At 53.7% G+C, this 70,431-nt stretch overlaps 1 protein-coding gene, 3 long non-coding RNA genes and 1 other non-coding gene across 9 annotated transcripts in view; 2 read left to right on the top strand and 3 right to left on the bottom strand.

The window, feature by feature from the left end:
- Positions 1-1,459: 1,459 nt before the first annotated feature.
- Positions 1,460-1,566, bottom strand: LOC138826334 (U6 spliceosomal RNA). Its single transcript, XR_011371685.1, has one exon. It is a non-coding gene; the product is annotated as a U6 spliceosomal RNA (small nuclear RNA).
- Positions 1,567-7,036: 5,470 nt separating this feature from the next.
- Positions 7,037-10,459, bottom strand: LOC138826333 (uncharacterized). Its single transcript, XR_011371684.1, has 4 exons — positions 10,378-10,459; positions 9,356-9,490; positions 8,482-8,614; positions 7,037-7,219 (listed from the first exon to the last, which is right to left on the bottom strand). It is a non-coding gene; the product is annotated as an uncharacterized lncRNA (long non-coding RNA).
- A 6,770-nt stretch (positions 10,460-17,229) lies between these two features.
- On the top strand, positions 17,230-21,555 carry LOC138826332 (uncharacterized). 4 transcript variants are annotated; one of them, XR_011371682.1, is made up of 6 exons: positions 17,230-17,311; positions 18,417-18,457; positions 18,658-18,681; positions 19,600-19,629; positions 19,989-20,247; positions 21,448-21,555. It is a non-coding gene; the product is annotated as an uncharacterized lncRNA (long non-coding RNA). The 4 variants fall into 4 exon arrangements; XR_011371683.1 differs by lacking the exon at positions 21,448-21,555 and adding an exon at positions 21,212-21,322; XR_011371681.1 differs by lacking the exon at positions 21,448-21,555 and having other exon boundaries at positions 19,989-20,029; positions 20,135-21,196.
- A 2,717-nt stretch (positions 21,556-24,272) lies between these two features.
- Positions 24,273-33,318, bottom strand: LOC138826330 (arylsulfatase L-like). Its single transcript, XM_070021409.1, has 10 exons — positions 33,306-33,318; positions 32,137-32,301; positions 30,601-30,722; positions 29,489-29,609; positions 28,758-29,186; positions 27,439-27,575; positions 26,485-26,619; positions 26,235-26,396; positions 25,253-25,465; positions 24,273-24,604 (listed from the first exon to the last, which is right to left on the bottom strand). Coding segments are annotated over exons 1-10 (1,818 nt in total). The 5' UTR covers positions 33,308-33,318.
- Positions 33,319-65,179: 31,861 nt separating this feature from the next.
- Positions 65,180-70,431, top strand: part of LOC138826329 (uncharacterized) — a 6,266-nt gene continuing 1,014 nt past the window's right edge. The window contains exons 1-2 of one of the 2 annotated variants that reach the window (XR_011371678.1): positions 65,180-65,287; positions 69,416-69,651. This is a non-coding gene — a long non-coding RNA (uncharacterized lncRNA). Of the gene's footprint in view, positions 65,395-69,415; positions 69,652-70,431 lie in introns of both variants that reach the window. The other variant, XR_011371677.1, reaches the window with a different exon arrangement.

The raw sequence follows: 70,431 nt of genomic DNA, 5'->3' as shown, positions 1-70,431 counted from the left end.
AGACACACAGTGAGGAAGGAAATGAGTCAAAGTTTCCAAAAGTCTTTCCGCAATACACAAAAGGTAGGTAAATTCTCTCCATTCTCTTACACTCTCAATTCAATATTCATATTTTCCAAGAAATAATAGCATAGCAAATATTGCCCATGGTGATTGTTTTCTGTCACATTTTGTCTTCAACACAGACTGTGTTGGTGACATTGGGTTATCATGCACAGAGCTGAGCTTCTAAATTGAGGTCCAAAGAGAGGCAAATTTCTTCTGTCCCACAGTTCCAGTTTTTGTAAAAAGTACCAAAACTTTTAAATATCACTTACTCTCTTTTAAGAATCCAAAAATGAAATAAATTCACATTTAATCAATGCAAAATATTTTAAAAGTAGGAGACAATAAAACAGGCCCCCATGAAGTAAATTTTCTTCTACTTTTAAAATTATTCTGAAAGCCTTGTATTGGTTAGTCACACTTATAATCCTATCTACTTGGGATATCTACTCAGGAGCCTGAGATCTGTGGATAACCATTGGAACCCAATCAGGGCTTCCAAAACAAACAAAAAAATTCATGAAATTATTTTTCAAAATTTTTAATGAACTAGCAAAGACCCAGGAAAGAAAATGTAGTTCATATAGTACCTCACCAACCTAGAGAGGAAAGACCTAGCATGGCCTTTAAGCCCTGATTTCAAACTCTGAGCACGCCAACACACATGCATGCACATGCGTTTGCATGCATGCATCTTTTCCCTTCCCCTCCCCAAATTAGAGAAGCGTACATACAAGAGGCACATGCACCAACTTCAAATACAGTGAAAACAAGGGTTATAGCATGGGGGAGGAACATACAAAGAAACAAAAATTCACATCACACATTATAAGTACGTTAGAAACAATAGCAAGAAACAAACAAAAAAATACTTGTTTCCCTATCTTGGAGTTCAATTCCCTTAACATCATCATATCTGTTCATATGAACATAGTTTTTGACATTGTCTGCTTGCCCTAGACATATATTCGTTATTGAAAATAAGGGAAACCATGGGACCTGTTTCTTTGGACTTGGCTTACTTCACATAATAAATTTTTTCCCAAGTCTTTCCATTTCCTAACAAATTGGGTGATGTCATTCTTTCTGATGGAGGCATAGAATTCCCTTGTGTATATACACCACATTTTCTTGATGCATTCATGTAGTGGGGATAGCTGGGTTGGTTCCATATCTTAGCTATGGTAAATAATGCTGCAATAAACATAGTTGAGCTGGTAGTTTTAGTATGGTCTTTTTGTGATCATTTAGTAAATCCCCAAAAGTGGGGTTGCTGGGTCAAAGGGGAGCTTTATGTGGAATCGTTTGAGGAACCTCCATAATGCTTTCCAAAGTGGTTGAACAAGTTTACACTCCCACCAAGAATGCTGTATGGTTCCCTTGTGGCCACATCCCCTCCAGCATCTGTTGTTGTAAAAATATGGAACGCTCCACGAATTTGCATGTCGTCCTTGCACAGGTGCCATGCTAATCTTCTCTGTATCGTTCCAATGTTAGTGTATGTGATTCTGAATTGAGCACAAAATATTTTTATATCAAAAGTGCAATTGGATTTTATTAAACTAGACGATTCAACAAAAAGGAAGTTCAAAAGAATTGTCATGAAATTTTACAACCATATATTTCTTACATAAGCACACATTTAAGAATAAAGTCAAGATTGACATGTCAAAAACAAAATAATTCCAGATATTTGTTGTTCAAGAAATGTGTAGGAGGAGGAATTCAATTATTCTATACAAGGCACCTGTCATAATGAACACTGCAGCAAGTGTTAAGGTTCGTTCAAAGTTTTAATGTTTTAAATATATTCAATTTTGGGAATTGTTTCAATTTTGGGAACACAAGCCTCAACAATATGTCAATACTATCCTCTTATTTATCTCTAAAGGTTTATGCTTCTGGTCTTTTAATATTAAAACTTCAAAAAAATTATCTTTAGCAAGTTGTGCAAAGGGGTTTTGCTTCATCATGTCAGTGTTGAATAGAGTGTATGTGCATTTCAATGTTCAGTGCATCTGGATCATTGTCAAATTTTCCTTTTTTCTTCCTTCCCTTACCCCAACCCCACCTATCCCTTCAAGTTTCCTACTTATATTCTCACATATGTACATTGAGTGTTATGACTGTATTAGTCCACCATTTCCCTCTCCATCCTTCTGCCCTATTTCCTCTAAGCCTAGCTCCCCTTTTAAGACTTGTTTCAAATTCATGGTGTTTTGTTAAATATCTCTACCTTTGGCATTTGGCTATGGGCTTGCCACATCCTCTCTTCCATGTTTGACCACATAAATGAATATATTTCTCCACATTTCTAATCTCTGAATGGCTGAGATAGGTCTATTTTACTATTCACCTTCTGTCCTAAATTTAGAATTGCACCTTCAGGACCATCCTATAGAGCTTTTTTCTTCTCTACACACTGAAGATGGAAAGGAAATAATTTCCATGCTCTCAGCATTATGCTATCCATCATGAATTTCCATCGCTTATCACTTCAGCAGTCTATGTTTAGGGACAATCTTCAATTTCTGATGATAGGAGCACGAGTCAGTTTTACCTATGCAGATTCCACTATGTAGTGAGCCCTGTAGTCTTAAATTTTCAATAAGTTTCGAGTAACTTTTTATTAATAATTTAAAAAGTTTTATTTCAGTATTTGAAATACTGCCCCAATTATTTTAAAAGTTTCACAATAAGTTAGACTGAACTTTTCCCCCCATTTTCCCCATTAGTTCAGGTTAAGTCTCCATTGGCTTTATTGTTTGAGAGGCCAAGGGATGAGGTTAAACAGAGAGATGATCATTACTCAGATATCTCCTTCCTCTTCTGGTTTTGCTGTTCTTGTTGAGAGGAAGACTGTAGCAGGGAAAAGAGTGATGCTTGACTTCACCATACAAGGGAACATTCTTAGTATGTCAATTATTGTTTCTCAGAATAACTTAAACTGCTTACTCTTGCCTTATCTGTAACAGTAACCTAACTGTGGCTTCCTTGGTGCAGGAGGAAGCACACTAACAGGTTACTACCTGTAAATTGGTATTTTATATATCAACTTACTACCAAAAATATAAAGCTTTGGCTACATAAATGCAACGGCATTGATTGTCCAACAATACCTTAGTGAGCAGTAGACAATTCTACCCAGCTACCCTCTCCTCTCATATCCTCCCTTTCACTCCCCTCCACTCATTTACCCTCCCATCCCTTCTTTCTTTGTGTCTCTCTCCTCCATATTAATCTCTATCTTCTCTCTTTTTCTTTTCCAGTAGCAAGTGATTTGGCTTATCAGTCAACACATACATAATTGAACAAATATTTATTGCTCCTCTTTTTGTGATTATTTATTCTTAAGAAGTGAGTTCTAGCACAGCACCAGTGGCTTACACCTAGATACTCAGTAGGTTCAAATTTGACAATTGCAACTCCATGCTATTTTAAGTAGAAAACCTAAGAGATTCTTTTCTGCACTTGTGGTAAAAGGAAGAAGTGAAGGTGTGGCTCAGGTGGTATAGAGCAAACATTGAGAATTAAAGCCCAGATAGAGCTCAAGGCCAGGAGTTCAAACCCCAGTACCAGCACAATATAAAAAAAAAACTGAGTCCTTTGTCTTAGAAGGGATATTTCTCCAAAAATTCATACCCAGGGCAATTTTCAAGGTCCAAGACTCTTTGTAAGGTTCTTTCACATCTTAAATTGATTCCTCTGCTTGATTCACATTATGGAAAATAGGAGTCACACTTCACATTAAAAAGTATGCACATTGCTGTACAGTTCTTACCATTTTTAAAGTAAAGGAAGCATGACAGAGGAATTCACCTCACTTGGGTGAGTTAGGTTTGACTCACTGACAGACTTTTGCAAGTAAATGAGGGTCTGTTTACATGTAAAGAAGTCTATGCAGATGGTTTTCTAGGAGAGAGAACAAGGTAGCTGTTGTCCAAGTTTGAATCAGAGTAAGTTTATTCCTATGATATGGTAAAGAGAAGCTCATCTCATAGAACACTATGCAGACAGTAATTTCAAGGATTAAAAACTCATGTCTATATAGTGAACAGCTATGTTTTCACAAACAAAAAACAGTTTCCTAAGCCATGAAAATATAAGTTAGAGCAAAAGGAACTATGTTAAATATAGTTAATGGCTGAGTGACATGTATAAAAGAGTTCTATAATCACAATTAAACTATAAATTTTTCATCATGTCCCTAACAAGAATCTCTAAGATAGAACTGGCTAAATCTGTCATAGAGGACTGGGTTCATGCAATTGTCAGTTTTGTTTAGGGTGCAATATCTTCTACAGTCGCTTGGGTTGCAAAGAGCTCACACCACATGCAGTGTCTGGAAAAACGTACTGTCTTGTTAGGCACCTAAGGGATTTTTGTGCCACTGTGAATATTTATCGTTTTTCTTCTTATAATTATACCTGTAAGTGTGAAGTCATTTTGTGATAAGAATAATAGTTTCTGTACCCTTTATTCCACTAACAAATCTCGGATGTAAATATAGCCCGGAGCCCTTGGCTCATGCCTATAATCCTAGCTACTCAGGAGGCTGAGATCTGAGGGTCACAGTTCAATGCCAGCCCAGGCAGGAAATTCCAAAGATTCTTATCTCCAATAAACCACCAGAAAACTGTAACTGGCAAAATGTCTCAAGTGGTAGAGCTCTTGCCTTGAGCTGAAGAGCACAGGGACAGCACTCAAGCCCAGAGTTCAAGACCCACAACTGACCAAAAAAAAAGTATGCATATATATATATATATATATATATATATATATATGTATAAATGATGAGATGAATTACATTTAAATATAAGTCAATATTTATGGTACACATTTAAAATATAACAATATATGATATATTTATAATATATACATATATTTATGTATAAGATCATATTATATCAATGTTTATAAATACATTTGTAATTAATATCCAAAGAGTACATCTGAAGATTTGGGGGAAAATGTAGAGTGTCTAAAGGCTTACTATTGACCCATCATACTTTCAATCATTTTTTCCACTTATGACAATGTCTGGAATACTAAGACAATGATTATTTTATTCCTTAAGATTTGGGGTTAGAAACATCTACTTACTTGGTATGAAATCTACCAAAATGTGATCTTGAAATCACACACCACAAACTGGACATATACATCAATTTAGCAACTTACAGGTCTCAAACTTTTATTTGAATCCTGTATCTCACATACATTGTTTCCTTTGAGTCAGCTACGTATACAAACATTCCTAGATTTTCATCTTCACATACATCCCCATACTCACATGACATAGTAAACATAACATTATAATAAAAATATTATAGGTACTGAAAAAAACATCTTTGCAAAAGTAGATAAATTTTATTCTTTTAATTCAATTCACTATTAAAATACTGATGAAAGAGTAGCTGAGAGGATGTTTCAAATATGAGAGTGCCTGCTTAAAGAGAATGTTTCTCATTCCAAGCATCATTATATGCATCCTTCCTTCTCTCACATAAAAAAATAAGTAACTACAGAATCAACCTACATTTTCCCTAATCACTCATTGAAGAAAGAAATTGTAATACATATATGCATATACACAATGATATACTATTTAGCCACACATAATTATGAAATAATATCATCTTCAAGAAAATAGATAGAACTTTGGAAAGTAGTATGGAAGTTCCTCAAAAGACTCCACATAGAGCTCCCCTATGACACAGCAATCCCACTTTTGGGTATTTACCCAAATGTTTACCAATAAGACCACACTAAAGCTACCAGCACGATTATATTTATTGCAGCATTAATTACTATAGCTAAGATATGGAACTAACCCAGGTGCCCCTCAGTAGATGAATGCATCAAGAAAATGTGGTATATATACACAATGAAATTCTATGCATCCATCAGAAAGAATGACATTGCCCCATTTGTTAGGAAATGGAAAGGCTTGGAAAAAATTATATTAAGTGAAGTAAGCCAGGCCCAAAGAAACATAGGTCCCATGCAATATCTAGTATATGTCTGAGTCAAGCAGAAAAGGTCAGATAAGGTGATGTTAGGGAAATGAACCCTAAGATATGTATTCAAATGTTTTTTTTTTCTTTCATGCGATTGTTTCTTACACATTTATAAGATTATTTCTTTGTTGCTTTGTATGTCCCTCCCCCACAGTATAACCCCTGCTTTCACTGTATCTGATGTCGGTATAATTTGTGGAGGGGAAGGGGAAAAACAAATCGTTTAAATAGGGATACAGGGGGACCCATTGCAACAATGAGATGTACAAGTCGTTATGTCGAAAACGAACTTTACAACTTTCGTGCGGGAAAGGGGGGCGGGGAGGATTGGGTGGGGGGGTGGGGGAAGGATGGGAAGGGATGGGAAGGGGAAACAAAGGAGGAGGGTACAATGCTTGATAAGAAATATACTCATTATCTTGTCCATGTAAATTGAACCCCTCTGTACAGTATTTTCAAAATAAAAAAATAGAACTGGAAACATTCATATTAAAGAAATTATCCATACTGTAAAAAACAAATACTAGATTTCTCATATGAAAATATGAATAACCCAGAAAATAAAATGAATAACCCAGGTGTAAAAGATAGAGCTGATTTAATTTGGAAAAAAGTAAGAGAGGAGATGAAGAGAAATACTGTGCAGTAAATATGTTCAAATATTCAATATGTTGGTATGACATAATAAAACATAAGTATAAAAATAGGCTAATGAAATTAATAAAAGGAATAAAATTTAGCAAGCTACATTATATGGACATATGTGTATAACACAATAAAATACTGTGTAAAGTTAATGTTTGCTAATAAAAAGGCAAAAATTCATTCCAGTTGTTATAGAGTCATATGTTTATTTCCATTTTTTGCTCAGATATTTCCCTGATAAAGTAAAAGGAGAAATAGGTTTTGTTTATTTAGAAAGACAAACTTGTCCAATTAGCATTAAATTATTCTAGTTAATTACTGTCAATGTGAAATTGCTCAACTTAATTATTATATTTAGAATATTTCCAATGCACTCTTCAAAATATTACCCTATAGGCATATACTTTTTGCTGGGGCCAGCTGCTCCATGTCCCGGTGGAAGACGTTGGGAGGGTTGCTGATAACCGGGCCCAGGGGTGCCCATGGCAGAAGGAGTATCCAGCTCCCCTCTGTCAAAGGAGACACAAAGCATGGATGGACCTACTGAGAGCTTCAGGGCATAGCCATCCAACTGTCACAAAGGTCCCTGGGAGAACTGTTTTATGGTGACAGCCCTAGGGCCTGACATCAGGGCCCCAGCGCTGTCCCCGACTTTCTTTGTCTCTAGGGGAGCACTCTTTCACCTGAGCCATGGTGCCACGTCCACCTTTTTCTGTGTATGCAAGACCTAGGAATCCAACCCATGCTTTCTTGCATGCTAGCTGAGCCCTCTACCTCTAAGACACAATCTCAGCCCTGGATAGCTGTTCTTCTATGACCCCTCAGGCTGTCTCAGGACAGTCTCCAACATCTATACCAAGTCACACATCTATACCGAGTCTCTCAACAGCAGCCCTGGCTAGAAATGAACATACTCTGCTGTGTTGCCCATCATATTCAGCACCTTTGTACTCTGTGCTTCCTGTCAGATACTCCTTGTTAAGCAAGACCCCCTTTTCAAGTGCTGCCTCCAAGAAGACCATTCCGATCACCTTGGCAGAGCAGGAGCCTCTCCACTCTGCAGGCTGCTGGCTTGTCAGGCTCTGCATTCCAGCCAGTGTGGGTTGAGAGTGCATGAAGGGAAAGGCCTGGATTCCACCACCAGATCTCTGGAGGCCCTGATACACCACCCAGGGACAGGTGTTGTATCACACCCCATGAGAGGGGGCTTGAGGCCTTGGCAATGTGTGGGCAACAAGATGGGGCCATTTCTTTGTGTGGGCTTGAACTGAGGATCTGGGAGCTGCTCTCTGAGTTTTATTGCTCAAGGCTGGTGCTCTACCACTTGAGCCACAGCTCCACTTCTAGCTTTTTGGTGGTTCCATGGAGAGTAGTCTCCTCACGGGCTGTCCAGCTTATAGCTGGCTTCAAACTGTGATCCTCAGATCTCAGCATCTAGAGTAGCCAGTATGACAGGCATGAGCCTGAGCACCAGGTGATGGGCACCAAATGTTGTTTTTTTTTTTTTTTTGCTCCTGTTTATCTCCTGTCATCTAGCAAGCCCAAGTTAAAATAATCAATTACAGGGGATCAAAATTCTCTCTTAGGTCAGTTAATCCAAGGAGATAAAGTGTCTTTGGAAAAGGCTAGTCTGAGTTGGCTTAGGGGTATTTGTGTTTGTGTGTGTGTGTGTGTGTGTGTGAGAGAGAGAGAGAGAGAGAGAGAGAGAGAGAGAGAGAGAGAGAGAGAGAGAGAGAGAGAGAGAGAGAGAGAGAGTGTTGGGGATACCTACCCTCATCTCTGCAGTGCCTCATCCTCCCAGCAGGGAGTGTATCCAGGATCCTGACCCCAAGGAAGGTGTTTGGGGAAGGGTAGCTAAGGTCACATCCAGGGGGATGATCCGAATTCTGTCCTGCAACCTAAGCCTGGACATATAAAGGAGAAGAGAGGTTTAGGGGAACATCAAGGGGAGCCCCTTACCTTTGGCTACAAGTACAGAAGAAAACTGTATCCATCTTTCTTGGTAGTCAGATAAAAGTTGTACACTGTTCATTTATTTTATGATTGTGTTAGTCTTAGGACTTGGATTCAGGGTCTGGGTGTTATCCCTGAGATTCTTTTTTCAAGGCTGTGGCTCTACCACTTGAGCCACAGCACATCTGGCTTGTGTGTGGGTTTGGGGAGGGAGGTAGTTTATGGGAGATAAGAATCTCCTGGACTTTCCTGCCCGGCCTGGCTCTGAGTCATGACCATCAAACCTCAGCCTCCCGAACAGCCAGGATGATGGGTGGGAGCCATGAGCTTCTGACCACCACCATGCGGCTTCCTCCTTATCCATAGCAATGACTTGGCTCTGTCACAAGAACAAATGTCCTCCGGGAGGTGTCAGGTCTGGGCACTTTCCTCTGCACCCCACTCCCCTAACCAAAACTACACTCGCCAGCAAAGGGTAGTAGACAAGGAGTGTTTTCATTGTCTTATAGCCAGGCCCTGACCAGATAGGTGGGGGTATGGGTCAGAGTCCCGGGATCGTGCTGGGCAGGGGGACAAGGCAACATCTCCTCATCCACTTTCCTTCAACGGTGTAGCAGAGGGATGTGAGGAAGGAATCAAGGGATGGACAATGAATAGCCATCAAAGTCTAGCCGGGGTACAGAGGGGCTTACCTCATGAAGCTAGTTCAACAGGCTGAGCAAAACAGCTCCTGACCCTCAGCCCACCTCCAGAATGAGAGGGACACCTTGGGTTCCAGCCACATGGGGATGCTGGGCCACCTCCTCCAGCACCTATTCAACCAGTTCCTGAAAGAGAAAGAGAGAGGGATAGAGAGAGAGGGAAAGAGTGGGGAGAGAAAAAGAGAGGGAGAGAGGAGAGGGGGAGGAGGGGGTGAGAGAGAAAGAAAGAGGAAGAGAGGGCCAGAATTACACTTAAGCCAGGTGCTGGTGGCTCAGACCTATAATCGTAACTACAAAGGAGGCTGAGATATGAAGATCATGGTTCACAGCTATCCCAGACCGGAATGTCTGTGAGACTCTTATACTCAAAGAACCAACAGAAAACCGGAAGTGATGCTGTGGCTCATGTGGTAGAGCGCTAGCCTTGATCTAAGGAGCTCAGGCACAGCATCCAGGCCTCAAATTCAAGCCTCAAAAATGAAAAAGTGGAAGTCCCACCACAAGAAGTGGACTGAATAACACCCACTGTCCTAGGAAGTATGGCAGAGAAGTCAGGCTGAGCTTCCTGTCAGCTGGAAGTCAAGAGTAGGTCACTTGGCTTCTCAATGCCTCATTTTCCCCAGCTGCAAGACTGAATACAGTGAAGGATCCCCTTCCTCATGGGGATAGGTTAATGATGAAAGAAAGCCTTGTTTTGTTTCATAATCCTACACTTGTTGCACGATTTCTTCATGTGCTGTGGAACCAGCACTGGAACCTTTCATCGTGTATGACCCCCTCCTCTTCCCCCACCAAGACCTGGCACACACTGTAACGGTTTGTTGGATAAACGAATGAGCATCTGTGTATGACAATACTACAGAAAAGTCCCATCCAATTCAGGTAAGCATCCTGGGTGAGGGCAAAGCCTGATGTAGCTCTCCAACAGTTCTACCTCCTCCCTCTTCCCACCCTCCTGGTGCCACCGCACTTAACTGTTTTGGTTCCAAGGATGTGAGCCATGATGTACTCACTGTATTTTGGGGCCTCTGGGATGCCTATCTTCTCAAAGATCTCTGTCCGGCCACTGACCAGCTGTGTGGCACTCAATTCCCCACTCAGCTGTGAACAAGGTTGCCCTGAGGTGAAAGCCTGGCTCAAGGGGCCTCCTCTCCACTCCCTGGGGCCAGACAGGATGGTCCACCATATCTGGCCCCCAAGTTTCATGTTCCAGAGATAGGACCCCTGAGGCATCCCAGGTCTCTGAATCTCCCAGAGTCCAGTACAGTTCCTGGGAATTGTCTCTACTCACAGCTAGTAGGCTGCAGATAACAAGGTCACAATCTCTGCTCCCCATGACATCCTCGACTGTAGTGATCACCCTAGAGAGAGGTTGAGAAGTATCGGCAGCTGTCAGAGAAAGGCAGTCAAGGCACGACGTTCATAGCAGGAGACCATCTGGCTTGGGAACTCTGCTTGTGCTGCTTTGAACGTCATTGTTTGGTGGCTGAAATGGTCCATCTAATTTGACCCAGAATCCCAAGCATTAGTAGAAATTGCCAGCTTCAAGGAAAAACCCTGGAAAACCTGGCATTTCACATGTCCCAATCAAACTTAAAGGGTTCCAAAGTCAGTGGTCCCCTTTTCCTTCCAGACAGCCTACAGCAGGTTATAGAAAATGGCATTCAGAGAGCCTCAGGTAACTGCCATGTCCTGATCCCAAGTAGGCTCCAGCAGAGGGAACACACTTGCCTACCATTGCGCAGCTGGAAACAGCCCAGGAGGGACACAGATTGGAGTCTGCAGAACTCCAGGGAGGACTGCCCACCAGTGCACTGCCCCTGGAGGGAATCCATGCCACCATTGGGGGCCTGGAGCCCCCTGCCAAGATGTACACCGCCAATACCCTGGGTAAGATTCCCCTCTCATCCTTGGTCGTGGTGAACCATCTGCCATGTCACACCGATCGTCACTTCCCAGACCCTCCTAGATTCACAGCCCCTGCCCTACTATCCCCATCTCGTTCCCTATTTATGTTTGGCAGACTCATTCCCAACCTTGAATTAGCTCCAACTATACACACCAGAGCAGACTGTCTGGCTGGAAGAGTGCGGCTGTTGTCACAGTAGCCTCATGAGCCTTCTGGCTGAAGACAGAAGAGCAGGTGTCCACACTGGTCTGGTTCACACAGGCCTCCTAGGGGAGACCCATTCAGGCCCAGGAGTTACTGTGGGCTGCAGGAAAGGGGAAGAAAGAGGTGGAAAGGAACATCTACTGAAACCTTCCCTAAAGGAGCCATGAAACGGTGAAAGAGAAAACAAAAATTGTGGCTGGTCTCCTAATGGGCATTAATGAAAAAAGAACAACAAATAAAATGCTTTTGCTCTTTCTAGACCCAGTGACTTAAATATATTTTCATTGTTCTCATCCTCCCTGCTCTCCCAACAAACACACACACACACACACACACACACACACACACATACACACACACACTCACACACACACACACACACACAGAAACACAAACACAAATCTAAATCAGTGACAGAAGACTCATCTCTCTCTCTTACACACACACACACACACACACACACACACACACACACACACACACACACACACAAACACATAAACACAGACTCAGAGCAGTGCCTTTCTGGAGTTTGTTACTTTCTCTTCTGAGCAATGTACCAGCTTGAGCAGAGGGGTTCCCTTGTCAGAACCAGGGGCAACCACCCAAGGGGAACAATGCTCTAATTATGCAGAACCATCCTGCCTCCCCCTTTCTCCATTGCCAGACCCTTCCTCTTGGGAACATCCAGCTTTGACTCCTCATTCACCAAAACCCTAGGCCAGGACGCTGGGTGAAGGAGTCCCGAGACACATGGCTCCTCAGAGCCTGGACAGAATACAAAGCAGGGGGTCATGGTGCCTCCAGAGTGGTGTATGACCTGGGGTGGGGGCGTTGTTGGGGACTTTGATGGGGTCCTAAAGTCTATATACATGGATAGAGTCCCTACTTTCAGCCTACATACTTTGGGGCGACTTGGCAGATTCTTGGGGAGGACAAGGAGACCAGATGGACTGGGAGCACTACCAGAAGCTGGCAGAGCTGGGAAATGTGATCACCCAGTCAGAACTGTTGACAGCTGGGGTTGGGGGTACAGGCTGGTGTATGTCTCTCAGAGGGGGTGTGTGTTTCTCCCAAATATCCACTTTCTATCTGACCCCAGTGCCCTCACCTCTCTAGTGGGCTCTTCTGGGAATGTCCTCAGGTGAAAGGGTGACTGAGCACAGAAAACAAGGGCTCACACAGCAAGGGGGCCTATCTTCTGTATCCAACACCCCCCTCCCCAGCAAAAAGGAAAAGATCTAAGAAGGCAGGTGTGGAGGTGCTACTCCCCATCTCTGACTAAAGGCAGCAGGTTCCCACCAGGGACAGGAAGGGTGCAGATGCATGGCTGTGTGGCTCCCACTGCTCCAGACCAGGGGCTCTGTGGTGCCCCTGGATGGGTGCTCCTCACCCATCCCTGCAGCTCCCATTTTCCTGGGACACTGGATGCTAGGGATGGGGTTGGGATCCCCAGGTCAACACCCAGCTCCAACCCCCACCCCTGGGGTGCATTTGTGGCAGAGCCAGGGCGGACTGTGGGGTGCTGGGGAGATGCAGGTAGGACAGGAGAGGGGAGGCGAGAGGTAAGGTTCAGGGTCCGCGGGGATGGGGTGGAAGGGGTAGAGTGGTGGAGTCACAAGGTGCAGGGGTCACGCCAGGTGCTGGCCTGCAGGGCGGCCACTCACGTGAGCTGCTGGGAGAAGCTGTAGGCTGCGACTCTGGGTGCGCGACCTGAGTCTGAGGACCCGGGGCGGGGACCAAGTCAAGGCCACAAGCCCCACAGGGGTGCGCCATCTCCGCCAGGTGACTGCAAGAGGCTCCACCAGTCTGAGCCTGCAGCACCATGTTTGAAAGGCAGCGCTGTTGGGAAGGAGCGGGGGTGTCCGCTGGTGCATGGCCGGGCAGCGCTCAGCCTCTTCTCCTTCTCCTCAGCCGCTGTCGCCCCCTCAATGGCCTCCTCCCCTGTGGCCGCCGTCTCTGCCTCAGCAGCTGCTCACTCTCCCGTGCTCCCCTAACCGGGACCTCAGACTCAAGGCTGCCATGGCTGCTATGTCTCCGAGGGGCTACACGCGGCCATAGCCTGCCATGCAGGCTCTGCATGCTCTATGCAACCAGCCAGGACCCACGCTATGATCGGAGCAGCCGCCAGCCACTGAAGCCGTTTCCACTGGTGCTTGTGCTCATGCTCGCTCTTCTCCCAGCTCTGTTTCTGCCCCACACTCCTCTCCTGGGCCAACCCGCCCCTGCTGCGCACACACCCCTACCCCCTTGGGCCCCTGGCCATTGCTGCCACCAAAGTGTGCCCCTGGGCCCTGCCCCTCCTCCCCTGGGCCCAGCCCCCCAGCCCTGGCCACAAGTGCAGCCCTGACTGGGCCCTGAGGCTTCCAGACCATGGCAATTGCAGCCTTACCTCAGCTCAGCACTACACCCCACCCCCAGTACTGGTCCGGGAGATCGAATCTCCCCTCAGCCCCACCCCTGGAGGAGACTCTCCTCCATCCCCCTCCACTCCACACACCAAGCAGGTGCATAGTGAAACTTGTGTGTGTATGTGTGTTTGTGTGTGTGTGTGTGTGAGTGTTTTGGATAACTACCTCTCAAGGACTCAGAAAATAGCACCCTTTGGGATGACTCAACACACAGCACACTTCCAAAAACAGCACAAAGCACCCTGTGTAAAGGACTCAGCACACAGCTCCCTTTGAGGACTCAGCATGTAGTATGCTGGGTAGAGTACTCGGCAAACAGCACCCTTTGAAGGGCTGAGTATAAAGCACCCTGTGTAAAACATCCAGTGCACAGCACCCTTCGAAAAAATCAGCACATAGAACAATTTTGAAGGGCTCAGCACATACCATACTGTGGAAGCAATCAGCAAACAGCACCATTTGAAGTACAGTACACAGCCCCCTGTGTAAAGGACTCGGCGCACAGCACTCAAAAAACTCACCTCATCCCTCTCTTCGCAAGGGCTCAGCACATAGCAGGACCCTTTGGGATGCAGTAGCTCACCACACCTTTTGAGGGACTCAGCATACAGTACGTTGTGTAATGGACTCAGCACACAGCACCCTTTGAAAAACCCAGGATGGCCCACTCTTCTCAGGGACTCAGCACATAGCACCCTTTGGGATGACTCACCAAACAGCACCTTTTTGAGGACTCCGCACAAAACCCCCATGTGGGAAGGACCCAGCAAATAGTGCCCTGTGAAGGACTCAGCACATAGCTGTATGTCACAAGTTCAGCTGTCATTAGAATTAGGGTGCTTTCTTCAGTATCACCATTCTTCAGAAATACTGCACAAATCATACTAATTCACATTTAGACAACCTGTGTTTTATGGGGGAAGGTCAGCTTGGGTCTTGAACTCAAAGCTTGGGGGCCCTGTCCCTGAGCTCTTTGGTTCAATGCTAGAGCTCTACCACTTGGAGGCACAGCTCCAATTTTGTTTTTTTGGGTTGTTCTTTGGCAGGTCTTATGGTGATAAGTAAGGCCAAGTTGGGGTATCCGTGGGCAAAGGCTCTTAGCTCAGCCTGGAGCTGACCTCTCCCTTTTTTGTGCCCGTGGTAAGCCAGGCTTCCAGGAGCTCTCTTGGCCTAGGGTGGAACAGACCTGCTCTGGCATCAGCAATCAGGGTGAGCAAAAGTCAGCTTGGCTCTGGTCACTTCCCCAAATTGAACTCTAGAGGATGATGGAACAGGGCCGCATGTTTCACATCTGGCCCCCAGGGTGCAGGAGTAGCCCACCATAGGGATAGTACTTGAGAGTTGTGTTTACTCTTGCTTCCTTGGGGCCCCCATCATGATTCAAAGCCACCCTGGACAGGAAAGCCCTTGAGACTCTTACCTACAATTAACCATCCAAAAGCAAGTGGGGCTGTGGTTCAAGTGGTAGAGCACTAGCCTTGAGCAAGAAAACTCTGGGATAGAGCCTATGCCCTGAGTTCACACACACACACACACACACACACACACACACACACACACACACACACACACACACAGACACCACGTGCATGCAAAATCAGAGATTTCTACACTACAATCTTTTCCCACTAAGCCTGATGGCTGCTGGCCTAGGTATTTGATGCATACACCACCACCTACTTCCTATTTATCTGAGGAATGGCCATATGGGTTTGGGAGGGGGGAGAATCATTCTAGCTGAGAATGTGGCTCAGTGGTAGAGTGGTCACCTAGCATGCCTGAAGCCCTGGGTTCTATTCCACACAGAAAAGGCTGGAAAGGGAGGTGGGGCTCAACTGGTAGAGTGCCAGTCTTGATCAAAAAGAGCTCAGGACAATGGCCAACCCCTGAGTTCAAGCCCCAGGACTGGAAGAACAAATCTTTGTTGGAGGCTTTTTATTTTGCTTTGAAAACAATTTATTCTTTGTGATAAGCATAACATGGGCCTCTTTCCTGGCCACCAATGGGCCATTAGATAACCCTTGAGTTTGGGCCACCTCCTGGCAGCCTCTGCCCTACCCGACCCCCAGTTTAACCTTCCCATCACCCGGCTGATGGAGGCCTGAGAGAAAGCCACCTGGCCACCTACTTCTGGTGGCTGCCAAGGCTTATGAGAGTCAGTATGTCACATAGAGAGTCATCATCCACATCAGATTACAGGAGAAAGTGGGGGAGCACTCCTTCTCTGAGCCTGGGAGCTGTGGGCAGATCTGGATGTGGGGCATCTGGGGCAGGACATACTCCTTGGGGGAGTCCACTATGGGGTCGGGAACCCTGACCTCTCCTCTGGCAGTTTCCATGCTCTCTTCAAGTTGCAATTCTTCAAAACCTTTCTGCTCCTCCCTCATTTCACCTACCACAGGCCCTGAGGCATCTGAAGCAGTGCTGGTGGTGGGGAGCTCAGCCTGTGCTGGCATCTGGAGACTGCTGTCTGTGCCTTCCCCTGTGAGGAGCAACAGCAGCTCCCACAGCACTGTCCTCTTCTCCATGTTCTCCTGGGACAGCCAGTGCATGCACTGGGCTTTCTCCCAACACAGCTCACTCAAGACCAACCTCTACTCTTTACACACCATGAGGGACTCCTCGATGGTTCGGATGTGTGCCGAAAGCTGGCTGCATCAATGGTGGAGCTCACCTGTTGGACTCTGGAAGTCCACCTCATCAGGTAGGTCATGGAGGAAGCAGATTTTCTTTTCAGATGCCCATGTGTCCCTCTTCCCATCCCCATGCATGCTGTGGTGGCAGCTCATGGGGCAGAGGGCCTGTGGCTCCAGCTCAGTCTGTCACTGAGCTGCCTGGTGGCCCGGGTGCCTGCAGCGGGCCCATGCTCCTGTGGCAGGATTTTCCCCCTGTGGATCTCAGCCTCCGAGTGTTCTAATAGAGCCTAGTCCATCTACCAGGCAGCATGGAATGTGGGCATGACCACTATTCTTGTATCCCATTGGTCAAAAAGAACCATGAAATAATGGGGGTGTGGCCGGAATCCTGTGATGCATGCAGAATGGGCAGAGTCAAGATGACAGTGGCTCCCCCAGCCCCTTTCCCAGGGAACTCTGTCCAATTCAGTTGGGGACAAGAGGGTGACGTGCTTTAGCTGGATGGCTGCACAGATTGTTGTGTATGTCTGTTTGTTGGCAGTCCCAGACCTTGAACTCAGGATCTGGGCACAGTCCATGAACTGCTTTTCTCAAGGCTAGCCTCAACTAGTGAAGCCACACGGCTCTACTTCTGGCTTTGTTGGCACTGAATTTGGACAGGGGTTTCAAGGACTTTCCTGCTTAGGGTGACTTTGACCATAGCCTTGTAAGTTTCAAGGAGGACCTGTGCTGCTGCTGCTGCTGCTGCTGGCCGCCCTGCTCTGCGGCCTGGGCCCAGGAGGCCGGGGTGAGGCCTTGGTGGTTTCTAGTTCCCCCACTCTCTTTGGTGGTTTCTTGTTCTCCCCCCTTGGTGGTTTCTATTTCTTCCCTTGGTGATTTCTAGTTCTCTCCTTTTTGGTGGTTTCTAGTTCCCCCACCTTGGTGGTTTCTAGTTCCCTCCCCAGTTTGGTGGTTTCCAGTTGTCCCTCTTTGGTGGTTTCTAGTTTCCCCCCCTCTCCTGGTGGTTTCGGGTCCCCCCCCTCAGGGCGTGGGGCTGGGCTGGGGTTGTGGGGTGGGGAGGTGGCAGTGGATTTTCAGGTCGGGCCAGGTTGTTGGAGGCCAGGGCCTGGTCCTGTTGGCCTGTCTGTCTCTGTGTCTGTTTGTCTGTCTGTCTGTCCATCTGTGTCTCAGTCTGTCTGTCTGTGTCTCTGTCCATCTGCTTCTGTCAGTCTGTCCATCTCCTCTCGGTCTGTCTGGCTGTCTGTCTCCTCGCAGTCTGTCTGTCTGCCTCTTGGTCTTTCTGTCCACCTGGCTGCCCATCTGCTTCTCCTGTCTGTCTGTCCGTCCATCTATTCGTTCTGTCTTGGTCATCCATCCCTTCTCTGTCTGTCTGTCTGTCTGTCTGTCTGTCTGTCCCTCGGTCTCTGCATCTGTCTGTCTCTGTCTGTCTGCAGGTCCATCTGTGTCTGGGCCCCTATCTGTCCATGTGTCTGTCCGTCTCCTCTCTGTCTGTCTCATTGTCTGTCTGTCTGTCCATCTGCCTCTGGCTCTGTCTGTCTGTCTGTCCATGTGTCATCCTCTTGGTCTGTCTGTCTGTCCATCTCTGTGTCTGTCTGTCTGTCTGTCTGCCTGCCTCTCAGTCTCTCTGTCTGGGTCTATCTGTCCTGTGTCTGTCTGTCTGTCTCCTCTCTGTCCATGTCTTCCTCTCTGTCTGTCTGCCTCTTGTTCTGTCCACCTGGCTGTCCATCTGCTTCTTCTGTCTGTCATCTGTCTGTCCTGTCTTGATCATCTGTCCATCCCTTGTCTGTCTGTCCGTGTGTCATCCTCTCGGTCTGTCTGTCTGTTCGTCTCTGTGTCTGTCTGTCTCCCCATCCGTCCGTCCGTCCCCAGCACCCATCCTCTTCCCCCCTCAGGCCAGGCTGACTTTGACCTCGCCGACGCCCTGGATGACCCAGTGAGTCCTGACCTCTCACCTTTCCCCCCCATGGCTTCACCCTGGCCGCTAGGCCTCATGTGGGGCCTTGATCCAGGTGTGGGCCTGAATCCCATGTGACCCTTTGCCACCCACTGAGGCCTTGGGTTCAGGGGTCAGGGGGGGTCAGGGAGGGGTCAGGGGAGGTCACGGGTCACCACCCTCTCTCTCTTTGCCCGCAGATCCCACCCCGAAGCCCAGCTCAGGTGAGTGGGGTCCTCCCCCCTTCCCCACACCAGGCCCACTCAGGGTGGGGAAGCTGAGGCATGGCCCACTCCTGGCACACAGGGCTGTACCCGCAGCTGCTCAACCCGCCCAGGTCGCGACCCCCGGGTCGGGATGGAGGTGGGCGGGTCAGGAGGAGTCAGGGGAGTCAGGGATCAGGGGAAGGAAGGGGGTAAGGGGGGGAGGCCGGCCTCCATCTTCCCTTGCTCTCTCCCCGCAGACGTCACCTCCCGCCCCGATGCCGGCCTCCACCCCAGCCCCGACCCCCGCCAGGCGCAGGAGATGAGGACATGGAAGGGGGGGAGGCCCGGATGTGGAGGCTGGGGATGGAGCGGCCCGGATGTAGAGGCCCAGATTTAGGGACCCCAGTGTGGAGGCCCGGATTTAGGGACCCGGATGTAGGGACCCAGACATGGAAACCCAGATGTAGGGACCTGGATATGAAAGCCTGGATGTAGAGACCCCAGTGTGGAGACCCAGATGTAGAGGCCCGGATGTAGGGACCCCAGTGTGGAGACCCGGATGTAGAGACCCTAGTATGGAGACCCGGATGTGCAGACTCCAGTGTAGAGACGCGGATGTAGAGACCCCAGTGAGGAGGCCCAGATGTAGAGATCCGGATGTAGGGACCCGGATGTAGAAGCCTGGATGTAGAGACCCGGATGTAGGGACCCCAGTGTGGAGACCTGGATGAGGAGACCCGGATGTGGAGACCCCAGTGTGGAGACCCGGATGTAGAGACCCGGATGTGGAGACCCCAGTGTGGAGACCCGGATGTAGAGGCCCAGATGTAGGGACCCAGACATGGGATCACGGATGTAGGGACCCGGATGTGAGTACCCCGATGTAAGGACCCAGATGTAGGGAACCCGGGCTGACCCCGCCCCCTCTGTTCACAGGTGGCGGTGGAGGCTATGGAGGCTCACACGGTAAGACGGGGAAACCAAGGCAGGGGGAGGAGACCCGGATGTAGAAGATGCGAATGAGGAGGAAGGGATGTAGGGACCTGGATGTAGGGACTTGGATGTAGGGAACCTGGATGTAAGGACCCGGATGTAGGGACCCAGAAGTAGGGACCCGGATGTAAGGAACCCGGATGTAGGGACCTGGATGTAGAGACCGGATGTAAGGACCCAGATGTAAGGACCTGCATGGAAGGACCCGGATGTAGGAATTCAGATGTGGGGACCCGGATGTAGGGAACCTGGATGTAGGGAACCCGGATGTAGGGACCCAGATGTGGAGGCCGAGCTCCCAGGGCCGCGTCTCTCCTCCCCCTCTCCCCCAGGTGCTGGCAATGAACATGTGATCCACGGAGACCCCCCCAAGGTAAGTCCCGCCCCCTCGACCGCCCCACTTCCGTTCCCTCGTGATCTGGGCCCGGGTGTGACCCACAGCCTTCCGGACCGCTGCCGCCTCCACTTCCGGTCTCAGTGCGAACTTCCGGTCCGGAGAGAAAAGGAACTTCCGGTCTCTGAGTTCCTGGGGACTTCCAGTACAGATTGTCTTGGGACTTCCAGCCTGCATGAGAACTTCCACTCCTGACAGTATGTGAACTTCCGGTCCAGAGTATTGGAACCTCCAGTCCTGATTGGGAACTTCCGGTCCCTAGTATATAACAACTTCCAGTTCTGACTAGGGACTTCTAGTCCCTAGTGTATAGGAACTTGCGGTCCTGATTGGAAAGGCACTTCCGGTCCCTAGTATATACGAACTTCCGGTCTTGACTGGGCACTTCTGGTCCCTAGTATATAGGAACTTCCGGTCCTGACTATGGGCACTTCCGGCCCTGACGATGGGGAGTTCCAGTCCCTAGTGTATAAGAACTTCCGGTGTTCACTGTGGAGACTTCTGGTCCCTAGTATATAACAACTTCTGGTCTTGATTATGGGGACTTCTGGTCCAAGTGTACAGGAACTTCCAGTCCTGATTGGAAGGGCACTTCCGGTCCCTAGTGTATAGGAACTTCTGGTCCTGATTGGAAGGGCACTTTCAGTCCCTAGTGTAGAGGAACTTCCGGTCCCTAGTGTATAAGAACTTCTGGTATTGACTATGGGAACTTCTGGTCCCTAGTGTATAGGAACTTCCGGCTTAGACTGTGGAGATTTCCAGTCCCTAGTACATAGGAACTTTCCATCCTGACTGGTGATTTCCGGTCCCTAGTGTATAGAAACTTCCGGTCCTGATGGGAAAGGCACTTCCGGTCCTGATTGGAAGGGCACTTCCAGTCCCTAGTGTGTAGGAACTTCCGGTCTTGACTGTGGAGAATTCCGGTCCCTAGTATATAACAACTTCTGGTCTTGACTATGGGCACTTCCGGTCCCTGTTCATGGACACTTCCAGTAAAGGCTGTGATAGCACTTCCGGTCAGGCACCCTTGTCCCCCCCCTTCACCTTGGGTCGCTTCCTGTTTCTGGGCACTTCCCGACCGGAAGTTGCAGGGAGACGCTCCACTGCCCTTCCCGGGTGTGTTCTCCCCCGCACTTCCGGATCCAGTCCCGCCCCCTCCAGGCAGCGCGCTGGCCCATGTCGTGTCCCCCATCGTGTCCGTGGTGGTCGTGGCCCTGGTGGGTGCCGCCATCACCTACTTCTAGTCTGGAGGTCGCAGAGGCTGCTTCCGGGGCGCGGGCCAGGATGCAGGTGGGAACCGCCCCCTCCCAGGGTGCTCGGATGAGGAGAGGCGCGGGGCGGGGCCTCACATGATCCCCCGCGGGTGGCAGCAGCTTGTGCGTCCCCTCCCCCACCAGGCCCCTCCCCGGTGTGAGGCTGGATTCGAACCTGGGGCCTCAAGCAGCAGGTGGAATCAGAAGTGGACGAAGGAGCCTGGAGGGGGAAGGACGAATAAAATCAACATAAAGTGTGCATGCGCGCTGTCAGGCCTGTCTGCCCAACCCATCTTTCCATTGTGCATGCGTAGGCTCCACCCCTTTGGAGCCACTCCCTGCACATGCGCGGTGCGCACGCCCAGGCAGCGTTTCCTTCCCCTCTGGCGTCTGTGCAGTGTGGAGACAGGCGCTGGGTGGGACAGGATTGTGATGGACAGCTAGAGCGTCCCGTCAGTCACTTGTGGGCGGGGCCTCGGCTTGACATGACGTAAGATGGCGTAGGAGGCGTGGCCTGGAGGTGAATGACAGCCCGTGTGGCCATCTAATTGCAAGGGGGCGTGGCCTGAAGGTTACAGACAGGACAAATGTCCACACAACAACCAGAGGGTGGGACCTGGAGGAGACAAACAGCCCCTGTGGTCTTTCAACAGCCAGGGGGCGGGGCCTGGAGGTGACAGACAGCCCCTATGGCCTTCCAACAGCCAGGGGCAGGACCTGGAAGAGACAGACAGCCCCTGTGGCCTTCCAACAGCCAGGAGGCGGGACCTGGAAGTGAAGGACAGCCCCTACGCCCATACATTCACTAGTGGGCGGGACCTCTGGGTGATGGGCATAAACAGAGTCCACAGAACTAGCCACGAAGGGGCGTGGCTTCACACAGATCGAGTCTCCAGCTATTGGCTTGGCAGGGGATGGGGCCCAGAGATGATGGACAGCACCCCCTGCCTTTTAACCTCACCCAAGGAAGAGGCCGAACTGGACCCGCAGCTTCCCTGGGTGGGAGACAGGCGTGTCAGCCAATCAGAGCAGGGGGTGCGGCTGGAGGAGTCCCTGGGGAAGCCAATGGGGCCCTCCCTCCAGAGAAGACCTGGATATCATGCAGGTGCAATGCATCCTAGGCCTAGGGAGACACAGACCTCCGACCTCGACTTATCCTACTGCAATAAGGAGCTATAGGCCCACCTGGGTCAATCCCTGGAGAGGTCATTGGGGTCCCCTGGGACAGGCACAGAAGGGGAAGAGTTTGCAGGCCTGGTCATCCACCCATCCATCCACCCAACCACCCCCCCCAGAGTGGTCCAACATCCAGGTACCCCACATCTCCAATCCCGCTGGGCCAATCTGAATCCGAGTTCACGTAGTTAGGAGCAGGACTGTGGTGTGAGGTCCAATCAGCAGCGAGTTGGATTTGTGGGGGGGCTAAGGGGCGTGTCTTACAGCTGGATCAATGACAAGGGAATTAGGAAAGTGAGGGAGGGCCTTTCATGGAATAAGCCAATCAGGTGTGAATCTAGGTGGTGGGACGTCCTGGAGGAGGGCGGGACCAAGCTTGTATCCTAGCAACCCACCGGAAATGGCCTGAAATGGAAGGCAGGACTAGTTCTATACCCTAGCAACCACCAGAAATGATCTGAAATGGAAGGTGGGACTAGTCCTATACCCTAGCAACGACTGGAAGTGACCGGAAATGGAAGGTGGGTCTAGTCCTATACCCTAGCAATGACCGGAAGTGGCCTGAAATGGAAGGTGGGAGCAGTCCTATACCCTAGCAACGACCGGAAATGACCTGAAATGGAAGGTGGGACTAGTCCTATACCCTAGCAACTACTGGAAGTGGCCTGAAATGGAAGGCGGGACCAGTCCTATACCATAGCAATGACCGGAAATGGCCTCAAATGGAAGGCAGGACCAGCCCTGTATGCTAGCAACAACTGGAAATGACCTGAAATGGAAGGCAGGACCAGTGCCCGGCCTCTGACCCCCGTGACCGCTGACCCTGCCGTGCGGTACGGTGCTCACAAGGTTTTATTGTGTGGGAAGCTAGAGGAGAGAGGCCCGGATGTGACAGGGCTCCGGATGGGAGGCTGGGGAAAGGCCCTGGATGGGAGGCCCGAGGTGGAGTTCAAGGATGAGAGGCTCAGGATGTGAGAGTCCCAGGATATGTGAAGCCCTGGGTCTGAGAATCCCATGATGTGAGACTCTCTGAATGTGAAAATCCCCGGATGTGGGAATCCCCAGATGTAGGAGTTCCCAGATGTGAGAGTCCCCACATGTGAGAGTCTCTGGATGTAAAAGTCCCCGGATGTGACAATCCCGGGATGTAGGAATCTCTAGATGTGGGAATCCCTGGATGTGAGAATCCCTGGCTCTGGGAATCCCCGGATGTGAGAATCCCTGGATCTGAGAATTCCCGGATGTGAAAATCCAAAAATGTGAGAATCCCCGGATGTGAGAGTCCCTGGATGTGAGATTTCCCCAGATGTGGGAATTCCCTGGTCTGAGCATCCCTGGAAGTGGGAATCCCCGGATATGAGAATCCCCGGATGTGGAAATCTCTGGATGTGAGAATCTCTGGATGTGAGAATCTCCGGATGTGAGAATCACCGTATGTGAGAGTCTGTATGTGGGAATCCCCGGATGTGAGAGTCTCTGGATGTGAGACTCTCCGGGTGTAAAAGTCCCCGGATGTAGGATTCTCCGGATGTGTGAATACATCCCCGGGAATCCCCGGATGTGAGTCCCCAGAAGTGAGAATCCCCGGATGTGAGAATCCCCAGATGTAGGAATCCCCGGATGTGCAGAGTCTGTATGTGGGAATCCCCGGATGTGGGAATCTCTGTATTTGAGTATACCTGGATGTTTAATACTCGGATGTGAGTCCCCGGATGTGAGAGGCGCAGGCCAGGATCTGCCATAGCCCCGGGCAGTTGGGGGTTGGGGGTCGGGTCGGGGTCAGAGGTCGGGGATCAGGTGGTCGCAGGCGCAGAGCGGTCCGGGCACGCAGCAGGGCTGCAGGCGCAGGCTCCAGGTGTTGTGTGCAGGGCGAGGGGCGGGGCCGCGCGGGGGTGGCGCGTGCGCAGCATCCAGGCCACTGCGGCCTCCACGCGCCTGCGCGTCGCCATCGGGCCCCGCAGCGGGCGGGTCTCCCCCGGGTCCGCCGTCAGGTTAAAGAGCAGTGGCCGCCGGTGGCGGGTCATGCGCCGCCCGGAGCAGGCGCAGGCAGGGAAACCGAGGCAGGCGCCCGAGCCCGGCGGGTGGAAGCAGGGAGTGGCGAAGTGTAGCTTCCACACCGTGCAGCCTGCGGGGGGTGGGGAGAAAGGAGTAACATCCGGGGCCTCACATCCGGGGATTCCCATCTGGGAATTCACATCCAGGACATCACATCCGGGGATTCACATCAGGGCATTCACACGCAAGACCTTACATCCGGGATTCCCATCCAGGACCTCACATCTGGGTATTCACATCCGGGGATTCCCATCTAGGACCTCACATCCAGGGATTCACATCCAGGCCCTCACATCCGGGGATTCACATGTGGTACTTCACATCCGGGGATTCACATGCAGGGCCTCACATCCGGGACCTCACAGCCAGGGATTCCCATCTGGGACCTCACATCCGGGGCCTCACATCTGGGGATTCCCATCCGAGGCCTCACATCCGGGATCTCACATCCGGGGCCTCACATCCAGGGATTCTCATCCACTACCTCACATCTGGAGTCTCACATCTGGGAATTCCCATCGGGGACTTCACATCCGGGACCTTACATCCGGGGATTCCCATCTCATGCCTTCCATCCAGGTCCTCACATCCCGGGATTCCCACATCCGAGGATTCCCACATCCAGGTCTCCCACCCCAGGCCTTGCATCCGGGTCCCTGCGCGCTCGCATGCAGCTCCCTCCCCCGCCCTGGGGCCCGGCGGAGGTTGAGGCACTCACTTGGGCGGTTGAACCAGCGCACGGCGTGCAGCCGGGCCTCGCAGTAGTGCAGCAGGAAGTTGTGGCCTGCGGCCTGCGCTGTCCTCAGCAGCGCGGGCATCAGGTCCTCGCCGTCCACCTCCCTGCGGGACCCGGATGTGCAGGCTTCTGAGCGCTCAGAGACTCGGATGTGCAGGCCAGAGCCCCCAGAGACCCGGATGTCAAGGCTTGAGCCTGTAGAGACCCGGATGTGCAGGCTTCTGAGTGCTCAGAGGCCCGGATGTGCAGGCCAGAGATCCCAGAGACCCAGATGTCCAGGTTTCTGAGCCCTCAGAGACCCGGATGTGCAGGTCTAAGACCCAGGCCTCTGGTCTTAGAGACCTGGATGTGTAGGCCTGAGGCCTCAGAGAGCCGAATATCCAAGCTTCTGAGCGCTCAGAGACCCGGATGTCCATGCTTCTGAGCCCCCAGAGACCCGGATGTGCAGGCCTGAGATCCCAGAGACCTGGATGTGCAGGCTTCTGAGCCCTCAGAGACCCAGATGTGCAGTCCTGAGCCCTCAGAGACCCGGATGTCCAGGACTGAGACCTGGGCCTAGGTACTCAGAGACCTGGATGTGCAGCCCTGATGCCTTAGAGACCCCGATATGAAGGCCTGAGTCCTCAGAGACCCAGATATCCAGGCTTCTGAGTGCTCAGAGGCCCGGATTTGCAGGCCTGAGCCCTTAGTTACCCGGATGTAAAGGCTTCTGAGACCTCAGAGACCCGGATGTCCATGCCTGAGCCCCGGGTCTTGGGTCTTAGAGACCCGGATGTGCAGGCTCCTGAGCCCCCAGAGACCCGGATGTGCAGGTCTGAGCCCTCAGAGACCCGGATGTGTAGGCTTCTGAGCCCCCAGAGACCCGGATGTGCAGGCCTCAGCCTCCCCCCCTCAGGATCCCTGAGGCCCCGGATGACCTCCCTTCCCCCCCACCCCGTGGGGACCCAGGCCGGCGAACGACTACCTGTCCGCCGGAACCCAGCCCCGGCCAGGCGCACCACGGTGGGGAACAGGTCCATGAGGCTGGTGGGCTCAGGCACCAGGCGCCCTGCAGGCAGCGTCCCAGGCCAGCACGCCAGCCCGGGAACCCGGATGCCACCCTCCCAGCCACCCATGCCTTTGCCACCTGCAAGGGGGGAGCGAAGGGCAAAGGTCAATGGCGGGGTCGGGCCACGTGGGAGGCCCCGCCCATCCTGCCTCAGTTTCCCCCTCGCCCTGGTGCACGCCGTTGGAACCCCCAAGGCGGGCGCCCCAGGCCCGGGCCTCCAGCGAGGCACCGTGATCCGACGTGAAGTAGACAAGGGTGTGGCGCCCCAGCCCTGCACTGTCCAGCGCCGCCAGCAGTCGCCCTGTGGGGGGGGGCAATGGATCCGTGCCTCAGTTTACCCCCAGCGTCCACCGTGCCTCGGTTTACCCCCAACATGCACCATGCCTCAGTTTACCCAACATGCATCGTGACTCAGTTTACAAATTTCCATCGTGCTTCAGTTTATCCCCAATGCCCAGTGACTCAGTTTACCCAACAGGCACCGTGCCTCAGTTTACACCCAATGCTCACTGGGCCTCAGTTTACCCCCATCCCAGTGCCTCAGTTTACTCAACCCACTCACCTCGTCCCCGTGCCTCAGTTTACCCAACATGCACCATGCCTCAGTTTACACAATATGCCCAGTGCCTCAGTTTACCCAACATGCACCATGCCTCAGTTTACCCAACATGCCCAGTGACTCAGTTTACCCAAATACACCGTGCCTCAGTTTACCCCAATACCCAGTGACTCAGTTTACCCAAATGCACCGTGCATCAGTTCACCCTGAACATGCACCGTGCTTCAGTTTACCCAACATGCACCATGCCTCAGTTTACCCAAGTGCACCATGCCTCAGTTGACCCCCAACATGCCCAGTGACTCAGTTTATCCAAGTGCACCGTGCCTCCATTTACCCCAACCCATTGACCCCGTTCCCATGCCTCAGTTTCCCCCATCCCACTCACCCCATCTCCGTGCCTCAGTTTCCCCCAACCCACTCACCCAACCCCCGCGCCTCAGTTTCCCCATCCCGCTCACCCCGACCCTGTGCCTCAGTTTCCCCATCCCGCTCACCCCACCCCCGTGCTCAGTTTCCCCCATCCCACGCACCGTGCCTCAGTTCCCCCCCTGCACTCACCCACCATCCAGTCAAGCTCCTCCACGTTGTCGCCGTAGGCGCTGTGCGAGCTGCAGCCCCAGAAGGCGGGTGAGGTGACCAGCGGGACGTGGACGTGGAGGAAGGAGACAAGGAGGAAGAAGGGGCGGGCCTGGTGCCTGCGGACCCACGTCAGACCCCGCCCCCATCATCAATAACCTCACCAATAACCGACCTGATCAGGTATTGCCAATAATCGATCAGATGATTGATAATCGATCCTGATCTAATCGAAAATACCAATAATCGATCCTGATCTGATCGAAAATACCAATAATCAATCGTGATGTGATCGATAATACCAATAATCGATCATGATCTGATCAATAATACCAATAATCAATAGTGATCTGATTGAAAATACCAATAATCGATCGTGATCTGATCAGTTATTACCAATAATCAAACATCATCTGATCGATATGACCAATAATAGAACATGAGCTGATCAGATATTACTAATAATCGAACAGGATCTGATCAATAATACCAATATTTGATCGTGATGTGATCGATAATACCAATAATCGAACATCATCTGATCGATAATACCAATAATTGAACATGAGCTGATCAGTTATTACCAATAATCGAACATCATCTGAACAGTTATTACCAATAATCGATCATGATCTGATCAATACTACCAATGATTGATCGTGGTCTGATCTGAGGTCTACCAGATGTCTCTACAGATCTACTAGATGGAACATCCAAGGACCTGAGGTCTACCAGATGTCTATAGAGATCTACTGGATGTAACATCCTGGGATTTGACGTCTACCAGATGTCTCTGCAGATCTACTGATGGAACATCCGGGAACCTGAGGTCTACCAGATGTCTATAGAGATGTACTAGATGTAACATTCAGGGATTTGAGGACTACCAGATGTCTATAGAGATCCATTGATGGAACATCCGGGGATTTGAGGTTGACAGTTGACTATAGAGATCTACTGGATATACATCTGGGCACCTGAGGTCTACCAGTTGACCATAGAGATCTAGTAGATGTACATCAGGGGATCTGAGGTCTACCAGATGTCTATAGAGATCTATTGATGGAACATCCAGGGATTTGAGATTGACCAGTTGACTACAGAGATCTACTGGATGTACATCCGGGGATCTGAGGTCTACCAGATGCCTATAGAGATCTCCTAGTGGAACATTCGGGGATTTGAGGTTGACAGTTGACTATAGAGATCTACTGGATGTACATCCGGGGATCTAAGGTCTACCAGTTGACTATAGAGAACTAGTAGATGGCATCTGTCCCCCTCCCCGGCCCCAGGCTGACCTGTGGATGAAGGCCTCAGCCTCCCGCAAGAACAGCCCCGCGCTGGCCTCGAACCTCAGAGGCTGCTGGACGACCTGGTGATCCCTCATCAGGAAGCAGTCGGCGTGGACGATGAAGACACCTAGGAGGCAGGAGGTGCAGGCCAGGAGCAAGGCCCCACATCCGGGGCCCAGCACCCTGGGCACCCAGCGCAGGCCCAGCAGGCCCGTGAGCTTCCCAGCGGCCAGGCAGAGCAGGGAAAGCAGCAGCAGCTGCGCCCCCAGGTCCAGGGGCCCTTGCAGACGCACTCGCTTCTCCGAGGGCTCCGCTTGCAGGCTGTCCCCCATCAGGGTGAAGGGGACCCCGAAGAAGGAGTCGAACCTATGGTTCAGGGGGTGGTGGCAGTGGTGAGTGGGGGACTCACAGTTGAGGCCCAGGTGCCATTTGCCTGGAGGGGAAGAGATGGATGGATGAGTGAATGGATGGGTGGATGGGTGGATGGATGGGTGGATGGGTGGATGGGTGGATGGATGGGTGGATGGATGGGTGGGTGGATGGATGGGTGGATGGATGGATGGATGGATGGATGGATGGATGGGTGGGTGGATGGATGGATGGATGAATAGGTGGATGGGTGGATGGATGGATGGATGAGTGGATGGATGGATGGATGGGTGGATGGGTGGATGGATGGATGGATGGAGGGGTGGATGGATGGATGGATGGGTGGATGGATGACTTCTCTCTTTCCTATGAGGCCAGTGGCATATCCCTGCTGCTGCAGGATCTTGGCGAAGGTGATCTCGGAAGTGGGCAGCCCGCCAGACACGGCTGCCCACTGCAGCACGCGCGCCCCGTTGGTGGTCACCATGCCTTCCAAGAGAGAGGAGAAGGACCCTAGGTCAGTGATGATGGCGTCCTGGGTAAGGAGGGGGCATCTAGCACCTTCAGGGGGAAGGCCTGCTGTGTCTGGGATAGCCTGGGACCTGCCCACCCGGGGTGGAAAGGACCCCAGCCCTGGGAGCCCTCGGGGGAAACCAATATGGCATCACTTCCGGTTTCCTGGTGGTTCAGGGGGGAAGTCCCAGAGTCTCAGGGATTTGAACCTGAGATCCTCAGAGAAGTCCTCCCCTCCCTCTGGTTGACCTCCGTGCCCTAGATGTTGGGCCTCAGTTCCCCGGATGTTGGATGTTAGTATCCCGGATGTTGGCCCTCATCCCCGGATGATGGAGTTCAGTGCCCTGTATGGTGGATATCAGGACCCCAGATGTTGGACTTCAGTTACCCGAATGTTGTAGCTCAGTTCCCTGGATGTTGGATCTTACTACCCCGTATATTGGAGCCCAGATTCGGGTATGTTGGCCCTCAGATCCCCAGATGTTGGAGCTCAGTTCCCCGGATGTTGGGGCTCAGGTTCCCGGTTGTTGGATCTTAGTATCCCGGATGGTGGATGTCAGATCCTCGGATGTTGGAGTTCAATTCCCAGAATGTTAGGCCTCAGATCCCCGGATGTTGGATCTTAGTACAATGGATGTTAGAGATAAGGTCCCCGGATGTTAGAGTTCAGTGCCCTGGATGTTGGTGCTCAGATCCCCGGATGTTGGATCTTAGTAACCCGGATGTTAGAGATGAAGTCCCTGGATGTTAGAGCTCAGTACCCCGATGTTGGTGCTCAGTTCCCCGGATGTTGGGCTTTAGATCCCCGGATGTTGGGTCTCAGATCCCCAGATGTTGGATATCAGGTCCACGGATGTTGGATCTTAGTACCCTGGATGTTGGCTCTCAGATCCCCGGATGTCCCGACCCCGCCTCCCCCCCCCACTGCTCCTTCCATTCCCCGGATGTCCCACCCCCCCATACTGACCCAGGCGCACAGGGTAGCGTCCCGTCAGGAAGGTTGCGTGGCTTGGGCTGCAGACGGACGCTGCTGCCAGGTGCTGGGTCAGCCGCACGCCATCGCGGGCCAGGCCGTCCAGGTGCGGGATGCTGTGTGGGGAGAGGGAAACTGAGTCACAGCCAAGAACATACGGGGACCTGGGGTCTAACATCCGGGGATCTAATGCCCAAAATCCCAGGAGCTAAACTCCAACATCTGGGGTCCTGAGATCCCACATCCGGGGATCTAAGATCCAACATCCGGGGACCTGAGATCCCACATCCGGGGTACTAAGATCCAACATCTGGGGACCTGAGGTCCAACATTTGGGGACCTGGCATCCAACATCTGGGAACCTGAGGGCCAACATCTGGAGATCTAAGATCCAACATCTGGGGCCCTGAGATCCCACATCCAGGGTACTAAGATCTATATCTGTGGACTGGGCTACTACATCCGGGGTCTAAGGCCCAACATCCGGGGACCTGAGGGCCAAACATCTGGGTATCTGATCTCAAACATCCAGGGACCTGACATCCAACATCCGAGGTACTAAGATCCAAGATCCGGGGAATTGAATTCCAACATCCGGGGACCTAACATCCAACATCCAGGGATCTGAGGTCCAACATCCGGGGGCCTGATCTCCAACATCTGGGGTACTAACATGTAACATCCGGGAACCTGATTTCCCACATCTGGGGTATACTAAGATTTAACATCCGAGGACCTGATCTCCAACATCCGGGGCACTAACATCCCACATCCAGGGATCTGATATCCAACATCCGGGGACCTGATCTTCAACATCCAGGGAACTGAGATCCAACATCCTGGGAATTGAACTCCAACATCCGGAGACCTACCATCCAACATCCGGGGATGTGAGGTCCACTAGATGTCTATACAGATCTCCTGGTGGAACATCCGGGGAACTGAGCTCGAACATCCGGGATACTAACATGTAACATCCGGGGACCTGATATCCAACATCCGGGGCAGTAAGATTCAACATCCGGGGACCTGATCTCCAACATCCGGGGACCTGATCTTCAACATCCGAGCACCTGACATCTAACATCCGGGGTACTAACATCTAACATCTAGGGACCTGATCTCCAACATCCGGAGCACTAACCTAACATCCGAGAACCTGATTTCCCACATCTGGGGCATTAAGATCTAACATCCTTGGACCTGTCCTCCAACATCCGGGGCACTAACATCCCACATCCGGGGACCTGAGCTCCCACATTCGGGGCACTAACCTCCAACATCTGGGGACCTGAGCTCCTACATCCGGGGCACTTAAGTCCAATATCTGAGGACATGATCTCCCACATCCGGGGTACTAAGATTTAACATCCCGGGACATGATATCCAACATCCGGGGCACTAACATCCAACATCTGGGGAACTGAGTTACTAGATGTCTATACAGTTCTCCTGGTGGAACATCCAGGGATCTGAGCTCCCACATCCGGGTAACTAAGGCCCCACATCCGGGCCTCCCCCTCTGCTCACCGCAGGCTGCGGTTCCCGAAGCTGTCCAGGTCGCCCAGGCCCAGGTCATCGGCCAAGAGCAGCAGGAAGTTGGGGCGCGAGGGGGTGGGGCCTGCGCAAGGGCCAGGGGGGAGGAGGAGGAGGAGGAGGAAGGCGAGGGGTGGGGCTGCGCAGCCGCTGTGCAACCTGAGGAGGAGAGAGAGGAGGAGGAGGGGTGGATGGGTGGATGGATGGGTGGATGGATGGATGGATAGGTGGATGGGTGGATGGATGGATGGATGGGTGAATGGATGGGTGGATGGATGGATGGTTGGATGGATGAATGGATGGGGAATGGGTGGATGAATGGATGGGTGGATGGATGGATGGATGGGTGGATGGATGGGTGGATGGGTGGATGTATGTATGTATGTATGGATGGATGGATGGATGGATGGATAGGTGGATGGGTGGATGGATGGATGGGTGGATGGATGGATGCACAGTGGATGGATGGATGGGTGGATGGATGGATGGGTGGGTGGATGGGTGGATGGATGGGTGGTTGGGTGTATGGATGGATGGGTGGATGGATGGGTGGGTGGATGGATGAATGGTTGGATGGATGGATGGATGGATGGATGGGTGGGTGGATGGATGGGTGGGTGGATGGATGGATGAATAGGTGGATGGATGAATAGGTGGATGGGTAGATGAATAGGTGGGTGGGTGGATGGATGGATGGGGATATGGATTGATGGATGGATGGGTGGATGGATGGATGGATGGATGGATGAATGGATGGGTGGGTGAGTGGATGGATGGTTGGGTGGATGGATGGATGGGTGGATGGATGGATGGGTGAATGGGAAGAGGGATGGAAGGACTCCCCCTCCCTCCAGGCCCTCTCCTGACCAACTTGGCATCCAGGATCCCGTCCTTCCCATGATGCTCCCCGTTTCATGGAAGAGAATGCTGGAAGCAGGAAGTGGGGAAGAGCTGAGTAACATCCGGCCACCCCAGGGCCAGGCTGCTGTTGCCCCCACCAGTACATCAGCCCCTCACCTCGTCTTTCCAGGCCTGTGGCGGGGCCCTGCAACCCCCACCCCGGGGCATGGTGGAACATCGGGGGGGGGCTTCATAGAACAATCGAAGCCCTCCCACCCCCGGTCCCCACACCTCTCCCCGTGTTCCCCAGAGGACGAACTCACATCCACAGTTCTCTGCCATCAGCGCCTGGGCCTGCTGCTCTCCCTGCCAGCCAGGAAGCTCGCAGGGCTCAAATGTCCATGTCACTCCAGCAGCCAGAACTCCACAACATCCCTCCAAAATAAAAGTCCCCTTGTTCCTTGGAAAGCACAACATTCCCCCCCCTCCAAAATAAAAGTCCCCTTTGTTCCTTAGAAAGGAACAGGATGTGGTGCTGAAGGGGAAGGCGGGGAAGGAAGGGAAAAGCCCGGAGTTGCTGGGCTGGGCGCCAAGAAATATCCAGGCCTGGCAGAGGCAGGAGGAAGGGGAGGCGGGAAACCTCGAGAACTACATGGAAGGCTGCAATAATAGTCAGGACCGTCAGGGAGGGTGGCCTGTGCCCAGGGGGCATGGCCTGCGCTCAGTAGGCCGTGGCCAGAGCTCAGGAGGGCGTGGCCTGGGCTGGGGAGGAAGTGAGGGACTCAGGAGGGCTTGGCCTGTGCTGGGAATGTAGTGAAGGTCTCAGGGGGCGTGGCCTGTGGTCAGGAGGGCGTGGCCTATGCTGGGGAGAAAATGAGGGTCTCAGGAGGGCGTGGCCTGTGCTCAGGAGGGCGTGGCCTGTGCTGGGGAGGAAGTGAGGGACTCAGGAGGGCGTGGCCTGTGCTGGAGCTAAACTGAGGGTCTCAGGAGGGCGTGGCCTGCAATGAGGCAGAAGTGAGGGTCTCAGGAGGGTGTGGCCTGCAATGAGGCGGAAGTGAGGGACCTATGTGGGCGTGGCCTGCGCTGGGGCGGAAGTAAGGGTCTCAGGAGGGCGTGGCCTGTGCTGGGAAGGAAGTGAGGGTCTCAGGAGGGCGTGGCCTGTGCTGGGAATGTATGAGGGCCCCAGGAGGGCGTGGCCTGTGCTAGGAGCGGAAATGAGAGTGTGGCCTGTGCTGGGCAGAAATGAGGGGTCTCAGGAGGGTGTGGCCTGTGCTGGGGCAGAAGTGAGGGTTTCAGGAGGGCGTGGCCTGCGCTGGGGCGGAAGTGAGGAAGAATTCCATCCAGAAGCAGCACGGCTGCTTTATTGCCTCCGATTCTGGGAAAGGACCCCAACGGCCCAAAGCGCAGCTGGAGCCCGGAGCCAAGGTGTGGAGCGCCTGCTCCGCCCACATCTGGGTTCCACCTCTCACATCTGGGTCTCAACCCCTCACATGTGGGTCCCAACCCTCACATCCGGGTCCAAACCCCTCACATCCAGGTCCTGGCGCCTCCCAGTGGGCCTGGAGATAAGTGACATCCTGGTACTCGCCTCCACGTCTGGGTTCCCGGACCTGGAGATCCCTAACATCCGGGTACCCACCCCATATCTGGGTTCACGGACCTGGAGGTCCCTAACATCCGGGTACCCAGCCCACATCCGGGTTCATGGACCTGGAGGTCCCTAACATCCGGGTAGTTCCCATTCCACATCTCGTTCCTGGACCATCAGTGGATGTGGTGGGACCTGACATCCGGGATCCCCACACCACATCCGGGTCCTAGACCCTGTCAGTAGAAGGAGAGGAGCGTGACATCTGGGACTCAACACGCCACAGCTATGCCCATGGATGTGATATCCGGGTCCCATCCAGCATATATCCGGGTCCGTGCCACAGTCCACATCTGGGTTAATGGACGTGGACTTACATAACATCCGGGTTCCCCACGCAACATCCGGGTCCTGGCCCCTGAGTGGACCTGCAGATAGGTTATATCCGGGTCCCCCAGTCCACATCCGGGTCCTGGCCCCTCAGTGGACCTGGACATAAGTGACATCCGGGTCCCTGACGCCACCTTCAGGTGAGTGGACATGGAGGAGGGTGACATCCGGGTCCCCCAGTCCACATCCGGGTCCTGGCCCTTCAGTGGACCTGGAGATAAGTGACATCTGGGTTCCCCAGGCCACATCTGGGTCAGTGGACACAAATGAGGGTGACATCCGGGCCCCTCCCAGTCCACATCCGTGTACTGGCCCCTCAGTGGACATGAAGGAAGGTGACATCCGGGTCCCTCCTAGTCCACATCCGGGTCCTGACCCATCAGTGCATCTGGAGGAAAGTGACATCCGGTTCCTCCATGCCACATCCGGGTCAGTGGACATGGAAGAAAGTGACATCCGGGTCCCTTCTAGTCCCCACATCCGGATCCTGGCCCCTCAGTGGACCCAGAGATAGGTGACATCCGGGTCTTTCCCAGTCCACATCTGGGTCCCTCCCAGTCCACATCTGGGTCCTAGCCTCTCCATGGCCTCTGGTCGGACCGCAGCTTCTGTACAGCGAGCGCAGGTTCGGAACCCCACATCCAGGCATCTTCCGGCTGGGGCCCAGGAGTCTTGCTGGAGCTGGACATCTGGTTCTCACGCGCTTTCCTGGCAACCGAACGCCGCGGCCTAGCGGCGGGATTGAAGCCCCACATCCGGGTCTCCTCAGTCCGTTGCCCTGCCATGGCACCCAGCGGCCTAGTGGCGGGAATGAAGCTGAACATCCGGGTCTCCAGCACGCGGGGGGCGTGTCCGGGCGGCGCCCCGGGGTGGGAGTGGCAGACAGGCGCCGCGGTCGCGCTCTGAGGCGGCGCGCACCTCCAGGCTGCCGTCGGCGCCCAGCGTGAAGCGGCCTCGCCTCTGCAGCCCATACAGCACCAGCCCGCCGGGCAGGCGCCAGGACACCGGAAGCGTGGAGGTGGGGCAGCGCAGCCGGAAGCTGCCGCCCAGCGCCACACGCAGCGCCGCTCCCGACACTTCCCCAGGGGGCGGAGTCAGTGCCTCAGAGGGCGGAGTCGGCGCATCAGGGGGCGCAGTCAGCGCCCAAGTTGGCGGGGCAGGCGGGCCAGGGGGCGGAGCTGCCTCAGAGGGCGGAGCCAGCACACCAGGGGGCGGAGCCAGCGCCCAAGATGGCAGGGCAGGCGTGTGATGGGGCGGAGCTGGCGCGCCAGGGGGCGGAGTAAACGCCTCAGAGGGTGGAGCCGACGCCACAGTGGGCAGAGCCCGCGCCCACCATGGCGGCAGCCGCACCCACATCCGGGCTTCGCCCGCCGGGTTGCGCGCCACACACGCCACGGCGTTGCTGCCACCGCTGCGCAGCACATGCACATCCGGGATTTCCAATGTCCCGCGCGCATCCACGCTGATCCCTCCCCCCCATGCGACTGCGATACGGGACTGGAAGTACCAGCCCGCCCGGAAGTTCCCACAGCAGGTGGGGCTCGGGGATGCCATCCGCCTGGCAGCGCATGCGCAGACGCACCACGGGGGAGACCCGGATGTCGTCGTTCACGTCGTCATGGACGTCAGGCGTGACCCGGATGCGCGGCGCCCGCAGCTGCACGTGTAGGCGCACGGTGGCGCGCCGGCCCTGCCCCGCCACGCACGTGTACGTGCCTGCGTCGGCCCGCCGTGCTCCCCGCAGGCGCAGACGCCCATCTGGCAGCACCCGGAAGTGGGCGTCCTCCAGGCCGGAAGTGAAGGCCACGGGCTGCGAGGCCGGCGTCAGCCAGGTCACTGCGCGCGACCCCTGGGTCACGTGAGGGTCACGGGGGCGCCGTAGGGGACAGAGAGTTCGGGGGGTAGCGGGGCGGAAGTGGGAGACGAAGAGGAAGCAGGAAGTGAAGGGGAAGTCTGAAGTGAAGCAGGAAGCGAAGGGGAAGCAGGAAGTGAAGAGAAACCAGGAAGTGAAGAGGAAGAGGAAACAGGAAATGAAGAGAAAGAAGGAAGAGTCTGAGAGGAAGAGGAAGAAGAAGAAGGAGGAAAGGAAGAGGAAGAAGAGGAAGCAGGAAGAGATGGAGAAGAGGAAGAAGAAGGAAAAGAAGAGGAAGCAGGAAAAGAATGTGAAGAAGAAGGAAGAGACTGAGAAGAGGAAGAGGAAGGAAAGGAAGAAGAGGAAGAAGGAAGAGACTGAGAAGAGGAAGAGGAAGGAAAGGAAGAAGAGGGAGAAGGAAGAGACTGAGAAGAGGAAGAGGAAGGAAAGGAAGAAGAGGAAGAAGGAAGAGATTGAGAGGAAGAGAACAGGAAGGGATGAGAGGAAGAGGAAGAAGGAAAGGAAGAGGAAGAAGGAAAAGAAGCAGAGGAGGAAGCAGAGGAAGTGGAAGAAGAGGAAGGATGGTGAGAGGAAGAGGAAGGAAGAGATGGAAAGGAAGAGGAAACAGGAAAGGAAGAGGAAGAGGGAAAGGAAGAGGAAGAAGTTGAATGATGTTGAGAGGAAGAGGAAGAAGAAGGAAGTGATTGAGAGGAAGAGGAAGGAAAGGAAGAGGAAACAGGAAATGAAGAGGAAGAGGAAGAAGGAAGTGACTGAGAGGAAGAGGAAGAACCCGCCCCAGGCTCCGCCCCCCCATCCGTGGTCACACATCCAAGGTCTAACCCAGGCCCCAGGTCCCAGATCCCCACACTCCCATCAGGCCTCGCGACCCGAACATCCAGGTCTCCCAGGACACCGGATGGGACATGGAGGAAGTGGTGGGCAGTGCAGTCCTCCCTGGGGTCGGCGTCCTGGGTCACGGGGGTCACGGTGGTCACGGGAAGCTGGGGTTGCAGATAGGAGGCGCCTGACCCAGCCGCCAACTCCACGCGCAGCCGTGCAGGCGCATCGCCTGCCGCGTTGCGCGCCACGCACACATACTCCCCCACGTCGCGTGACGTCACCGGACGCACGGAGAGCGTGCCGTTGGGAAAGGCGCGGACCCGGATGTCAGAGCTGGGGAGGGGAGAGGGAGGGAGGGCAGGAAGGAAGGAAGGAGGGAAGGGTGAAGGAAGGATTGGAGGGAAGGAAGGAGAGAATTTAGGGAAGGAAGGAGGGAAGGAAGGATTGGAGGGAAGGATTGGAAGGAAGGATTGGAGGGTAGGAAGGATGGAAGGATGGAAGGATCGGAGGGAAGGAAGGATTGGACGGAAGGAAGGAAGGATTGGACGGAAGGAAAGATGGAAGGATTGGAGGGAAGTAAGGAAGGATTGGAGGGAAGGAAGGATGGAAGGATTGGAGGGAAGGAAGGAAGGATTGGAGGGAAGGAAGAAAGGAAGGAAGGAAGGATTGGAGGGAAGGAAGGATTGGAGGGAAGGAAGGATGGAAGGATTGGAGGGAAGGAAGGAAGGATTGGAGGGAAGGAAGTATAGAAGGATTGGAGGGAAGGAAGGAAGGAATGTAGGGAAGGAAGGATGGAAGGAAGGAAGGATTGGAGGGAAGGAAGGAAGGATTGGAGGGAAGGAAGGAAGGATTGGAGGGAAGGAAGGAAGGATCGGAGGGAAGGAAGGAAGAAGGGAAGGAGGGAAGGAAGGAAGAAGGGAAGGAAGAAAGGAGGGAGGGAAGGAGGGAAGGAAGGAGGGAAGGAGGGAAGGAAGGAGGGAAGGAGGGAAGGAAGGAGGGAAGAAAGTAATAGGAGGAAAGACCATAAGGAAGGGAAGACAAATTTGAAGCCAATGTTAGTTATTCGCACATGTGACATATGCATCCAATACTCATCTTGTATCGATCCCTGATCGATCATCTATGATCGATCACTAGGGTTCTACCTTGCGATCTGGCAAGCCAGGACCTATCAATTACCTATTCACTGCTAATGGATCTACCATCCCCACCTCATCTCTATCAATATTTAATCGATAATCGATTTGTTATCTATGGTCTACTGTGTCTATGTCATCTGTCTAATCCATCCTCTATCAATTAACTATCTATCAAGGGGTATCATCTTTATCCCAACTATGGGTGGATAGATGGATGGGTGGATGGATGAGTGGATGGATAGGTGGATGGATGGATGGGTGGATGGATGGGTGGATGGATGGGTGGATGGATGGGTAGATGGATGGGTGGATGGATGGGTAGATGGATGGGTGGATGGATGGGTAGATGGATGGATGGATGGGTGGATGGATGGGTGGGTGGATGGGTGGGTGGATGGATGAGTGGATGGATGGGTGGATGGATGGATGGGTGGATAGATGGGTAGATGGATGGGTGGATGGATGGGTGGATGGATGGATGGGTGGGTGGATGAATGGATCGATGGGTGGATGGATGGGTGGATGGATGAGTGGATGGATGGATGTGTGGATGGGTAGATGCACGGGTGGATGGATGGATGCCCCCCACTTCCCACACTCACCTGCTCCCAGCATCCACCAGTCGCCCATCTGGCAGCCTCCAGAACACGCGTGGGGCGGGGTCCCCGTGCGCATGGCAGTGCAGCGTGAGGTCAGCGCCGTGGGGCATGCGCGTGGCGAGCGGGCCTCGGGGTCGGACGCTGGGAGGGAGACGCGCGTGCGCGGGCGTGACTTCGACGTGCACAGTGCGTTTCGCGATGCTCAGCGTGTTGACGGCCACGCACTCGTACTCACCAGCATGGCGCGGGGCCTGCAGGCAGCGCAGCACCAGCGTGCCATTGGGGAGGACGTAGATGTCGCTGAGTCGAGGGTGCGTGTGCACATGCACGGGTCTCGCGTGGGTCCCTTCAGGCAGACGCCAGTGTAGGGCCGCAGGGGGCCAGGCCTGGGCTGTGCAGGGCAGGTGCAGGGTGAGGCCCGCGTGGGCCGACACCAACTCCGTGGGCGCCTCATGCAGCACGGGGGGAGCGGGGGAGGCGTGCATGACATTTCCACGTGTGTCAGAGCCACGCATGCGCGCTTCATGTGTATCAGGTGAGTGTGGAAGGGATGTGATCGTGTCCCTTTCACGAGTGATATTTCCACGTGTGACCATTGTGTGAGTGTCAGATTCATGCGTGACATTTACACGCGTGTCAGATCCATGCATGTGCGGTCCAAGAGTATCAGGGCTATGCAGAAGAGACCTGATCGCATCCATTCCATGCGTCCCTCTATCTGTCTGCTCTATGTCTGTCTGCCTGTCTGTCCGTGCGTGTGTGTTTGTCTCCCCAGTCATCCTGTGCCCCACACGGCCAGGAACACAGACAACAGACAGACAGAGTGAAGGACTTCGCCCCATGCCCTCTGACCTGTCCATGCCCTCTGCCCTCCCAGTGACCCCTGACCTCCCTGTGACCTCTCCATGACCTCTGACTACTCTGTGACCTCTGACCTCCTGTGACTCCTGGCTTGCCCATGACCTCTGACCTCCCAGTGACCCTCCCGAGACCTCCCCGTGACCTCTCCATGACCCCTGAGTTCCCCATGACCTTTGACCTCCCATCCACTTCTCACCTGCCCAAGGCCTCTCACCTCCCCGTGACCTCTTCATGACCTCTGACCTCTCTGCAACCACTGACCCGACTGTGACCCCTGACTTCCCTGTGACCTCTGACCCCCCATGACCCCTAACCTCCCCGTGACCTCTGACTGTCTTGTATCCTCCCTGTGACCGCTAACCTCCACCTCCTATCTGGCTCCCCTCAGTCCCCTGCCCCCACGCCAAGAGCCTGCAGGAAACAGATGGGTAAACTGAGGCTCACCTGTGTCCAGCTCGTTCCAGGTGCCACAAGGCGGGGTCACAGCGGGCGGGGCCGGGGGTCGCAGGTCAAAGGTCCCAGGATCACTGTCAGGGGAAGTCGCAGGACAGGAAGGGAGGGCATCCGGGCCACGGCCGTGCAGGGTTATAACCACGGGGTCACGGGGGTTCGCCGTGGGGCCCAGCCAGGCGCGGTGGGCTTTGTGCTGTCGTCCCCGCCTGCGGCCGCCACCAGGCCTCCTGGGGGCCGGAAGTAAGGAGGCCGGAAGTGAGGAGGACAGAAGTGAGGAGGACGGGAGTGCAGAGGTCGGAGCAGCGGATGCTCTAGGGGTGGAGGACGGAAGTGGGGATGTCAGTGTCAAAACCAGAAGTGGAGAGGTCCGTGGGGAGACCGGAAGTGTGGAAGTCGGAAGTGGGGATCTCCGAGTGGTAACCGGAAGACGGGTGGTCCGACTGGAGACCGGAAGTGGGGAGGTCCGTGGGGAAACCGGAGGTGTGGAAGCCGGAAGTGGGGATCTCTCAGTCGAAAACGGAAGTGGGTAGGCCGAAGTAGTGGAGGCCGGAAGTGGGGATTTCCGAGAGGAAACCGGAAGTGGGGAAACAGGAAGTGGGGTGGTCCGAATGGAAATCGGAAGTGGGGATCTCCGCGTGGAGAACGGAAGTGTAGATTTGCGAGTGGAGCCCAAAAGTGGGGATGTTCGAGACAAAACCGGAAGTGTGGAAGCCGGAAGTGGGGTGGTCCGAGAGGAGACCGGAAGTAGGAATTTTCAAGTGGAAACTGGAAGTGTGGAAGCAGGAAGTGCAGGGGTCCGAGTGGAGACTGGAAGTGGGGAGGTCCGTGGGGAGAGCGGAAGTGGGTAGGCGGAAGTAGTGAAGACAGGAAGTCGTGATGTTCGAGTGGAAACCGGCAGTGTGGAGACCGGAAGTGGGGTGGTCTGAGTGGAGACCGGAAGTGGTGAGGTCCGAGTAGAGACTGGAAGTGGGTCGACAGAAGACACAGAGACCGGAAGTGGGGATATTTGCGTCGAAACCGGAAGTGTGGAAACCGGAAGTGTGGACGCCGGAAGCGGGGAGGTCTCCATGGAGACCGGAAGCAGGGTGGGCGGGGCCCGGATGTGCTCGGCAGCCACTGGTGGGCGCGGGCGGCGCTGTAAGGCGGGCTGGAACCTGCGGCTGGCGGGGGCGGCGCGTGGGGCGGGAGGGGGAGGCGGAGGCGGCGGACGCCGCTGCCGCCCACGCCCAGGGGCGCCCGCAAGACGCCGACGCCACAGCCGTGCTTCCCCGGTGCCCAGGCCCGAGCTTGGTGCATCAACAACGACGTCAGCGCCGCGCGACGCCCCCGCGGCCGCTTCCGCAGCGGCGCTCACCATCATGGAATCCGCCATTTTTGAATCCGCCATCTTGGCCTCCACCATCTTGGAATCCGCCATCTTAATTCCCTCCATCTTGGATTCCTCCATCTGGGATTCCGCCATGCTGGTTCCCTCCATCTTTGATTCTACCACCTTGTTTTCGGCCATCTTTATTCCTTCCATCTTGTTTTCTGCCATCTTGATTCCTTCCATCTTGGATTCCGCCATGTTGCTTTCCACGATCTTGTTTCCATCCATTTTGGATTTAGCCATCTTGGCGTCCACCATCTTGGAATCCGCCATCTTGGTGTCGGCCATGTTGGATTCGGCCATCTTGGTTCCCTCCATCTTGGATTCCTCCATCTTGTTTCTCTCCATGTTTGATTCCGCCATCTTGGTGTCCACCATCTTGTTTTTGGCCATCTTGGAATCCGCCATGTTGGTGTCGGGCATGTTAGATTCTGTCATGTTTTCGGTCATCTTGCTCCCCTCCATTTTGGATTCCGCCATCTTGGTGTCCACCATCTTGGAATCCGCCATCTTAATTCCCTCCATCTTGTTTTCCGCCATCTTGTTGCCTTTCATCTTTGTTTCCGCCATCTTGTTTTTGGCCATCTTGCTTTCCGTCATCTTGGATTCTTCCATCTTTGATTCCGCCATCTTGGCTTCCTCCATCTTGTCCCCCGCTGCCCCGCCCACGCTGACGTCCGCATCCCAGCGCGCCATCCCCAGCGCGTTGGCGGCCACGCACCCATAGCGTCCACTGTGCTGCGGACCCAGCGCGGGCAGCGTCAGTGTCCCGTCCGCCCCGTCCCCGACGCCGTCCATCCCCAGCTCCGTCCCCGCCCAGGCCCAGCGCCCACCGGGCAGCAGCCAGCCAACGCGCGCCGCCGGCTCCGCCTCTGCCCGGCAGCCCAGCTGCAGCGCGGCGCCCACAGGCAGCGCCAGAGCCGTGGCCGCTGGCGCCCCCGACGCCACCACGAACACACGCTGCGCCCGGCCTGCCATGGCGGCCTCAAAGCCACCGTAGGCCACAGGGCCCGGGGCTGAAGCTGGGGCATAGGCCGTGGGGGCTGTGGCTTCAGAGGCATCAAAGGCTGCGGGGCCTGGGGCTGCAGACAGAGCGTAGGCCGAGGGGGCTGTGGCTTCAGAGGCATCAAAGGTGGCGGGGCCTGGGGCTGCAGACGGGGCTGCGGGGCCTGTGGCTTCAGAGGTGTCAAAGGCTGCATGGCCTGTGGCTTCAGACACGGTGTAGGCTGCGGGGCCTATGGCTTTCTCCTCTGTGTAGGCCTCAGATCCTATGGCTTTTTCCTCAGTGAAAGCCTCGAATTCTATGGCTTCATTTGCACCATAGGCCTCGGATTCTATGGCTTCATTCACAGCGTAAGCCTTGGACTCTATGGCTTTTTCTTCACCATAGGTCTGAGATTTTGTGGCTTTTTCCTCAGTGTAGGCCTCGGATCTCATGGCTTCATCTGAGCCATAGGCACTGGATCCTTTGGCTTTCTCCTCAGTGTAGGCCTCAGATCCTATGGCTTCATTCATGTCATAGGCCTCAGATTTGATGGCTATCTCCTCAGCATAGGCCTGGGATCCTATGGCTTTCTCCTCAGGGTAGGCCTCGGATCTTGTGGCTTTCTCCTCAGGGTAGACCTCGGATCTTGTGGCTTTTTCCTCAGCGTAGGCCTCAGATCTCGTGGCTTTCTCCTCAGCGTAGGCCTTGGATCCTATGGCTTCATTCACACCATAGGCCTCAGATTCCATGGCTTCCTCCTCCATGTAGGCCCCCGGACCCCGTGGCTCCGTCCCCGCCGTAGGCCAAGTGCCGTGCCTCGGTTTCCCCGCGGCGCCCCACTCGGGCCTCGCAGCGGTACCATCCAGCATCATCCTGGTGCACCCCGCGGATCTCCAGCGTTGTCCCCCCGTCATGGCCGCCGTCCTCATCGCCCAGCAGGACGGAGCCGTCGGGCCGCGTCCAGGCCACGCATGGCGTTTCCAAGCCCTGCGCCGCACAGTGCAGCCGCAGAGTCTGCCCCGGGGTCACCACATGCACGTCATCGGGGTCATCACGGGGGTCGAGGGTCACCCAGGGCGCGTCCTCCGGGTCCTCGGGGCCACGCACGCACACCGTCCACGTCAGATGTATGTGTGGCCCGCGCAGCCCGGCCCAGCGCAGCGTCAGCTCGGGCTGCAGAAGTCAGGCAGGCCGCGCCCACAGCCGGGCCACCACGCCCGGAAGTGACATCGGCGACGATGACGACGCACCAAGGCCACGAACCAGGCGGTAGGCCTTGCCCACATCCGGGTCATGGACATCCAGGAAACTGGCCTCAGGCTGGGCGTGGCCTCCATCCTGGTCATACCCGGGGCCTACATCCGGGTCTCTGTCCTCAGAGTGGGCGGGGCCCTCATCCGGGTCATTGACATCAGGGTCTCTGTCCTGAGGGTGGGCGGGGCCTATGTCCTGATCATATTCATGGCCTACATCCGGGTGTCTGTCCTGCTGGCGGGAGGGCCCTACATCCGGGTCTCGGGCTTGATACATATAGCCTACATCCGGGTATTTGTCCTGCAGATGGGTTGGCCTACAACCGGGTCTCTGTCCTGAGCATGGGCAGGGCCTACATCAGGGTCTCTGGCTCCCTGGTGGACGTGGCCTATATCAGGGTTCCTGGTTCGATGGTGGGCCTGGCCTACATCTGAGTCTGTGGCCTGATACATATGGTCCACATCCGGGTCTCCGCCCTGACGGTGGGCGTGGCCTACATCCGGGTGCCTGTCCTGATACAGCTCATCCCCATCAGGGTCTCCGCCCGAGGGTTGGGCGTGGCCTTCCCCGGATCCATCTCCCAGGTCCCCATCCAGGTGGGCATGGCGCGGCGCCTCCGGGTCCAAGCGCAGCATCAGCGCGACGTCATCAGTGTCATCGCCTCCCACCAGGCGGCGGGCATGTGCGAGGTGGGCAGGGTCAGCATAGCAGACGAGGGCGGCACTGAGCATCAGGTGCACTTGCGCAGGGGTGTCGGGGACGAGGCCGGGCCGCACGTCGAGGTCGCGCACGACGGGCGCGCGCCGCAGGCGGCAGGCAAGGTGGGCAGTGCGGCCACGGGCGTCTGTCAGCCTCAGCCGCACCTCGCCCACATCCTCCCCGTCCTCCACTTCCTCTTCCTCTGCCTCCACTTCCGCTTCTGGCGGCTCCTCGCCATCCGCCGGGTCAGTGAGGATGCGCGGCGACCGACAGCGCATGCGTGGCGGCAGGCGACGCAGGTCCAGGCCGCGGCGGTCAGTGGGGCTGGCGTAGGCCGCGCACGCCTGTTCCTTCCCACAGCGCAGCATGCCTGCAGGGGGGGACGGGAGAGGGGCCGGCTGACATGGGACACGCCTCACTGGGGAGCCTCGGCCACGCTCCCGCCGCGCCTGACTGGCTGGAGCTCAGCCACGCCCTTCCTAGGGGTTCTCAGCCACGCCCCCGCCATGCCTGACTGGCTGGAGATTGGCCACACCCCCTGCCGAGCCTCAGCCACACCCCTGCCCTGCCTGACTGGCTGGAGCTCAGCCATGCCCCAGTGTCACCTCAGCCACGTCCTCATCTCACCTGACTGGCTGGACCTCGGCCACGCCCCCGTGGAGTCTTAGCCACACCCTCCCCCTGCCTGAGTGGCTGAAGCTGGGCCACACCCTCCCTGTGGAGCCTCAGCAACGTCCCCGCCCCGCCTTAGTGGCTAGACCTTGGCCACGCCCCCTGCAGCTCCTCACTAATGCCCAGCCACGCCCAGCCACACTGCTGCCATTTTTTACTGGCTGGAGCTCGGCCACGCCCCCCTGGGCACCTCAGCCACGCCTCTGCCCCACGTGACTCAGGGAGCTCGGCTACTCACTTACGCCCAGCCACGACCCCGTCCTTTTTCACTGGCTGTATCTTGGTCACGCTCCCTCTCTGCATCGCCTCAGCCCCGCCCCGCCCTCTCATTGGCCTGCACATGACCACGCCCCCTCTGCTCACCTCGGCCCCGCCCCTGCAGGCCCTCCATCCAGCGCGCGCGGCAGCCGCAGGCCCAGGGGTTATCCTGCAGATGCAGCGCGCGCAGCGCGGGTGCGCGGGCCAGGGTGCCGGCAGGCAGCGCTGCCAGGCGGTTCCCAGCCAGGTGCAGCATGCCCAGCGTGCAGGCCGGGACCCCGCGCACATGCAGCGTGGCCAGCCCCTCAGGCGCCAGCGCCGCCAGCCGGTTCCCATCCAGACGCAGCAGCCGCAACGATGCCAGCCCCAGCAGTGCCCATGGGTGCACCGACCCCAGCCGGTTGTGGTCCAGGTACAGCCGGGCAGGCGCCGCAGGCCCCGCAGGGAGCCCGTGTGCAGTGCTCGAAGCTGGTTGTAGCTCAGCTTCAGCACCTGCGTGGGTCAAAGAGGGCATTTCTGGGATCCGAAGGGCCACTTCGGGGTCACTTCCGCCCCACTTCCGGTCTCTTTCACCCCCTTCCGGTCTCACTTCTGCCCTATTTCCGTACCACTTCCTGTCACACTTCTGCTCCACATCCGGCTTCTGCCGAATTCTGCCTCTACTTCCTCCCACTTCCGAGTACATTTCCTCACTTCTTCCATTCCCACTTCTGCCCCAGTCTCACTTCCTCCTTACTTCCGCCCCAGTTCCGGGTCACTTCCTCCCCACTGCCGGCTGACTTCCGCCTCTACTTCCTCCAAGTTATGGCCCTACTTCCTGTCACTTCTGGATCCATATCCTCACCACTTCTGCCCCACTTCTGGCTCACTTCCGCCTCACTTCAGCCCCGACTTCCTCCCACTTCCTATCCATTTCCTTCCTTATTTCTGCCCCACTTCCGATCCTACCCATGGTCCTATTTCCACTTTCTTCCACTCTTCCGGCTATATATCATTCCCCACTTCTGGGTCACTTCCGCCCCCACTTCCTCCCCACTTCCTTCCCTATTTTCACTCCACTTCCGGATCCATATCCTCACCACTTCCGTCCCACTTCCGCCTTACTTCCGCCCCTACTTCATCCTGCTTCCTCCCCACTTCCTTCCCTATTTCCAACCCACTTCTCACTTCCGGAACCCTATCCTAACCACTTCCGACCCACTTCCACCCCTAGTTCCTCCCACTTCCTCCCCACTTCCGGCTTATTTTCGTCCCTACTTCCTCACACTTCCTCCCTACTTCCCGATTTCCACCCCACTTCCGGCCCTACTTCCACTTCCAGATCCATATCCTCACTACTTCCGACCCACTTCTGCTCCACTTCCTTCCCTATTTCCACTCAACATCCGGCTACACTTCCGGCCCTACTTCTTCCCAGGTCCTTATCCATTTCCGTCTCACTTCTGCCCCACTTCCGCCTCCCTTCTGCCTCGACTTCCTTCCATGTCCGTCTCTACTTCCTCCATTGATTCCCTCCTTCCTCCCCACTTCCTTTGCTATTTGATCCCCATTTCTGCCTGTCTTCCTCCGCATTTCCCCCCTCCTTCCTCCCTACTCTTTTCCCACTTCCTTCTTCCTCCAACTTCCTTCCCACTTCCAGCCCTACTTCCTCCCACTTCCGTATCTATTTCCCCAAACTTCCACCCCACTTCCTCCCCTACTTTGTCCCACTTCACTGCGTATTTCTGCCCCACTTCCTGCCAAACTTCCTTCCACTTCCTTCCAATTCCGCCCGCTCCCTGCGCACCTGCAGTGCACCCAGGTCGCTCAGGGCGCCCTCGGTGATGTCCGCGATCTCGTTTCCGTGCAGCAGCAGCAGCTGAAGTCTCGCGAGACCGGAGAAGGAAGCGTGCGTCAGGACCCGGATGTGGTTGAACCTAATTCAACAGATGAGAGGACAGGAAGAGGAAATCAGGAAACCAGCCTGAAAACCAGCGCTGGGAGGGCAGGACTTTTGTTTCCGGGTCAGGGTCAAGAATAATGAATCATTACTCATCATCATCTTCCTTCCTTCCTTCTTTCCTTCCTTTCCTCCCTCGCTTCCTTCCTTCCTTCCCTCCCTCCTTCCTTCCTTCCCTCCCTCCTTCCCTCCTTCCTTCCTTCCTTCTTTCCTTCCCTCCTTCCCTCCTTCCTTCCTTCCTTCCTTCCTTCCTTCCTTCCTTCCTTCCTTCTCTCCCTCCTACCTTCCTTCCATCCTTCCCTCCTTCCTTCCTTCCTTCCCTCCCTCCCTCCTTCCTTCCCTCCCTCCTTCCTTCCCTCCTTCCTTCTTTCCTTTCCTCCTTCCTTCCTTCCTTCTATCCTCCCTTCCTTCCCTCCATCTTCCTTCCTTCCCTCCTTCTCTCCTTCCTTCTTTCCCTCCTTCCCTCCTTCCCTCCTTCTTTCCTTCCTTCCTTCCTTCCTTCCTTCCTTCCTTCCTTCCTTCCTTCCTCTTCCTTCCCTTCCTTCCCCCCTTCCCCCCCCAGGCCTCACCCCAGGTTCACGCTCTCTATCTTGGGGTCCAGCACGTGGGGCACGGCCCTGAGGCTGCGGAAGGTGCAGTGGAGCTCGGTGGGGACGTAGCAGGCGCAGGTCCTGGGGCAGCGGGTGGCAGGGGCTGGGTGGGGGCCACACAGGAGCAGCAGCAGCAGCGAGGCCCAGGGGCGGGGGCCCCCCATCCTGGGGCTGGGATGGAGGGGGGGAGGCTGGGGATGGAGGCCCAGGGGTGGAGGCCCAGGGAAATGGAGGCTGGAAGTTGGAGGCCCAGGGAAGGAGGCCTAGGGATTAGAGGCCAGGGTGGAGACTGGGGATGGAGGTCCAACAGGGTGGAGGATGGGGTGGAGGCTGAGGAAGGAGACTGGAAGTTGGAGGCCCAGGGGCTGGAGGCCCAGGGATGGAGGCCTAAGGAAAATGGAGGTCCAGGGATGGGGGCCTCAGGGTTAGAGGCCAGGTATGGAGACTGGGGATGGAGGTCCAGGAAGGTGGAGGCCAGAGGTAGATGCTGAGGATGGAGACTGGAAGTTGGAGGCCAGAGAAGGAGGCCCAGAGGTATTGGAGGCTGGGGATGGAGGCCCAGGGATGGAGGCCTAATGGGGTGGAGGCTGGGGATGGAGACTGGAAGTTGGAGGCCCAGGGAAGGAGGCCCAGGAGGGTGGAGGCTAGGGATGGAGGCCCTGTGGATAGAGGAAAGTAGGCCAAATGGGGTGGAGGCTGGGGATGGAGGCCAGGAGTGGAGGCTGGAGATGGAGGTCCAAGGGGGTGGAGGCCCAAGGATGGAGGCCAGGGATGGAGGCTGGAAGTTGGAGGCCCGGGGATGGAGGTTCAAGGATGTGAGGCGACCTGTGGGGTCAGGGAGACAACGGGGAGGAAGAGGAAGGAGATGTATCAGAAGAACAGGAAGAGGAAGAAGGACATGGACACGAGGAAGAGGAAGGGGAAGAGGAAGAGGAGATGGAAGAGGAAGAGGAGATGAAAGAGGAGATGGAAGAGGAAGAGGAGACGGAAAAGGAGACAGAAGAGGAGATGGAAGAGGAAAAGGAGATGGAAGAGGAGACGGAAGAGGAGATGGAAAAGGAAGAGGAGACGGAAGAGGAAGAGGAGATGGAAGAGGAGACGGGAGAGGAAGAGGAGATGGAAGAGGAGACGGAAGAGGAGATGGAAGAGGAGATGGAAGAGGAGACGGAAGAGGAGATGGAAGAGGAGACAGGAGAGGAAGAGGAGATGGAAGAGGAGACGGAAGAGATGGAAGAGGAGATGGAAGAGGAGATGGGAGAGGAAGAGGAGATGGAAGAGGAGAAGGAAGAGGAGATGGAAAAGGAGATGGAAGAGGAGAAGGAAGAGGAGATGGAAGAGTAAAAGGAGATGGAAGAGGAAGAGGAGATGGAAGAAGAAGAGGAGATGGAAGAGGAAAAGGAGATGGAAGAGGAGGCCGGAGAGGAGATAGAAGAGGAGATGGAAGAGGAAGAGAACATGGAAGAGGACACAGAAGAGGAGATGGAAGAGGAAAAGGAGATGGAAGAGGAGATGGAAGAGGAGACGGAAGAGGAGATGGAAGAGAAGATGGAAGAGGAGATGGAAGAGGAGACAGAAGAGGAAGAGGAGACAGAAGAGGAGATGGAAGAGGAAGAGGAGACGGAAGGGCAGATGGAAGAGGAGACGGAAGAGGAGATGGAAGAGGAAGAGGAGACAGAAGGGGAGACGGAAGAGGAAGAGGAGACGGAAGAGGAAGAGGAGATGGAAGAGGAGACGGAAGAGGAAGAGGAGAGGAAGAGGAGATGGAAGAGGAAGAGGAGATCGAAGAGGAGATGGAAGAGGAAGAGGAGAGGAAGAGGAGATGGAAGAGGAAGAGGAGAGGAAGAGGAGATGGAAGAGGAGACGGAAGAGGAGACAGAAGAGGAGACGGAAGAGGAAGAGGAGATGGAAGAGAAAGAGGAGACAGAAGAGAAGATGGAAGAGGAGACGGAAGAGGAAGAGAAGAGGGAAGAGGAGACGGAAGAGGAGATGGAAGAGGAGATGGAAGAGGAGACGGAAGAGGAGATGGAAGAGGAAGAGGAAATGGAAGAAGAAGAGGAGATGGAAGAGAAGATGGAATAGGAAGAGGAGACAGAAGAGGAAGAAGGAAAACACCAACCAACAGGAATATGATCAGGAAGTCGAGAGACACAAGGAAAAAGAGACCGGGAAGACCTGCTCTGTCTGTCTGTCTCTGTCCATCTGTCTCTCCATGTCTATCTCTCTGTCTTTGTCTGTGTCTGTCTGTCTCTGTGTTGACATCTGTCTGTCTGTCTCTTATCTGTCTGCCTTTCTGTCTCTGTCTGTTATCTGTCCATTGGTCTCATGTCTGTCTGTCTGGTCTGTCACTCCCTGTCTGCCTCTGTGTCTGTCTGTCTGTGTCTGTCTCTTATGTCTGTCTCCCTCTGTCTGTCTCTTATCTCTGTCTGTCTGTATCTGTCTGTCTGTGTCCCTGTCTGTCTGTCTGTCTGTGTCTGTCTGTCTGTGTCTCTGTCTGTCTCTGTGTCTGTCTCTGTCTCTTATCTCTGTCTGTCTGTTCTGTCTGTGTTGACATCTGCCTGTCTCTGTCCATCTACCTCTGTCAGTCTCTCCCTGTCTCTGTGTCTCTGTCTGTCTGTCTGTCTCTGTCTGTGTCTCTCTGTCTCTGTCTGTTATCTGTCCATTGGTCTCATGTCTCTCTGTCTGTCTGTTCTGTCTTTCCCTGTCTATCTCTGTGTCTCCATCTGTCTGTACATCTCCGTCTGTCTGTCTGGGTTTCTCTATCTCTGTCTCTTGTCTGTCCATCGATCTTGTCTGTCTGTCTGTTCCATCACTGTCTGTGTTGACATCTGTCTGTCTCCACATCTCTGTTTGTCTCTGTCTTTTGTCTCTGTCTGTCTGTGTTGACGTCTGTCTGTCTGTTATCTCTGTCTCTCCCTGTGTCTGTCTACCAGTCTCATGTCTGTCTGTCTCTGTCCATCTGTCTCTTGTCTCTGTCTCTGTCCGACTCTCTTCCTGTCCGTCTGTGTTTGTACATCTGTCTGTCTGGATCTCTTCTGTCTCAGTCTGTCTCTGTGTGTCTTTTGTTTCTGTCTGTCCGTCTGTCTCTGTCTATCTGTCTTGGTGTCTCTTCTGTCTCAGTCTGTCTGTCCCAGTCTGTCTCTTGTCTCTGTCTGTCTGTCTCTCTGTGCCTGTGTCTATCTCTGTTGGTCTGTTCTGTCTGTCTGTCTGTCTTCCTGTCTCTGTCTGTCTGTGTCTCTTCCTGTCTGTCTCTGTCTCTGTCTGTCTGTCTCTCCGTGTCTGTCCATCTCCCTTCCTGCCTGTCTCTGTGTCTGTCTGTCTGTCCATCTGTCTCCTCTGTCTGCCCATCTGTCTGTCTGTGCCTGCGTCTGTCTGTCTGAGTCTGTTTCTTCTCTGTCTCTGTGTCTACATGTCTGTCTCTTCTATCTGTCTGTCTGTCCCTGTCTGTCTGTCTGTCCCTGTGTCCGTCTGTCTCTTCCTGTCACTGTCTCTACATCTGTCTGTGTCCTCTGTCTGTCTGTCTTTGTCTTCCTGGCTCCATCTGTCTGTCTCGTCTGTCTCTCTCCATCTGTCACTTGTCTTTGTCTGTGTCTGTCTGTCTGTCTCTTGTCTTTGTCTATCTGTCTCTGTGCATCTGTCTCTCCCTGTCTGTCTCTGTGTGTACATCTGTCTGTCTGTCCCTGTCTGTCTCTTCTGTCTCTTCTCTTTGTCTGTCTGTCTCTCTGTGTCTGTGCCAGTTTCTCTCACATCCATCTCTGTCTGTCTGTCTGTCTGTCTGTCTGTTCTGTCTCTGTCTGTCTGTGCCTGTGTCCGTCCGTCTCTTCCTGTCTCTGTGTCTATGTCTGTCTATCTCTCCTGGCTGAGTTTGTCTGTCTGTGACTGTGCCTGTCTGTCTCTTTGTCTCTTCTGTCTCTGTCCATCTGTCTCTTGTCTCTATGTCTGTCTGTCTATGCCTGTGTCTGTCTCTATCCGTTTCTCTTCCTGTGTGTCTCTGTGTGTACATCTGTCTGTCTGTCTGTCTGGGTCTCTTCTGTCTCAATCTGTGTCTGTCTGTCTGTTTCTGTGTCTACATCTGTGTCCTCTGTCTGTCTGTCTGTCTGTCTGTCTGTCTGTCTGTCTGTCTGTCTGTTTCTGTCTTCCTGGCTCGTCTGTCTGTCTCTTCTGCCTCTCTCCATCTGTCACTTGTGTCTGTCTGTCTCTGTCTCATGTCTGTCTCTGTGTTGACGTCTGTCTGTCTGTCTGTCTGTATCTGACTCTTCTCTCTGTCGGTCTGTCTGCCCCTGCGTCTATCTGTTCTGTGTCTGTCCATCTGTCTCTCTGTCTCTGTGTCTGCCTGTGTCTGTCTGTCTCCCTGTCTGTCTGTCTCTTATCTCTGTCTGTTTCTGTTCTGTCTCTGTCTGTCTCTTGTGTCTGTCTGTCTATTCTATCTCTGTCTCTTCCTGTCTGTCTCAGTCTGTCTGTCTGTCTGTCTACCTCTGTCGGTCTCTCCCTGTCTACATCTGTCTGTCTGTCTGTTCTGTCTGTCCATCTATCTCTCCCTGTCTGTGTCTGTGTCTCCGTCTGGCTCTGTCTCTCATCTCTGTGTCTGTCTCTTGTCTGTCCATCAGTCTCATGTCTGTCAGTCTGTGTCTGTTCCCTCTGTCCGTCTGTCTCTGTGTCTCCATCTGTCTGCCTGTCTCATGTCTTTGTCTCTGTGTATATGTCTGTCTGTCTGTGTCTCTTCTGTCTCTTGTCTGTCCATTGGCTCTCATGCCTCTGTCTCTCTGTGTCTGTCTGTCTCTTCTCAGTCTGTCTTTCTGTACCTGTGTCGGTTTCTTCTGTCTCAGTCTGTCTGTCTGTCCCCGTCTGTCTTCCTGTCTGTGTCTGTTTGTCTCTTTTCTCTTCTGTCTGTACTTGTCTGTCTTTTGTCTCTGTCTGTCTGTGTGACTCTTGTCTCTGTCCATCTGTCACTTGTCTCTATCTGTGTCTGTTTGTCCATCTGTCTCCTCTGTGTCTGCCCATCTGTCTGTCTGTGCCTGCGTCTGTCTGTTTCTTCTCTATCTCTGTGTCTACATGTCTGTCTCTGACTGTCTGTCTTTTCTTGTCTGTCTCTGTGTCTACATCTGTGTCCTCTGTCTGTCTGTCTGTCTGTCTGAGTCTGTTTCTTCTCTCTGTGTCTACATGTCTGTCTCTCTCTGTCTGTCTCTTCCTGTCTGTCTCTGTGTCTACATCTGTCTGTGTTCTCTGTCTGTCTGTCTGTCTCATCTGTCTCTCTCCATCTGTCACTTGTCTCTCTCTGTCTGTCCGTCTCTCTGTGCCTGTGTCTGTCTGTTCTCTTTGTCTGTCTGTCTCGGTGCATCTGTCTCTCCCTGTATGTCTCTTTGTGTACATCTGTTTGTCTGTCTGTCTGTCTTTTGTCTCTTCTCTTTGTCTGTCTCTCTGTCTGTCTGTACCTGTGTCTGTCTGTCTCTTCCTGTCTCTGTGTCTATGTCTGTCTATCTGTCCTGGCTCAGTTTGTCTGTCTGTGCCTGTCTGTCTCTTCTGATTCTGTCTAACTGTCTCCGTCTGTCTGTCAGTCATGTCTGTGTCTCTGGCTCATGTCTGTCTGTGTCTCTCTGTCTGTGTCTCTTCTGTCTCTGTCCATCTGTCTGTCTCTGTGTCTCTGTGTGTGTGTGTTCTGTGTGTCTCTGTCTGTCTGTACATCTTCGTCTGTCTGTGTGTCTCTCTCTGTCTCATGTCTGTGTCTGTCTTTCCGTCTCTGTAACTACATCTGTCTGCTCTTCTGTTGTCTGTCTGTCTGTTCTATCTCTATCTCTTCCTGTATGTCTCTGTATTCATATGTCTGTCTCTTGTGTCTTTCTGTCCGTCTGTGCCTGTTTCTGTCACATCCGCCTCTGTCTGTCTGTCTGTTCTGTCTGTGTCTGTCTTCCTGTCTCTGTCCATCTGTCTTTTCTCTGTCTCTGTCTCTCTGTCTCTGTCTGTGTCTGTCTGTCTCTATCCATCTGTCTCTCCCTATCTGTCTGTCTGTCCGTCTATCTCTGTTGGTCTCCCCCTGTCTCCATGTCTCTCTCTGTCTGTCTCTGTCTGTCTGCCTCTCTGTCTGTCTGTTATCTGTCCATTGGTCTCTCTGTCTGTCTGTCTCTGTCTTCTTGGTTCTGTCTCTTCTGTCTCTCTCCATCTGTCACTTGTCTCTGTCTCTGTCTGTCTGTCTGTCTCTGTCTCATGTCTGTCTGTATGTTGATGTCTGTCTGTCTCAGTCTGTGTCTGACTCTTCTGTCAGTCAGTCTGCCCCTGTGTCTATCTGTTCTGTCTGTCCATCTGTCTCTCTCTGTCTGTCTCTGAGTCTGTCTGTCTCTTATCTCTGTCTGTCTGTCTGTCTGTCTGTGTCTGTTCTGTCTCTTGTGTCTGTCCTGTCTCTGTCTCTTCCTGTCAGTCTCTGTGTTCACATCTGTGTCTCAGTCTGTCTGTCTGTCTACCTCTGTCGGTCTCTCCCTGTCTCCATCTGTCTGTCTGTCAGTCTGTTCTGTCTCTGTCTGTTTGTCTCTGTCTGTGTCCGTCTCTGTGTCTGTCTCTTGTCTCTGTCTGTCTCTCTGTGCTTGTGTCTATCTCTGTCTGTTGCTGTCTCTCCATGTCTGTTCATCTCCCTTCCTGTCTCTGTGTCTACAGCTGTCTGTCTGTTTCTTGTCTCTGTCTGTCTGTCTCTTCTACCTCTCTCCATCTGTCACTTCTCTCTGTCTTTTCTGTCTGTCTGTCTCTCTGTGTCTGTCTGTGCCGGTTTCTCTCATGTCCATCTCTGTCTGTCTGTTCTGTCTCTGTCTGTGCCTGTGTCTGTCTGTCTCTTCCTGTCTCTGTGTCTCTGTCTATCTGTCCTGGCTCAGTTTGTCTGTCTGTGCCTGTCTGTCTCTTCTGTTTCTGCCATCTGTCTTTCCCTGTCTGTCTGTCTGTGTCTCTGTCTGTCTGTGTCTCTGTCTGTGGGTCTCTGTCTGTCTGTCCTGTCTCTGTCTGTCTCTCCCTGTCTGTCTGCACATCTTCGTCTGTCTGTGTGTGTCTCTCTCTGTCTGTCCGTCTCTGTGTCTACATCTGTCTGTGTGTCTCTTCTGTCTGTCTGTTCTGTCTCTGTGTCTTCCTGTCTGTCTCTGTTAACATCTGTCTGTCTCTTGTGTCTGTCCATTTACCTCTGTCGGTCTCTCCCTGTCTCCATGTCTACATCTGTCTGTCTCATATTAGTCTGTCTGTGTCTGTCTGTCTGTCTGTCTCTATCTTCCTGTCTCTGTCTGTCTCTTTTGCCTCTCTCCATCTGTCACTTGTCTGTCTGTCTGTGTCTGTCTGCCCGTCTCTCTGTGCCTCTGTATGTCTGTCTCTATGTCTATCTGTCTCGGTGCATCTGTCTCTCCCTGTCTGTCTCTCTTCTGTCTCTTTGTCTGTCTGTCTGTCTGTCTCTCTGTGTCTGTCTGTGCCAGTTTCTCTCACGTCCATCTCTGTCTCTCTGTCTCTGTCTCTGTCTGTGCCTGTGTCCATCTGTCACTTCCTGTCTCTGTGTCTCTGTCTATCTGTCCTGGCTCAGTTTGACTGTCTGTGCCTGTCTGTCTCTTCTGTCTCTGTCTCTCTCTCAGTCTCTGTGTCTCTGTATGTCTGTATGGTTGTCTGTGTGTCTGTCTGTCCTGTCTCTGTCTCTCCCTGTCTGTCTGCACATCTTGGTCTGTCTGTTTGTCTGTGTCTCTCTCTCTCTCTGTGTCATGTCTGTGTCTGTCTGTCTGTCTGTGTGTCTACATCTGTCTGTGTGTCTCTTCTGTCTGTCTGTCTGTTTCTGTCATTGTCCATCCCCCCTCCCCCCTCCCCAGGACTAAGTACTAAGTACTCAGCACCCCATTTCCCCCTGGCTTCCTATCACCCATCACCCTCCTCCTCCTCCTCCTCCTCTTCCTCCCACCTCCATCAGCCCCCCCTCCCCGGGACGCGAACGCGGGGCCGGAGCTCCTCACCTACCTTTCCAGGTTGGGGGGTTCACTGGAGATCCGGGTCTCTCGGTTGGTCCTGGGGGGGGTGGGGAGAGGGGGTGGAGGTGGCTTTGAACCACGATCCTCCAGATCTCAGCCTCCTGAGCAACAAGGAAGGCTTGGCGAAGAATATGCCAACGACCGTCACCACCACAGTAACAAGAACAACAATAACAATAACCATTGTGACAATAATAATAACTATAATAACAATAGCAATGACAATAATAACCATGACAACAATAACAACTATAATAACAATAACAATGACAATAATAACAACGATAACAATAATAACCATAATACCCATAATAGTAATAACCATGGCAACAATAATAACTATAATAATAACAATGACAACAACAATAACAATAATAACCATCATGACAACAATAGCAGTAACCATAATAATAACCATCACCATAGTAACAATAACAACAATAACAATCATAACAATAACCCAAACATCATGACAACAATAACAATAATAACCACAACACCCATAATAGTAATAACCGTGACAATAATGATGATCATAACCATCATATTAACAATAACAGTAACAACAATGATAGTAAAAACAACAATGTCAATAACAGTAATAATAATAACTATGATGAGAATAATAGTAATAACAATGAGGAGGAAGAAAAGGAGGAGGAGGAGGAAGAAGAGGAGGAAAAGGAGGAGGAAGAGAATGGGTTGGACCAGCCACAGGGGGCGTGGCTTCATGGATGGATGAATGGGTGGATGGATGGGTGGGTGGATGGATGGATGGGTGGATGGATGGGTGGATGGATGGATGGGTGGATGGATGGGTGGAGGGGCAGATGGATGGATGGATGGATGGGTGGTGGATGGATGGATGGGTGGATGGATGGGTGGATGGGTGGGTGGATGGGTGGGTGGGTGGATGGATGGATGGATGGGTGGATGGGTGGGTGGATGGATGGATGGGTGGATGGATGGATGGATGGATGGGAGGATGGGTGGATGGATGGGTAGATGGATGGATGGGTGGATGGATGGATGGATGGGGAGGAAGAGGAGGAGGAGGAAGAGGAGGAGGAAGAGAGGAAGAGGAGAAGGAAGAAGAGAAAGAGGAGGAGGACAGGAGAAAGAGGAGGAGGAGGAGGAGGAGGACCATGACACCCTGCACCCCTAAGGTGGGTTTTCCATTACCTCTGGGACCTGGGACCCTGGTACCCCAGATTCCTGTGACCTGTGACCCCTGCACCCCCTGAACTCTGCACCCCAGGACCTTTGCTCCCTGGGCTTTTCCCCTCTGAACTTGGGGGAACCTAGGACCCAGGACCCCCGTGACAGATGCCCTCCCTCACCCCCCAGATTGGTGACCTCTGATCCCTGCACCCCTGAACTTCCCATTCCCCCTCTTCCTGACTCCCTCACCCCTGAACTTTGCACCCCAGGACCTTGGCTCCCTGATCTTGCCCATGTCCCAGGTGTCCGCCCTCCCCTGACCTGTCTCCCCCCTCCTTGACCTTTGAACTCCTTTGCTGGCTGCACCCCAGGACCTTTGCTCTCTGGGCCTTTGACCCCCTCTTCCCAGGAATCCTTGTGCTTTCCCCCCAATGAACTTTGGGGTCCTGGGAACCCCAGGATTGACCATGTTTCCCCCTGCATCTCCCTGACCCCTAACCTCTCCTCCTTGACCCCCAGAACCCCCAAATCCCTACACCTCCCCCTTTCCCCCCTCCCAGGATCCCCTGTACCCCAAGATCCCCTCACCCCCCTCCACCCCTCGTCCAGGCCCCCTCACCTGGTCTGTCTGTCTGTCTGTCTCTCTGTCCTGTATCTCCAGACAGCACAGCACAGCTTGCGGGCTCCTCTTTTATCCGCCCAGGCCCAGATGTCCCCACCCCACCATGCTGCGGCCTGAGCCTCAGCTCCGCCCCACACAGCCTGGGCTGAGGGGGGGGTGTCAGTGGGAAAAGGAGGGAGGGGAATCAGGGAAGAAAAAGAGGGGGTGGGGGTCGATGAGAGGGGGATGGGGAGACCATGAATCCCCCCACCAGGCCAGGCGGGGAAGGGGGGGATGCTGGGGAGGGGGAGGGAGAAATGGCCGAAGAGAAAGTTCTGGAAGGAAAGAGAGAGGAGGAGGAGGAAGAGGAGAAGGAGGAGGAAGAGGAGGAGGAGGAGGAGGAGGAGGAGGAGGGGAGAGGAAGGGGAAAAGGCCGGACCTGTGGGCTGGGGGGCACAGAGCTGAGAAAGAGGGGGTGTGGGGGGGCGGGGGAGGAGGGGGGATAGACAGACAGACAGACAGAGAGGAAACGCAGCCAGAAAGACAGAGGAATGGAGTCAGAGACAGACACACAGACAGACACACAGATAGACAGAGAGAGACAGAGAGACAGAGACAGACAGACACACAGACAGGCAGATAAACAGGGACAGACACACAGACAGACAGAGAGGGAAAAATAGACAGACACAGAGAGACAGACAGAGAGATACAGACATACAAATATAGACAGACAGACAGAGACAGAGAGACAGACAGACAGACACAGAGAGAGATGAACAGACAGACAGACTCAGAGAGACAGAGACAGACAGAGAGAATGACAGATGGACAGACAGAGACAGAGAGACAAAACACAGACAGAAACAGATAAACAGAGAGAGACAGAGACACAGAGAGACACACAGACAGAGATGGAGAGACAGACACAAATACAGAGAAACACAAGAGACAGACAGACACACAGGGAGGCAGATGAACAGGGACAGACACAGACAGAGAGAGAAAAATAGACAGACAGACACAGACAGACAGACAGAGAGATACAGACAAATATAGAGACAGACAGACAGAGACACACAGAGATACAGACAGATAAATATAGAGACAGACAGACAGAGACAGAGAGAGAGACAGACAGACACAGAGACAGAGAGAGAGAGATGAACAGAGACAGACATGGACAGAGAGACAGACACAGAGACAGACAGACACAGATAGAGACAAACAGATACAGAGACAGACGGACACAGAGAATGACAGATGGACAGACAGAGACAGAGACAAACAGACAGAGAGACAGATGAACACAGACAGACAGACTCACAGACATAGACAGACAGATGGACACAGAGAGACAGAGACAAATACAGAGAAACACAAGAGACAGACAGACACACAGAGAGGTAGATGAACACGGACAGACACACAGACAGAAACAGAAAAATAGACACAGAGCGATAGGCAGAGAGATACAGACAGACAGACACAGAGAGACAGATGAACAGAGACAGACATACAGAGACAGACATGGACATAGAGATAGACAAAGAGACAAATAGAGACCGAGAGACACACAGACAGGGACAGACAGATAGACAAAGAGACAGAGACAAATATATATAGAGAAACACAGAGAGACAGATGAACAGAGACAGTCAGACACAGAGAGAGAATGACACACAGATAGAGAAAGACAGAGACAGACAGACAAACACACAGATACAGGGACAAACAGACAGAGACACAGACACAAACACAGAAAAATGGAGTCAGAGACAGACAGACAGACCCAGAAAGAGACAGAGAGACAGACAGACAGACACAGACAGAGACAGACAAATGGACAGAGAGACAGACAGACACAGACAGATAACCAGAGACAGACAGACACAGACAAAGACACAAATGGACATAGAGACAGACAGACAGACACAGAGATAAACAGACCGACGGAGAAACAGACAGAAAGTCACAAAGAGAAATAGAGACAGACAGAAATAGAGATAGACAGACAGACAGACACAGAGAGACAGATGAACAGAGACAGACAGACAGACAGACAGACAGAGAAATAGACAGAGAAACAGACAGAGACAGATGGACAGACAAATTGACAGACAGAGGCAGACAGAGAGACAGACAAATGGACAGACACAGAGAGACACAGAGTCAGACAGGGACAGACAGACGTACAGACAGAACCATAGAGACAGAGAAACGGTAAAAGAGAAAAAAGGAGTCAGAGACAGACAGACGGATGGACAGACAGACAGAGACAAATACAGAGTGAGACATAGACAGAGAGACAAACGGACAGAGACAGATAGAGATTGAGACACACAGAGACAGACAGATGAAGACAGACAGACACACAGAGAGACCGACAGACGAACAGACAGAGACAGACACAGAAAAATACAGAGAAACACAGAGACAGACAGACAGACACACAGAGACAGATGAACAGACACAAACAGAAACAGACAGAAAAATGGAGTCAGAGACAGACAGACAGACAGACAGACAGAGACAGAAAGAGACAGAGACAGACATAGCTAGCCAGACAGACAGATGAACAGAGGCAGAGACAGACAGACAGAGACAGACAGACAGATACAGAGACAGACACACAGAGACATAGAGACAAATGGACAGAGACAGAGTGACAGACAAACAGACTGCAAAACAGAAAGAGACACAGAGACAGACAGAGACAGAAATACAGAGACTCACAGAGACAGACAGAAAGACATAAGAAGGAAGGAGAGAAGGAGGGAAGGAAGGAAGGAAGGAGGGAAGAAGTGGAGGGAATAAAGGAAGGAGGGAAGGAAGGAAGGAAGGAGTGGAGGGAACGAAGGAAGGAAGGAAGGAAGGAGGGAAGGAATGAAGAAAGGAAGGAGGGAAGGAGGGAAGGAAGGAAGGAAGGAAGGAGGGAAGGAAGGAAGGAAGAAGGGAAGGAAGGAGGAAGGAAGGAGGAAGGAAGGAAGGAAGGAAGGAAGGAAGGAAGGAAGGAAGGAGGGAAGGAAGGAAGGAAGGAAGGAAGGAGGGAAGGAAGGAAGAAAGGATGGAGGGAAGGAAGGATTGGAAGGAGGGAAGGAAGGAGGGAATTCATTCATTCATTATTCATTTCCTCCATTCCCCCTCCCCCTCCCCCCTTCCAGGAAGTGTTGGGCAGATTTCCAGGCGTTGAGAAGAGGAAGCCATTGGCTGGGTTCTGGTTGAGTCTGACACACACACAGGAAATCCATCAGCAATTTGTTCCAGAAGCTTCTAGAAGCTTGGTTGGGGCGGGGGGAAGGGAAAGACAAGACCATGCACATGAGCTAATCATCATAATAAATCAACAACAACAACAACAACAACAAGAATAGTCAAGGGACCCTGGACCAGTCACCGCAAAGGATCATGGGAAGGGGTGATGTCATCATCCATCCTCAACTTCTCCCATGGAGGAGAATCCCAAGGGATGAACGCAACTGGGTCCCAGATGTTGGGGAGAATGGGGGGGGTGGGGAGGAAATAGAAACCAGCCCCAGCCCTGGCTTCTTTCTAGAACCTTCCATGGGTTGTCCTGGAAGCGTCTCAAGTCCTTAGATCAAACAGATCCCCTGGGAAAACCTATCATCAATAGACCATGAGAGGATCAGTATCAATACCAACACCAATACCAATATCATCAATACCCTCCTTCCCTCCCCCCCTCCCCCCCAAAATCATTCCTGGGCCAAGGAAGGGGGGTGGGAGGGTTGGGGTGTGTCTGGGTGGAGGGATCACCTGCCTGGGGAATGTGCTGAGTTATTCTGAAACCTGGAGCTTTCTGGGACCTTCTGGAACCTTGGGAGAACTTTCTGGAACTTTCTGGATGGATGGATGGTGGATGGATGGGTGGATGGATGGGTGGGTGGATGGATGGATGGATGGATGGGTGGATGGATGGATGGGTGGATGAGTGGATGGATGGGTGGATGGATGGATAGGTGGATGGGTGGCTGGATGAGTGGATGGGTGGATGGGTGGATGGATGGATGAGTGGATGGATGGATGGGTGGGTGGATGGATGAAGGATCGATGGGTGGATGGATGGGTGGATGGATGGATGGATGGATGGATGGGCGGCCCCCATCATTGCTGGTCCGCTCACCTGCAGGTAGGCCAGTGCGCACAGGATCTTGGCGGGCGCGCAGGTAGCTGAGGAGTTGGCCACCAGGCACATAGTCCATCATCCTGTACAACCAGCGGTCATCGCGCCACGTGGAGAACCTGGGATGGGGTCAGGGGGAGGGAAAGGACACACACGTGAGGTGCTAGGTGCTTGCTGATTATCCAGAGTCCCTGTGGGGAAGTGCTGGGTGCTTGGTACCTGTCCTGAGTTAGTAATAGGCAGGTGCTGGGTGCTTGGTACCTGACTCATGTAAACAGTAGGGAGGTGCTGGGTGTGAAGTCCCGTTCCTGGGTCACCATGGGGAGGTGCTGGGTGCTTAGTTCCTATCCTCGGTCTCCATGGAGAGGTGCTGAATGCTTAGGCTCAGTCCTTGTTCCCCAGGTGGTGGTGCTGGGTGCTTAGTTCCAGTTCTGGGTTACTCTGAGGAGGTGCTGGTTGCTTAGTCCCTGTCCTGGGTCATCATGGGATGGTGCTAGGTTCTCAGTACCTCCCCTGGGTCACCATGGGGAGGTGCTGGGTGCTTAGTCCCAGCCCTGGGTCATCATAGGATGGTGCTGGGTGCTTAGTCCTGGTCCTGGGTTACTCTGAGGAGGTGCTGGTTGCTTAGTCCCAGCCCTGGGTTGTCATGGGATGGTGCTGGGTGCTTGGGAATCATCCTAGGTCACTATGATGAGGTGTTGGGTGCTTAGTCCCAGCCCTGGGTTACTATGGGGTGGTGCTGGGTGCTTGGGGATCATCCTGGGGAGGTGCTGGGTGCTTAGTTCCTGTCTTGGGTCATTATGGGATGGTGCTGGGTGCTTGGGGGATATTGTGAGTCACTATGGGAAGGTGCTGGATGCTTAGTCCCCACTCTGGGTCACCATGGGGAGGTGCTGGGTGCTTAGTCCTGGCCCCGGGTCACCCTGGGATAGTGCTAGGTGCTTAGTCCCAGCCCTGGGTCATCATGGGATAATGCTGGGTGCTTAGTCCTGGCCCTGGGTCACCATGGGGAGGTGATGGGTGCTTAGTCCTGGTCCTGGGTCACCATGGGGAGGTGCTGGGTGCTTAGTCCCTGCCCTTGGTCACCATGGGGAAGTGCTGGGTACTTACTCCTGGATCTGGGGCACCATAGGGAGGTGCTAGGTGCTCAGTCCCCATCCTGAATCACTATGGGGAGGTGCTGGGTGCTCAGTCCCCATCCTGAGTCACTATGGGAAGGTGCTGGGTGCTTAGTCCCCACATTGGGTCACCATGGGGAGGTGCTGGGTGCTCAGTCCCTGGGTAATCATGGGGAGGTGCTGGGTGCTCAGTCCCTCCCCTGAGTCATCATGGGGAGGTGCTGGGTACTTAGTCCTGGCCCTGGGTCACCATGGGGAGGTGCTGGGTGCTTAGACCTGGCCCTGGGTCACCATGGGGAGTTGCTGGGTGCTTATTCCCCATCCTGGGTTACCATGGGGAGGTGCTGGGTGCTTAGTCCTGGCCCTAGGTCACCATGGGGAGGTGCTGGGTGCTTAGTCTTGGTCCTGGGTCACCATGGGCAGGTAGTGGGGGCTTATTGCCCATCCTGGGTCACCATGGGGAGGTGCTGGGTGCTCAGTCCCCATTCTGGGTCACCATGGGGAGGTGCTGGGTGCTTACTGCTGGATCTGGCGCACCTTAGGGAGGTGCTGGGTGCTCAGTCCCCATCCTGAGTCACTATGGTGAGGTGCTGGGTGCTGAGTCCCCACTTTGGGTCACCATGGGGAGGTGCTGGGTGCTCAGTCCCTGCCCTGGGTCACCATGGAGAGGTGCTGGGTGCTCAGTCCCTGAGTCACCATGGGGAGGTGGTGGGTGCTAAGTCCCCAAAGCCAGGGCACCCAACGGCCTGGTTCCTGCCAGGCCACGCCCCCAGGCCAGCCATCCAATGGCAGCACACCCAGGCCACGCCCTCAAAGCCAGACTACACAATAGCATCACTGTTGCCAGGCCACGCCCCTCCAGGACCAGCTGCCCAATGGCCTTACTTCCAAGCCATACCCCCAAAGCCAGGACCCTCAATAGCCTAGTTCCTGCCAGGCCATGCCCCCTAGGCCCAGCGGCCCAATGGTCTTACTTCCAAGCCACGCCCCCCAGCCCAGCCGACCAATGGCATTACGTCCAGCCGCCCAATGGCGTCTTTCCAGGCCACGCCCCCAAACCCCAGCGGCCCAATGGCCTCTGTTCCAGGCCACGCCCCCCACTGACTCTCCTGTCAGCTCCACGCCCTGCAGGCCACGCCCACCGCGACGCCACGCCCATCAGAAAGCCACGCCCTCCAGCGTCCCCGCCTCTTAAAGGCGCCTCGTCCTGGAGGCCTCCACGCACCGACGGTGACCCGGGGGCCGCCCGGGTCGGTGTCCTCGGGGTTCCTGCGCGCTTCCGCTTCCGCTTCCGGATCCGGACGGCATAGTGGTGGCCATGGTGGCGGCGGCGGCGACGCTCCGCGGCCCCGCCACGGCTGCATTTCCGGGCGCGGCCGCCGGCGCCGTCGCATCGATGTCATCAGCCGGCGCCAAGACGCGGGCGCACATGCTCGCGCTCTCGGCGGAGCGTCACTGCGCATGCACATAGGGTTAGCGGGGAAGGGGCCGAACGCTCCCAGCGGAGAGCCATTGCGCATGCGCAGAGTGTTCTTCAGCGGGGACAGGCTGAGCCGGCCTGGCGGAGCGCCATTGCGCTTACCCACAGGGTTAGGCAGCTGGGAGGGGCTGAGCCAGCCTGCGCCAATGCGCATGCGCACAGGGTTCGTCAGCAGGGAGGGGCCTAGCGCTCCCGGCGGAGCGCCGCTGCGCATGCGCGTCCCTTGGCTGCTTGTTCCCACTGCCCTCCCGCGTGTGGACCCACGGCGCATGCGCACAGGTTGAATCGGCAGGGAGGCGCAGAGCGGACCCTGGAGGGTCGAGTTGCGCATGCGCACAGCGTGAGTCCGCCGGGAGGTGCCTAGGGGACTCCGGAGGATCGAGGTTCCGTCCGCATTGCGCATGCGCACTGGTTGAGTCGTCCGGCACCGTCCGGGCCGAGCGTGTGGTGCGTGCATGCGTGGGATTCCCTCGGTTGGTCTGGTTGGTACTGCGCATGCGTGCCACCTGGGGGGGGGAGGTCCTCCGCGCTGTACCGCGCATGCATGAGCCAGCACGCCCCGTCCCTCCCCCCCCCCCCGCCGAGCAGGAACACGCATGCGTGTGCTCCCCGGGCTCTGCGAGGTACGGATCTGCGCATGCGCGGGATTGGGCTGCGCTGCCCTGCAACAAGCATGCGCGGTTCCCAGAGACAGACTGACAGACACAGGGACAGTGAAACAGAGTCAGACAGACACTGGGACAGAGACAGACACACAGATGGACACAGAGAGACACAGACAGATAGATGGACACAGACAGACACAGAGAAGACAGAGACATGGGCAGGCATAGACAGACAGACACAGAATGACAGACAGAGAGACAGACAGACAGAGGCAGAGCCAGACAGGGAATGACAGAGAGAGACAGACACAGGCCGACAGACAGAGACGGACAGACATAGAGCAAGACAGACAGACACTGGGACAAAGACAGACAGAGACAGACACACAGATGGACACAGAGAGAGACACAGACAGATGGACAGACAGACATAGGCAGAGACAGACACAGACACAGAGAAAGACAGACAGACACAGAGAATGACAGACAGACACGAAAGACAGAGAATAACAGAGAGACACAGACAGACAGACACACAGACAGACAGATACTGACACAGGCAGACAAAGAAAGACAGAACGAGACCCAGACAAACACAGGAGACAGAAACAGAGAGACAAAGAGACAGACAGACACAGAAGTCAGAAGTAGACTGATGACAGACAGACAGACCGAGACAGACAAAGACAGAATGAGACAGAGACAGACAGACAGTGAGACAGACATGGACAGGCAGACCAACAGGCAGACACAGACGAGACAGACAGACAGAAAGACAGAGACAGAAGTAGACTGACAGACACAGACAGACAGACAAAGAAAGAGAGAACGAGACACAGACAGACTGACAGAGGAGACAGACAGAGACAGAGAGACAAAGACAGACAGACACAGACATGGACAGGTAGAGACACGCAGACCAACAGACAGACTGACAGAGGAGACAAAGACAGACACAGACAGAAGAAGACACAGACAGACAGACAGAGACAGAGACAGAGCTTGACCTACTCCATTGAGGTCAGGACTTGGTTCCAAGTCACTCAAGTGTGAAAATGTTAATCCCACTCATATTTAATCAACATCCATCCACCCATCCATCCACCCACCCATCCACCTATCCATCCACCCATCTATTCACCCATCCATCCATCCATCCATCCATCCACCCATCCACCCTCTGATCCACCCATCCAACCATCCACCCATCCGTCCACCTATCCATCCATCCACCCATCCATCTATCCACCCATCCATCCATCCACCCATCCACCCATCTATCCATCCATCCATCCATCCACCCATCCACCCATCTATCCACCCATCCATCCATCCACCCATCCATCCATCCATCCACCCTCCCATCCATCCACTCATCCATCCACCCACCCATCCATCCATCCATCCACCCATCCATCCATCCTCCATTGAGATGAACACTTGGGTCCAAGTCACTCAACTGTGCAAATGTTAATCCCTTCCATATTCCATCAACAGCAGGACTTGGGTCCAACTCATTCAAGTGTGCAAATGTTAATCCCTTCCCTCCTTCCTCCATGGAGATGAGTTGGGTCCGTCACTCAATTGTGCAAATGTTAATCCCTTCCGTCTGTCCTCCATCCAGATGAGGACTTGGGTCCAACTCACTGAAGTGTGCAAACGTTAATCCCACCCATATTGTATCAGGACTTGGGTCCAAGTCACTCAAGTGTGTAAATGTTAATCCCATCCATATTCAATCAACATCCATCCACCCACCCATCCATCCACCCATCCACCCACCCATCCCCCATCCATCCATCCACCCTTCTATCCACCCATCTATCCACCCATCCACCCATCCGTCTATCTGTCTGTCTGTCCATCTATGCATCCATCCCTCTGTCTATCCAGGTGTCTGTCTATCTACTTACTCTCTGTCTGTCTGTCCATTCATGGATCCATCCATCCATCTGTCTATCCACATGTCTATCTGTCTATCTATCTACTATATCTATCCACCTATCTGTCTGTCTGTGTGTCTATCTATACATCTCTCTGTCTGTCCAACCATCCATCCATCTATCCATCTATTCATGTATCTTATCTGTGTATCTATCTATCATCTATCCATCCGTCTGTCTGTCTATCCACCTACCAGGCTGTCTGTCCATCCTTCTGTCCATCTGTCTATCCATCCATCTGTCCATCTGTCAATCTGTCTGTCTGTCCATCCATCCATCTATCCATCTATTATCCATCTATCCATCTGTCTGTCTGTCCATCCATCCACCCATTTGTCTATCCATCTATCCATCTGTCAGTCTGCCTGTCTATCCATCTATCTGTCTGTCCATCCATCTGCCCATCTGTCTATCCATCTATCCGTCAGTCTGTCCATCCATCCATCTACCCATCTATCAGTCTGTCTGTCTGTCCATCCATCCACCCATCTGTCTATCCGTCTTATCTATCCATCTTTCAGTCTGTCTGTCCATCCATCCATCCATCTATCTAGGTATCAGTCTGTCTGTCTGTCCATCAATCCATCCATCTAGCTAGCTATCAGTCTGTCTGTCTGTCCATCCATCCACCCATCTGTCTATCCGTCTATCCATGTATCAGTCTGTCTGTCTGTCCATCCTTCCGCCCATCTGTCCATCCATCTCTCTGTCTGTCTGTCCATCCATCCACCCATCTGTCTATCCATCCATCTATCCATCTGTCAGTCTGTCTGTCTGGGTGAAGAACTCTGAAAAGGGACAAACTTTCTAGAACCATCTCCTTTCCCCGGGCCGTTGTGTGTGTGTGTGTGTGTGTGTGTGTGTGTGTGTGTGTGTGTGTGTGTGTGTGTGTGTATGTGTGTGTGTGTGTCTGTCTGTCTGTCTGTCTGTCTGTCTGTGTGTACATCCTAGACTTCACCGGTCCATCTGCCATGACCGTTGGATTCAGAACCTTCTAGAACGCGGTGCCGTCTCCACCACCCTATCTAGGACTCGCTGCCCAGTGCTCGGGACAAGATGTCATCTGCTCATACACGTGTGTGCGTGCGTGTGCGTGCATGTGGCCGGTCGCCCTGGGAAATGCCCTGGGTCACCATGATGATGATGATGATGATGCCCGGAGTTCACATCCTTCCAGGGTCACCATGATGATGATGATGATGATGATGATGATGATGATGATGATGATGATGATGATGATGATGATGATGGATGGATGGATGGATGGATGGGTGGATGAATGGATGGATGGATGGATGGGTGGGTGGATGGATGGATGGGTGGATGGATGGATGGATGGATGGTGGATGGATGGGTGGATGGATGAATTGATGGATGGATGGGTGGGTGGATGGGTGGATGGATGGGTTGATGGATGGGTCAATGGATGGATGGATGGATGGATGGATGGATGGATAGATGAGTGGATGGGTGGGTGGATGGATGAATGGATGAATGGATGGATGGGTGGATGGATGAATGGATGGATGGGTGGCTTGCTGGATAGATGGATGGATGATGGGTGGGTGGGTGGATGGATGAGTAGATGGATGGATGGATGGATGGATGGATGGGTAGCTGGATGGATGAGTGGATGGATGGGTGGCTGGCTGGGTAGATGGATTGATTGATGGATTGATGGATTGATGGATGGGTGGATGGATGGGTGGATGGATGGATGGATGGATGAATGGATGGATAGATAGATGGATGGGTGGATGGATGGGTGGGTGGATGGATGGATGGATAGATAGATGGATGGGTGGATGGATGGGTGGATGGGTAGATGGATGGATGGATGGGTGGATGGATGGATTTGTGGATTTCCCCCCTAGGCCACCAAAGACCTAAGTTCTTCTCCTCCTGTCTCTCTATCTCCAGGTGCAGAGAAGTTGATCCTCCACATACAGAAGCACAGCATCCTCTTTGCCCTGGCCACCAGCTCAGGGACTGAGTCCTACCAGGCGAAGACCAGCGCACACCGGGAGCTGTTCGGTGCCTTTCACCACGTGGTGCTGGGTGATGACCCCGAGGTCAAGGCCAGCAAGCCCGCCCCGGACATCTTCCTGGCCTGCGCCCACAGGTTCTCCGGACATCTTCCTGGCCTGCACCCGCAGGTTCTCTCCTCATCCCCCCCCCCCCCGTCAACCAGGTAAACCGAGGCCTCGGGCCTCGGGTCCACTGCATGGACCACACACAGAGAGACACACACCACACACAGACATGGACGGATACACAGATACACAGACCAGACAGACAGACAGCCAGACACAGAAACACACAGATAGATGCAGAGACGGACACAGAGACACAGATAGACACATGGACAAACCAGACAGACATGCAGACAGACAGACAGGCAGATAGACACACAGACCGACAGGCAGACAAACCAGATAGAGACACAGACACAGAGACAGACTCATAGACAGACAGACAGACAGACCACAGAGACACGGACAGACAGTCACACTCCAATAGACAGACAGACACACTGACAGAGAGATAGACACACAGACACACAGACACAGAGACCAGACAGATAGACAGACAGACAGACACAAGAGACGGGACAGACACACAGATTCACAGACCTACCAGACAGACCACAGAGACACAGACAGACACACTGATAGACACACAGACAGACAGATAGACACAGACAGACGCACAGATACACAGACCAGGCAGACAGACAGACAGACAGAGCACAGAGACACGGACAGACAGACACACACCGATAGACAGACAGAGAGATAGACATACATACACAGACAGACACACAGACAGACAGACTACAGAGACACACAAATAGGCATATAGACAGACAGACGGATACAGAGACAGACACACACAGATAGACAGACACAGAGACACTTGGCCAGACACAGACAGAC

Source organism: Dipodomys merriami, unplaced genomic scaffold (genome assembly GCF_024711535.1).
Source record: "Dipodomys merriami isolate MVZ:Mamm:240054 unplaced genomic scaffold, mDipMer1.0.p SCAF_1414, whole genome shotgun sequence".
Taxonomy (NCBI): Eukaryota; Metazoa; Chordata; class Mammalia; order Rodentia; family Heteromyidae; genus Dipodomys; species Dipodomys merriami.
This window is presented reverse-complemented; position numbering and strand designations above follow the sequence as displayed.

What these genes read in the sequence shown, in the direction of transcription:
- LOC138826330 (XM_070021409.1), bottom strand. An exon ending in TTCCAACGGCGTGCACCAGG is followed by an intron (nt 26,397 to 26,484) that starts GCGAGGGGGAAA and finishes CCCCCCTTGCAG; the next exon opens with GTGGCAAAGGCATGGGTGGC. An exon ending in GCGCTGGTTCAACCGCCCAA is followed by an intron (nt 24,605 to 25,252) that starts GTGAGTGCCTCA and finishes CACCCCCCGCAG; the next exon opens with GCTGCACGGTGTGGAAGCTA.